Source organism: Mesoplodon densirostris, chromosome 16, assembly GCF_025265405.1.
Source record: "Mesoplodon densirostris isolate mMesDen1 chromosome 16, mMesDen1 primary haplotype, whole genome shotgun sequence".
NCBI lineage: Eukaryota > Metazoa > Chordata > Mammalia > Artiodactyla > Ziphiidae > Mesoplodon > Mesoplodon densirostris.
The window spans coordinates 34,933,719-35,000,958 of NC_082676.1; the positions used below are offsets into that span (position 1 = coordinate 34,933,719).

The 67,240-nt window shown below is 40.4% G+C and overlaps 2 protein-coding genes across 2 annotated transcripts; one reads left to right on the forward strand and one right to left on the reverse strand.

The window, feature by feature from the left end:
• Positions 1-297: 297 nt before the first annotated feature.
• On the forward strand, positions 298-29,775 carry LOC132476621 (cytochrome P450 3A29-like). The gene is given in 15 exon segments (XM_060078700.1): positions 298-368; positions 894-987; positions 2,917-2,969; positions 5,340-5,439; positions 9,558-9,642; positions 9,645-9,661; positions 9,908-9,999; positions 11,242-11,390; positions 14,226-14,353; positions 15,447-15,513; positions 21,053-21,213; positions 23,654-23,880; position 23,919; positions 26,569-26,730; positions 29,680-29,775. Coding segments are annotated over 15 exon segments (1,503 nt in total).
• Positions 29,776-60,632: 30,857 nt separating this feature from the next.
• On the reverse strand, positions 60,633-61,595 carry LOC132476932 (olfactory receptor 2AE1). Its single transcript, XM_060079193.1, is given in 4 exon segments — positions 60,633-60,967; positions 60,970-61,296; positions 61,299-61,428; positions 61,430-61,595. Coding segments are annotated over 4 exon segments (861 nt in total). The 5' UTR covers positions 61,499-61,595.
• Positions 61,596-67,240: the final 5,645 nt, after the last annotated feature.

Consider the following 67,240-nt stretch of genomic DNA (forward strand, 5'->3'; position numbering starts at 1 on the left):
ATAACACTGATTGAGTTGATATTGAATTGTCACAGATATAAACTCAAGGGAGGTCAAACTGGAGTGTCCCTGATGCTTTGCCAACCATCAAGGCAGGGAGGGCTCATGCAGGTGGAGCACAGGTGGCCCTTCTACTGGCTGCAGCTCCAGCTCTACCCCCTTCCCAGAACATAAACCTTCCAGCCTCACTGAATCTCCACTGGCCAGGAAGGGAAACTCCACACTCAAAGGCCTGCAAAGAATAGCACACCCAGCTGAAAGGAAACTCAGAGGAGGGAAACTCAGAGGAAAGTGGCCATGGACCTAATCCCAAGCTTTTCCATGGAAACCTGGTTTCTCCTGGCTACCATCCTGGTGCTTCTCTATATGTGAGTAACTGTCCAGCCTTGTATCCTCTGTGATCTTGGACGTGGGGTGCTAATCAGGTCTCCCTTTCCTTGTCTGTTTTGAAGATCCAAGTTAATGGACCAGAAGTTGCTAAAGCTTTGGGTACTACCAAAAGAAAACATTTTCCCCTTTCTACCTAGAATGAGAATCTCCACATCATGGAAGAGTCAAGTAACTAATAAACATGATTAATTCCCTGGAAGATTCCTGCCTCAACTTCTCAGGAACACTCAAATTGGAAACATTTATCAAGTATTCATTCTAAGATTGGGACCGTGAAGACTTCAGCTGCTTTTATCTAATCATCATTACTTTTTGTGGGTGTCACAGTGCAGGTGGGAAAGGAGGTGATGAGTGAATGTAATATCACTTTTGGAATCGCTGTTATTATTTATCACCTACATGTTACCTCCCTAGGCTGACTGTCCAATTCTGAGTCAGTGACTGGCCAGCTCCAGCACTTACTACACAATCCCTGTGACCTGGTTTTCTTTTTCACTTCATAGATATGGAACTTATTCACATGGATTTTTTAAGAAGCTGGGGATTCCTGGGCCAACACCTCTGCCTTATTTTGGAAATATTCTGTCCTACCGAAAGGTGCGTGATGTTTGAACTCCAGCTTTGCTTCTTATGGTTGCAAATCTCAGCTGAGTTCCATAATAAAATTTCCCCTTCTCAAGAGAAAGGTCTGAAGTTTCATGCTTTCCAGAAACGACACCATAAGCTCCACTCAGCACATGGCAAAGTTTACCCCATGGCTCCATTTTCAGCTGTTAGGAGCCTCAGGTTTTGCCGCATCAGACAGCCCAGCTCTCTAGCTGATTCAGCACAGGACTTGATGTCCCATCTTGTGAGTATTGTGAAGAGGATTTTCCTTCTGCCAGGTTCAGATTCCCAGGAAGGTACAATCCCCCTTAGGAGAAAAGCATGAAGGGGGTGCCCAGTCATGACTCATTAAGCTGTGTACACTACAGTCAGGCTTTCCTTTTGCTAGCATGTGCTGTGGGTACCCTTTAAAAAAAAAAAACATCCTCCTGGATTGATAGGAAACTTCACTTTCTGAGGCAACCCTAGTATTCACCATTGAGTAATTTTCACATACTTGAATTCCCTCAAGAACTGCTAACCCCAGCAGTTATTTCCATGCTCTAATCCACCTCTTGTACTGGTGACTATTTTGGAGATTTGAGAGATGGAACAAGAACTTTCTGTTTTACTTCTGTGTCTTCAAAGGAGGCACCTCATGGATGAGTTTGAGCAGAGAGAGAGTGTAACGGAGACTAGATAGTGGTTGTCTTCCACCTCAGATATTTAACTACTAAATGAACTGTGGGTTAAAAAACAAAAAACAAGGCAAAATTACTTATGCAAAATCACTAGAAAGGACATGATTTGGCAAAATTATTAAAATTTTAATTGAACTGAACAGAGTGTACTAGGTGACAGGTGGACTGTGAATTCTGGCTGAGCCTTGATATTAATCCAGCTCTGATGCCTTGCCCAGGGCCTGGCCCCTGAACTGAAGGTCATGAGCTATGTCCATATTTCCAGGGGGCAGAGCCTTGTGTGCAGGCTGTTCTCTGGCTCAGATTTCCTTTCCAGCAGACATAAGGCTTGTTTCTCAGATCCTTATTCTCCCAGCTGAGGTCTTCATTGTCTCGTTACTGCCTATGAACTTACTGAACTTTTTTCTCTCTGAAAAAGCAATAATTTATTTTCCACCTTTCCCGGATGAACTCCTTAGTAGATGCACTCCAAGACCCACATTTCTGGGACTTTCTTTTGCATAGTTAAACCATCTAATATCACAGCAGAAACTTAGCTACAGGAAGGTTTTTGTTGTTGTTTGTTTGTTTTGAAGTTACAGAAGTGAAAACTCAGGGCAAGTGTTTTAATTGCACTGTCCTTTGTGTAGTTGTGGCATCTCCCCATCTTTTCCGTGCTGAGCTGGAAAACTAGAAGGTGATCTACTTTGTCATTCATTCATTCACTCACTCACTTTCTCACTCACCACACACCCTAGATGTTTTTAAACCTGCTAGACCCAAAGAGGTTACTGGCGCCTTAACTTCCTTATTCTGCTAGAATTCTAGAGGGGGCTCATGAGATAAATGAAAAGGCTGCTTAACTAGGAGATGAAAGTGTGTGTAGGAAACTCTTACCCTCAGCTTCAGTTTTCTCACTTGTCCCTGGAGGATTAACTCAGTGGGTTATGAGATTTTAGAGATAACACGTGCTCAAGCAAAAACCCTCAGAAAGACAAGGAGTAATTAGTATTCACTGACAAGGGTAAGTGTTTATTATCTACAATACTCAAAGAAAATTCGAGTGATTTTAAATTCTCCATTTCAAATATCTCCTCTATTTTGTCTTCTTTCCCCTAAGATGTCTCTGAATAAGAGTTTCCTTGCATTTGCCAGTGGGAAATAGTAAGCCTGATATCATGCGATTCAAATCGTTTTTGTCCCAATTAGAGGTAAAGTTCAATGCATTTAAACTAATAATCCAATTTTTTTTCTCTTGCAGGGTATTTGGGATTTTGACAATAAATGTTTTAAAAAGTATGGGAGAATGTGGGGGTGAGTATTCTAGAAACTTCCATTGCATAGACTTGTTATGATGTGGCGCCCCCCTGTGGTGTGGAGGACAATCTCAGCCGGGAGCTTCTTGAGATGAAGCCATGTATCGTTAAGCTTTGGAGGCTTGTTCTACCAGGGATCCCAGATGTCACCAGGTATCCAGGTCCACAGTCTGAGTCAGGCCTGGAGAGTCACAGGTCATCATTTTGCTCCAGACTTTGAGGCCCAGGGACTCCTAGCATCACTTTATGCCCAGTACCTTGCTCTTCCCCCCTTCACCATTTTTTCCTTCCTTGGGGCACCTTTAATTGCATAAAGTGCATTATTCCAGAACATTCTAACATCTGCTCACAAACGTACTTTTTATCATCTCCCACATGATTCACTTTTAATTAAAACCCAAAATTCCTTTACCTAAATTTTGGATTTAATATGTCCTTTTCAAAGAAGGACTCGGGGGTATAGGTAACAAGAAAAGGAAACCATTTCTGCTCAGCTTTAAAAAAATGTCTCTGCACTTACGTAGTTTAGTTTGTTCTTTTTTTAAGTCAAGACTTTTCAGAGAAGTGTATAGTGGTACTGCTTTAACTACTCTATTCCTCTGACTTAGAAGAGATATGTGGGATATTTCTAACCCAGAGTGTTTCCGATGGGCTGAAGGACTTGATGATTTTGTAGAGTGGCCCCAGCTGATTGCAGTGGCTGGTCCCTTTTGCAGCTGCTGGAGGTTTGGTGAGAGCAGCAGGAGAGGTGTAACGTGGTGACTATTTGCCAAAAGCAAGCGGGAAAAAGTTCTTCCTCTCTGTACCGCTTCATCTTCTCTCATCAAGTTCTCGGAAACCATAGGGCTCTGCTGAGTTGCCATGGCCCCAAAAGGCAACGTGATTGCGTGGAAAAACACATAGCACTGGATTGCCACTGGACCAGCTCCAAATGCCCCTCCAACATTTAGTACTTTTGAGCTCTGGATGGAGTCATTCTTTCATAGCAGATCCCAGTTCTCTTTTTAGAAAATGTTTCTCATGCTTAGGTGTAAATAAGAGCTACCTGGGAGGGCTTGTTAAAAATAAAGGCTTGGGCCCCGCCCACCAGCAACACTGAACCTGGAGGATCTGGGATGGGGCCCAAGAATCCGAATTTTAACTCAGAGTGTAAGAAATACTAAGGCTGGAGTGATATCATGAGTGTAAAGGGTTACCCCAAACGACTATCCCTTCTGTACCCAGGTGTTTTTGAAAAAACGTGATGGGAAGAAGGGAAATCATCCAAGAAATATGGTCAATCAGATGAAAAAGCAGATTAAGTGCCTCCTCAATCCCTTCTGTCACTGCTTCAACACTAAATGCACATGACACTCAATTAAACCCTCTCAGATTTAGTTCTCATCCATTTTTATATGGGATCACAAAACCATTTGAAATTCCTGTGTGAAGTCAGAGGAATAATAGGTAACATGTAGAAAACCTTCCATTGTGTTCTAGCCATTGCAAACGATTGATAGAGGAAACAAAATGCTGGAAGACAGTGTGATTAACTTAGAGTCAGCCTCATGCCAGTGGCCCATTCTCATGAACGGGCATCCTGACAGTCAGGAGATCAGGTCAAATTGGGATGTGTCACATCTGAGGAGTCAGCTTTGTGTGGTACATGTGTCAAAAGTGGGCCTGCCTAGCTGCTGATGGATGTCACCTACATGGAGCCCCAGGCCCACTTGGAACCCATATTGAAGAATAAATATAAATAGTGAAAAGAAAATATTTTAAAAATGAATTTATACATGTTCCTCTGAATTACTTTATTCTCTCAGTCCTTTTGTTTCAAATCCTTGATGCTACCAAGGATATCTCCTTGTTATTTAAAATATGATTTCCTTTAAAAAAGTATAAAGTAAGTGTATTTTTGAAAATAGAGCAAAGAAACTTTTCATAATCCTACTTGTTGAGCATTCTTAATCTTCTTCCATTTGCAGACACATTGTACATATTTATGATCAGTGTGTCTTCAAGTTTCAGCTATTACATCATTGCATTTTTCATGCTTTTGATATATCTTCAAAAATGACAGAGTGGGTGGACTCTCCATAATTAATTATTTTCTGTTTCAAGTTAATTAACTTGCCTTCAATTATTTACTAAGCTAACTTATGTTTTGATATGAAATATTTTAAAGCCCTCAGATTTATGAAGTTGGTATAGGAAATACCCATACACATACCACCTAGACCTAACCCATGTTTTAATGTTATTTCTAACCATGATCTCTAGGACTAGGGATTATGTAACATCTAGTTGAAAATCTGGACTTGTAGTTGTGGCTCCAGCTGCAGAAACTGGCTCATTAAGTTTAATCAGCTCTGTTTTCCCTACACAGGTTTTTTGATGGTCGACAGCCTGTGTTGGCTATCACAGATCTAGACATGATCAAAACAGTGCTAGTGAAAGAATGTTATTCTGTCTTCACAAACTGGCGGGTAGGCATGCATTTTAAATTTTTAATTAATTAATTATTAAATTTCCATTTTGAAATAATTATAAATTCACAGCGTGTTCTCAAAAGAAAAAAATACAGGGAGATCCCATGTTATGTACCCTCGTCATGTTTCTCCCAATGATAATACCTTGAAAAATTATAGTACAGTATCAAAGCAGGAAATTGACATTGATTCTATCCACAGAGCTTATTCAGTTTTAATCAGTTTTTTGTGCACTCATTTTTTTTTTTTTTTTTTTTGGTACGCGGGCCTCTCACTGTTGTGGCCTCTCCCGTTGCGGAGCACAGGCTCCGGACGCGCAGGCTCAGCAGCCATGGCTCACGGGCCCAGCCACTCCGTGGCATGTGGGATCTTCCTGGACCGGGGCACGAACCCGTGTCCCCTCCATCGGCAGGCGGACTCTCAACCACTGCACCACCAGGGAAGCCCTGTGCACTCATTTGTGTGTATGTGTTGCTGTATGAAATTTTATCATGTATTTAGGTTTGTGTAACTACCTCCATCAATATACAGAACTGTTCCATCACCATAAGGCTCCGTCCTACTATTCTTTTATAGTCACGGTGAGTACCTTGTCTTTTCCTCTTATCTGGGTCTTTAGCACAGCGAACATTTTTTTTAATTTTGATGAGGCCAATTTTTTCTTTTATGGGTTGTACTTTTGATGTCAAGTCTGAAACCTCTACCTAGTCCTAGGTTCCAAAGTTTTTCTCCCTTATTCCTCTAAATAGTATGTAGTATTATGTTTTATATTTAAGTCTATGATCCATTTTGTGTTGATTTTTGTATAACATGTGATGCTTAGGTCACAGTTCTTTTGGTTTTTGTTTTTTTGGGGAGGGGTTTGCCTGTAAATGTCTGTGTTGTTCCTCCACCATTTGTGGAAAGACTCCTTCCTTCATTAAATAGCTTTTGCACCATTGTCAAAAATCATTAGGGCCTATTTCTGTGGGTCTATTTCTTACTCTCTGTTCAGTTCATTGATCTATGTATCTATCCCTCCCTCAGTACCACACAATCTTGATGACTGTAGTTGCACAGTAAGTCTTAGCAAGTAGAATATTCCTCCCCCTTAATTTTTTTCAGAATTGTTTTAGCTATTTTAGGTCCTTTGCCTTTCCCTACAAATTTAGGATAAGCTAATCTATGTTTGCAAAATACTTGCTGAGGTTGTGATAAGAATTGAATTAACCCTTACATCAACTTGGGGAAAATCTATTATTTTACTAGGTCACATCTTTGAATCTATGAACATAGTATTGTTTCTCAATTTATTTAGGCTTTCTTTGATCATTTCACAGCAGCTTGTAGTATTCAGCATAGAGATTTCATACATGTTTTGTTTTATTTATACCTAAATTATTTCATTTTCTTTAGAGTGATTGTAAATGGTACTGTGTTGTCACATATTCATTGTTATTATATAGAAATGGGGTTGAGTTTTGTGTGTTGATCTTATATGCTACAAACTTGTTCAGGTCATTTATTAGTTCTAGAGATTTCCTTATTATTTCCTTGAGAATTTCTATATTGACAATTATGTCAACTGAAAATAGGAACACTTATTTTCTTTTCCAATTGGTATGCCTTTCATTTATTTTTCTTGTCTTGCTGCACTAGCTAGAACTTACTGCACGAGTTCAAACTTTTTATAATGTAGGAAAAGAATGGTGCATTGTTCCTGATCTTTCACCACCTAAAATTTTTTATTCATTTATTTTGGACAAAAGAATTGTATATACTCAAGGTGTACTCAACATGATACCTTGATATATGTATATGTTGTGAAATGATTACCACAAACTAATTAACACATACATTCCCCCCTCATGGTTACCTTTTGTGTGTGAGTGGTATGAATGTTTGAGATCTACTCTTTCAGTAAATTTCAAGTGTGCATTACAGTATTATTAACTTGAGTCACCGTACTGTAAATTAGGTCTCCATTTATTCACCTGATAACTGAAAATTTGTACCCTTTGATCAATATCTTCTCCCCCTCCCCCTGCCCCATCTCCCACTAGCCTCTGATAAGCGCCATTCTTCTCTACGTTACTATCAGTTTGAATTTTTTTGGTTTTTTTAGATTCCATATATAAGTGAGATCATGTGATATTTATCCTTCTGTGTCTGGCTTAATTCACTTAGCGTGTTGTCCTCAAGGTTCATCCATGTTGTAGCAAATGGCAGGATTTTCTTTTTTAAAGCTGAATAACATTCCATTATATATATAATTATTCACACACACACATTTCTTTATCCATTCATCTGTTCATCTACATTTAAAGTGATTGTAGGTCGGACTTACTGTTGCAATTTTCTTAATCCAGGTGTTTCATAGATTCTTTGTTTCTTCTTTTTCTCTTCTTCTTGTCTCCTTTGTTATTTCATGATATTTTTATAGTGGTATCTTTGATTCCTTCCTCTTTATCTCTTTATCAACTATAGGTTTTACTTACTGGTTAGTGAAGCTTACAGAAAACATCTTATACATACATGTAACAGCCTATTTATTCTCATTCAAAAGCTGAATGTTTTTACTCTCCCTCCCCTACTTATTTTATGTTTTTGATGTCATAGTTTACAGTTGATCCTTGAACAGTGTTGGGTTTAGGGGCGCTAACCTTCCCTGTAGTCAATTTGCATATAACTTATAGTCCGTCCTCTGTTATGTGGTTCCTCTGTATTTGAGGTTCCTCCATCCCTGGTTTCATATCCACAGATTCAACCAATCATGGATCATGTAGTACTGTAGTATTTACTATTGAAAAAAAATGCACCTGTAAGTGGACCTGCATAGTTCAAGCCTGAATTAATTAAGGGTGAATTGTACATCTTTTTATATTGTGTATCTATTAACAAATTATTTTAGCTATACTTTTTAAAAACTCTTTTGTCTTTTAACATTTACCCTAGAGTCATAAGTGATTTGCACACCACCATTACAATATTACTGTATTCTGAATTTAACTGTATATTTACATTTACTAGTGAGTTTTATTATTTCATATGATTTCATGTTACTAGTTAGTATTCTGTCTTTTCAGCTTGAAGACCTTCCTTGTAAGGCTGTTCTAGTAGTGACAAATTCTTTCTGCTTTTGTTTGTCTAAAAATGTCTTTATTTCTCCCTCATTTCTGAAGGATCCCTTTTTTGGGAAAAGTATCCTTGATTCGTTATTTTTTCATTAAATGTTTTATATATTTTAACAATGAACTCATTTGGGCCTGGGATATTTTATGGAGAGATTTTAAGTTAGTACTTCAACTTATTTACTTGATCTTTGCAAAGTACTGACTTTATTTTTTTTTTGCTATAGTTTTTTTGTTTTGTTTTGTTTTTGGCATATGCCCTTTATCAAGTAGAGGGAGTTTCCCTCTCCTCCTAGTTTATGAGTTTTCATCATGAATGGGTGTTGGAAATATCCATTTTAAAACAATATTTTATTTTGGAAGAATGTGTAAATTTCCAAGCAGGTTGGTTTGATAGGCCAGTCCCAAGTTGAGAAATAGAATTACCTTTTTTCCTTCTTATCCTGGGCAAAAAATGTAGGGGAAAATGTTTTTTGTGTAATTGCATTATTTCTTCAGACTAGCAAATAGATTCCTAATCTTTCAAGTGCTAAGCACTGTTTTTAGAAACAATCACCATATCAAGACATCCCTTTTTCCACTTGCTCAGGCTTTAGATATATGTAAAGACAGAACTTGTCTGAGTCAACATACACTTTGCCAAGGCTATCTGGCTATCTGTCACCAATACCCTTTTACTTTGCACAGCCCAGGAGGATGAACTAGGTCGTATGCCTGTCTCTTCCTCTGGAAGAACAGTTTTCCTACTATGTGGGTCATTTCATTTAAAAGGAGATTGGCATATAAAGTCCGGAAATGATGTCAGGTGGCTGGATGTCTCCTTGACCCTCACAGGAAGCTATGCATTTGGGATAAATATTTATTGAGCATCTAGCATAGGGCCTGCTTCCAAGTAGACAGTCACTAAATATTTGTTGAATAATTGGTGCATATTTAACACAATTTCCAAAAATGTCGAGACTTTCAAAACTTATGTAGGGTAAAATGTGTTTTATTCAACTCTAGGTGTTTGGTCCAGTGGGAGTTATGAAAAATGCCATCTCGCTGGCTGAGGATGAACAATGGAAGAAAATACGAACATTGCTGTGTCCAGTGGAAAGCTCAAGGAGGTAAGAAAAGAAGAGGACTTTCAATTAGAAACGTAAAGAATAAGGTAGAAAATAAAATCACAGTCCTTTTCCAGGGAGGAGGCTACTAAATTCGAGCTTCCTAAAATAGCCTTTTATCTTCACCTCCTAGAAGAGACATTATGAGATTCGTTATCAAATGTCACTGCTCCATTCATGGGAAAGTCAGGTCCTTCTAGGACTTGAGTCTCCACATTTAACTTCGGGTGGTGTTTATTTTGTGTCTAGATGTTCCCCATCATTAGCACGTATGGAGGTGATGTGTTGGTGAGGAACCTGAGCAAGGAAGCAGAGAAAGGCAAGCCCATCACCGTGAAAGAGTAAGTAGCGGTGAGGCTGCTGGTACCTGAGCTCCACTGAGACCCTCCAGCTGCCTGCCAGGGAGCCAGGTTCCCACTGCTGAGTTACGGTAGTGACCAGACAGAAGTAGATATGTGGTGGTACAACTCCCAAAGGCCCATCCCAGAAAGAGAGGTGGCTCACCAAAAAAAGCAGGACAGCCAGGAGAGAAGGAAGAAACATGACTGCACCAATTTTGAGTGTGGATGGCATGGAATGGTGGCAGGGAAGGGACTTGGTACATACTGGTAGGCAGTGGGTGACGTACAATCATCACAATATGGAACTTGGAACAACTTAGATCTCTTCACAATCTGGCTGAGGACACCTGCAAATACTGAATGTTAAATCTTGCCACCACTCCCCTTTCCGTCAGTCCAAAAAGACAGAAGGCCTTGTACGGGCTGTGGGTAGGATGACCATAGAATTGATCATCTAAACTGAGATTTTTTTCACTATGCAGGAACAACAAGTAAACTGGGACTGCCCTGGAAAACCTGGGGACATAGGATCACTTAGCTGTTAAATCCCCTAAGTCAATTTTAGAGTGATTTATTTATTTTTAACGAGAGACATTTTTACTCTTTACCCTTTACAGAAATGAGTCTGCCCTCTGGGCAACCACAGATCACTGGAGTTGAGGAAGTGTGGGTCTTTCAGGATCCTTAGCAGGGGTGTAAGACAGTGAGGGATGATGTTCCTGGCAACTCAGAACAGGTTGCTGCTGTTCTCTAATGTGCTGAAGAGTAATCAGCTCTGAGCACAGGTTCTGTGGTGAGACAAGATCCAGATCAATGATCAATGTCCCCTTTCTTGACTCCCCCAGGATGAGTTAATTTTACACCCTTGGTTCTGCTCAGACACAGTCCTTATACACCTATTATTGCCTGTAGTCAAAACACACTACTGTACTTTGTCTGATTATGGGTGTCTATCCCTCTATGACTGAGCTCCTTGAGTTTGTGGGGGGACATCTAAATTGCCTTAGTGTCCCCATCCCTCCTGGCACAGGGCCAGCTGCATCACTGGTACCTCAGACACACCTCATAAGTGAGTGATAGTAGCATAGACTCTTCTATGGTCCAACATGGTTCTGAAAGTGTGTGGCTCTTTACCTGCCTTGTCTGGGCATCTGATTTTACGTGGATTTCTTGTTGCATGTGTTGGGCAAGGATGGTGAAGAGGTGCTGATTTGAACTGCCCATGTCTCTCTCTCTACTCAGCTTCTTTGGGGCCTACAGCATGGATGTGATTACTGGCACAGCATTTGGAGTGAAGATTGATTCCCTCAGCAACCCACACGATCCCTTTGTGTAACATACTAAGAAGCTCTTAAGATTTGATTTCCTTGATCCACTCCTTATCTTTTCAGGTATGTGGACTACTATATTTCTTTTTCTTTATTTCCTTCCTTCCTTCCTTCCTTCCTCCCTTCCACCTCTTTCTTCCTTTTATAGATATCTATATTGAGATATAATTTATATACCATGTAATTCACCCATTTAAAATATACAGTTCAATAATATTTAGAACCTAAGTGTCTGTTGACATATGGATGAAGAAAATGTGGTATATATATGTATGTGCGTGTGTGTGTGTGTGTGTGTGTGTGTGTGTGTGTTCGTGCCCAGTGGAGTTCTATTAAGCCATTAAAAGGAAGGAAATACTTCCATCTGCATAATGTGGATATACCTTGAAGGTATTATGATAAGTGAAAAAAGTCAGACAGAGAAAGACAAATACTTAAATGCTGAATCAAAAAGAAGATAATCAAACTCATAAAAGAACTATTTCGTATTTTTGATTACCAGAAGTGGGGTTGGGTTGTGGGGGAATTGAATGAAGGTGGTCAAAAGGTACAAACTTTGCGTTATAACATAAATAAATACTGGTGGTATAATGTGCAATGTGACTACAGTTAAAACTGCTGTATGATATATTTGAATGTTGCTAGGGCATAGAGCTTTGCTTATTGCACCTTTGTGGTATAAGTTTTGAAATCAGGAAGTATGAGTCCTGCAACTTATTTCCTTTTTTCTTTTCCCCAATATTTATTTGGCTCTTCTGGGCCCCTTGAAATTCCATATGAATTTTAAATTCAGCTTGTAAATTTCTACAAGGAAGCCAGCTAGGATTCTGATAGGGAATGTGTTAAATCTGTAGAATTGCTATCTTGACAATGTTAAGTATCCTGATACATGAACATGGGATGTTTTTCATTGACTTCGATCTTTATTCCAACAATGTTGCAGTTTTCAGAGTAGAAATTTTGCACTTTTTTGTTGACTTATTCCTAAGTATTCTATTTTTTACATTACTATAAATGAAGTTATTTTCTTAATTTCACTTTTGGATTACTTATTGCAAGGTATAGAAATACAATTGATTTTTGTATATTGGTCTTGTATCCTGAAACCCTGCTGAACTTGTTAGTTCTAATAAGTTTTTAGTGGAGTCTTTATAATTTTCTATATACAAGGTTATGTTATCTTATGATAGAGGTTGTTTACATCTTCATTTCCTATATGGATAAGTTTTATTTCTTTTTCTTCCCTAATTCTCCTGGCTAGGACCTCTAGTACAATGTCAAGAAGAAGTGGTGAGAGAAGCTTCCTTGTCTTGTTCATAAACTTAGAGGAAATCATCCAGTCTTTGATGATTAAGTATGGAGTTATATGTGGGTTTTTCGTAGATGGCCTTCATCAGGTTGAGGAAATTCCCTTCTGTTCCTTTTTGATGAGTGTTATTATCACAAGAGGGTGTTGGATTTTGTCAGTTGCTTTTACTGTATATTTAGATGGTCATATGGTTTTGTTCTTTATGCTATTGAAACTGTGTATTACACAACCTTGCATTCCTTGAATTAAACCCCCCTTTGTTGTGGTGTATACCTCTCTTTATATTTTGCTGGATTCATTTGTTGAGGATTTGTGCATCCATGTTCATAACATATGTGGGCCTGTAGCTTCCTTTTCGTATGCTATCTTTGCCTGGATTTTTATCAGATTAATACTGGCCATATAGAATGAGTTTGAAAGTGTTTCATCCTCTTCTATTTTTTAGAAGAGTTGTAATCCTTCTTTAAATATTTGGTAGTATTCCCCATTGAAACCATGTGGACCTGAGCTTTTCTTTGTCAAATTGTTGGTTTTTTCTTGATTACTAACTCAAACTTTGTACTTCTTACAGGTCTATTCAGATTGTCTATTTTTTTTTTTTGCATCTGTTTCTGTAGTTTGTGTCTATTTTATCTAAGTTATCTTATTTATTGGCATAGAGTTGTTTATGGTGTCCTTTATAGTCCTTCTCATTTGTTTAATGTGAGTGGTAGTCTCCCTTCTTTAGTTTCAACACTGGCAATTTGTCTTTTTCTCTTGGTCAATCTAGCGAAAAACGTCTTTTAAAAGAATCAACCTTTTGTTTCATTGATTTTCCTCTATTGATTTTTTATTCTCTAGTTCATTAATTTCTGCTCTCATCTTTATTATTTTCTTCCTTCTGTTTACTTTGGTTTTTGTTTGCTCCTGTTTTTTCAGAACGTTAAGGTGGAAAATTATTAGGTTATTGATAGGAAATTTTTGTTCTTTTAAAATGTAGGTAAATAAAGCCATAAATTTCTCTCTGAGCACTCCTTTTGCAACGTTCCATCAGTTTTGGTATGTCATGACTTCATTTTTATTCACTTCAAAGTAATTCCTGATTGCCCTTTTGATTTCTTCTACAACTCATTGGTTATTTAGGAGTGTATTGTTTAATTTCCACACATTTGTGAGTTTCCCAATTTTCTTCCTATTATTGATTTCAAATTACATTCCATTATGGTTGAAAGACATACACTGTATTAAATCTATCTCATTATTTTTTGAACACCATGATTAATTGAAGTAGCAGACTATGGTCTGTTTTATCCAAAGAAACTGTAGTTCAGTAGATGAAAGTCAATGAAGTCCACAATGTAATCCTGTTCCTCTGGTCATGTGAAAGATAGAGGGAGGACCACTGATCTCAATACTATAGTGATGACCCCTATATGTGGACTTGCCCTTGCTCAGGCCTTGGCTTGGAAGTCTGATCAAAGGTCATAGAGGGACTGATCCTGGTTGAGAGCCCTGGTGTCTCTTACTCTCTGATTGGTAGTGCAAATTATAATTGCTCCAGGTAAATTTTGCATTTTTACTCTGCTTTCCTTTTATCTTTTCCCTTACAGCACTTTTTCCATTCCTTCGTCCAGTCTTTGAAATATTAAATCTCTCTGTGTTTGCAAAACATGCTGTGAATTTTATCACAAAATCTATAAAAAGGATGAAAGAAAGTCGCCTCAAAGATAAAGAAATGGTAAAATCTGGTGGTGGTGACATGAGGGTGTTCACCTTTTGGTAATTTATTGAGCTGTATACACATGACTTATGCACATCTCAGCATTTTTTAAGGTAGGTAGAGAACTACAGATTTTAGAGTAGAAGAGTTCTAAACTTGGGGGTAAATAAATATATAATTTACCTTTGGGGGTAAGTTCTTTGGGGAAGAAGATAAGAAACTGAGTCAGAGAGAAATGTTTAAGTTTAAAATAGGTGTGCCAATTAGTATATCACTGTATAAATATTGTTGAGTTAAGACTTTACCATTTCCCTTCAATAAATTGTCAAAGGATAAAAATTACTGTTTATAAATGATTTTACTCATATTTCACCAAATATTCGATTGGCAAAGAATCACTTCAAATCTGAGCCTCCTATTTTACAGATTTTCCAATGGAATGCCCCATCAGGCACCTGGTAGAGTGTAGTCTGTGTTAAATTTGAGCCCTCTCATAGGCTGGGGTGGGCAGGGGTCTTCTGCTGGCGATGAGGCTGCAAGCTGGTTAAGCCGGCTTTGCCTCATGAGGCCTGGAGGCCAGCACAAGGATGTCTGCAGGTCAGGGGGACAGGGCTGGGTATCCCAGGAAAGCACTGAAAGTTGTGTAGCATTCTGGAAGGATGGGGCTCTTGAAGCTGCTTCTACAAAAGCTGCCAGTGAACTCTGCAAATATCTGGGTATTAATTTATGTGGCCATTCCTTAAGAATTAAAGCTGGAGGGAAAAAAAGATTGAGGTTTTTTCTTCTTGCTCTCCTGGGCAAACAGGTATGACAGGAGAGAGAGCAGGTTACTCTTTGGTTAAGAAGCTGTTTCAAAAGCCAGAGAAGACAAAGATCAGGGAGTGAGGACCACAAAGCAGTTGGGCGTGATGGGTTTCTCTCAAGGAAACATCATGATCTCCAAGATTTGTAGGTGGATGTTTTGTTCACTGAGGCCTCAGTCAGTACTGGTCAGCCTTCTGCTCTTTAAGGGGACATATTCTCAGGAAAGAGGTGTGAAATATGCACTCCTGATTTATTTCTGACTTCACAGGTGACTTTCAGTCATTGAAATTTCTCTTTCTGCTTCTAGCACCGAGTGGATCTTCTTCAGCTGATGATTAACTCTCAGAATTCCAAAGATGTGGACACCCATAAAGGTAACCAGGGAGAGCTTACGAGGGGCTGCTGTGGGGAGGCGCAGAGCTAGGGTGTGGTTCTAAAAATGTGCAGGAAGTTTTCCAGGCAGCTGGGGATTTCTGCCAAGTTGAAGGAAGACACATGGTCAGATAGAAATGGTAGCCAGAGATACTTCATAGGTGTATGCAGGCATAACTTTGTTCAGAGCTTGAAGGGCAAGTATAACAAGGATGTCATGCCCATCAGTCAGTCATGGTCTGTGGATCACCTGCAGCCAAACCTCTGGGGAACTTGTTTCCAATGTCAATTCTCAGGCTCCTCCAGACGCAGTGAGTCAGAACCTCTGCCTGGAAATTTGCATCAAGGCTTCATCCCATCAGGAGGAACATTGCCCCAGTGTTGTTGACCTTAACTTGGAGCACTTGGTTAAAGTTGTGTTCACTAGCTTAGTCTACTGTAAAGTTCAATTTTTTCCTTTGTCATTAACAAGCAGCTGGTGGGAGAAAACTTTGAGACTGGAAATATAGTGTTCCTCTTCACATTGTCACCTACTAGTTTTATCATCCATGAATGGTTTTTGACTGAAAACTTCATTACTGTGATGTTTGAAAAATGAATTTGTAATTTCATCATTCTTCTGTATTTATCAGCTGATGTTCTATTTTAAGGGAGAGCTTTCCATTCTCCCCCATCATTTATTTATTTATCTATATCAGTACATTCTCATGTGTAATTTACTCTCATATCATTTTTTTAACATCTTTATTGGAGTATAATTGCTTTACAATGGTGTGTTAGTTTCTGCTTTATAACAAAGTGAATCAGTTATACATATACATATGTTCCCATATCTCTTCCCTCTTGCGTCTCCCTCCCTCCCACCCTTCCTATCCCATCCCTCTAGGTAGACACAAAGCATCGAGCTGATCTCCCTGTGCTATGCGGCTGCTTCCCACTAGCTATCTATTTTACATTTGGTAGTGTATATATGTCTATGCCACTTTCTCACTTCGTCCCAGCTTACCCTTTCCCCTCCCCGTATCCTCAGTCTACTCTCTAGTAGGTCTGTGTCTTTACTCCTGTCTTGCCCCTAGGTTCTTCATGACCTTTTTTTCCCCCTTAGATTCCATATATATGTGTTAGCATACGGTATTTGTTTTTCTCTTTCTGACTTACTTCACTCTGTATGGCAGACTCTAGGTCCATCCACCTCACTACAAATAACTCAATTTCATTTCCTTTTATGGCTGAGTAATACTCCATGGTATATATGTGCCACATCTTCTTTATCCATTCATCTGCTGATGGACACTTAGGTTGCTTCCATGTCCTGGCTATTGTAAATAGAGATGCAATGAACATTTTGGTACATGACACTTTTTGAATTATGGTTTTCTCAAGGTATATGCCCAGTAGTGGGATTGCTGGGTCATATGATAGTTCTATTTTTAATTTTTTAAGGAACCTCCATACTGTTCTTCATAGTGCTGTATCAATTTACATTGCCACCAACAGGGCAAGAGTGTTCCCTTTTCTCCACACCCTCTCCAGCATTTATTGTTTGTAGATTTTTTGATGATGGCCATTCCGACTGGTGTGAGATGATATCTCATTGTAGTTTTGATTTGCATTTCTCTAATGATTAATGATGTTGAGCATTCTTTCATGTGTTTGTTGGCAATCTGTATACCTTCTTTGGAAAAATGTCTATTTAGGTCTTCTGCCCATTTTTGGATTGGGTTGTTTGTTTTTTTGACATTGAGCTGCATGAGCTGCTTGTAAATTTTGGAGATTAATCCTTTGTCAGTTGCTTCATTTGCAAATATTTTCTCCCATTCTGAGGGTTGTCTTTTGGTCTTGTTTATGGTTTCCTCTGCTGTGCAAAAGCTTTGAAGTTTCATTAAGTTCCATTTGTTTATTTTTGTTTTTATTTCCATTTCTCTAGGAAGTGGGTTAAAAAGGGTCTTGCTATGATTTATGTCATAGAGTGTTCTGCCTACGTTTTCCTCTAAGAGTTTGATTGTGTCTGGCCTTACATTTAGGTCTTTAATCCATTTTGAGTTTATTTTTGTGTATGGTGTTAGGGAGTGTTCTAATGTCATACTTTTACATGTAGCTGTCCAGTTTTCCCAGCACCACTTATTGAAGAGGCTATCTTTTCTCCACTGCATATTCTTGCCTCCATTACCAAAGATAAGGTGACCATATGTACGTGGGTTTATCTCTGAGCTTTCTATCCTGTTCCATTGATCTATATTCCTGTTTTTGTGCCAGTACCATGCTGTCTTGATTACTGTAGCTTTGTAGTATAGTCTGAAGTCAGGGAGCCTGATTCCTCCAGCTCCATTTTTCGTTCTCAAGATTGCTTTGGCTATTCGGGGTCTTTTGTGTTTCCATACAAATTGTGAAATTTTTTGTTCTAGTTCTGTGAAAAATGCCAGTGGTAGTTTGATAGGGGTTGCATTGAATCTGTAGATTGCTTTGGGTAGTAGAGTCATTTTCACAACGTTGATTCTTCCAATCCAAGAACATGGTATATCTCTCCATCTATTTGTATCATCTTTAATTTCTTTCATCAGTGTCTTATAATTTTCTGCATACAGGTTTTTTGTCTCCTTAGGTAGGTTTATTCCTAGATATTTTATTCTTTTTTGTTGCAGTGGTAAATGGGAGTGTTTTCTTAATTTCACTTTCAGATTTTTCATCATTAGTTTATTCTCATATCATTTTTAACTTTGATTCTAGAATTCTCTCAGGTTTGTCCACTGGATCCCTTTTAAGTAGGCTCTTGTATACTTTTTTATTTCTTTTTTTATTCCTAAATGTTTTTTTCCCAATAGACTGTTTTTAGAGCAGTTTGGTTCACAGCAAAATTGAGGGGAAAGTACAGAGATTTCAAACATACATCCACCCCCACCTACACACAGCCTCTTGCACTATCAAAAGATCACATCAAAGTACAGTTGTTACAGTCAATGAACCTACATTGACATATTACCACCAAAAGTCCATAGTTTACATTAGGGTTCATTCTTGGTGTTGTCCTTTCTATGGGTGTTGACAAATATACAATGATGTGTATCCACCATTATAGTATATAGAGTATCATTTTCTGAGAACTTCCTTGTTTTCTTTTTTTTTGTTGGAGTATAGTTTCTTTACAATATTGTGTTGGTTTCTGCTGTACAATGAAGTGAATCAGCTATATGTATACATATATCCCCTCCCTCTTGGACATCCCTCCCATCCCCCACCATCTCGCCCAACTAGGTCATCACAGAGCAACGAGCTGAGCTCCCTGTGCTATACCGCAGGGTCCCACTAGCTATCTATTTTACATATGGTAGTGTATTTATGTCAAACCTAATCTCCCAATTTGTCCCACCCTCCCTTTTCCCCCTGTGTCCACATGTCCGTTCTCTACATCTGTGTCTCTATTCTGATGCAAGATGTTCCAGGTATCTATTCTGTTTCCCTTGACTAGTCCTGAGAGGAGCTCTGGTTTCCTTTAGTGAGAAATGGTATTTAGAAATCAAAACCTGGGATCTAGGAGTGTTCATTTCTACTATGGTTTCTTTGCTTCTACATCCTTTCGGTGGACAAAGATAAGACCATCAAACATATCATCAAATATATTTACACAAGACTGATGAACATAAGTATTTCTTTTTTTTGTTTGCTTGGTTTTTAAACTTTATTTTATTTATTTATTTTTGGCTGTGTTGGGTCTTTGTTGCTGCGCCCGGGCTTTCTCTAGTTGTAACGAGCGGGGGCTACTCTTCATTGCGGTGCACGGGCTTCTCACTGCGGTGGTTTCTCTTGTTGTGGAGCACGGGGTCTAGGTGCACAGGCTTCAGTAGTTGTGGCACAGGTTCAGTAGTTGTGGCACGTGGGCTCTAGAATGCAGAGTCAGTAGTTGTGGCGCATGGACTTAGTTGCTCTATGGCATGTGGGATCTTCCCGGACCAGGGCTCGAACCCATGTCCCCTGCATTGGCAGGTGGACTCTTAACCACTGTGCCACCAGGGAAGCCCCAAGTATTTCTATATCTACTCATAACCAGTGATGTAAACAGAACGTCTCTTTAAAACAAGAATGCCCTGGTTTTTAGTTTATTTCCATGGTATGAATACTCACACTTGGTTAATTTCAAGATACCAATGGTTTGACAACCATCTCACAATATTCTTAGATTTTTACAGATTGGTTCTTGAGAGAGGGATGAGATGACTCTAGCGCACCACTGTAAATACATCTACAACTATGTCCCTGTCTATCTATCTGTCTATCTATCTATCTAGTTATCTATCTATCTGACATCTATCTAACTACGTGGTCCAATACAAATTTCCATAGGAAATATTCTACATCTGCACTGTTCAATACAGTAATCATTAGACATGTGGCTATTGAACATATGGGTAATGCCACAGAAGAACTAAATGTTAAATTGTACTTAATTTTAATCAATTAAAATTTAAATTAAATAGCCACATATTAGACAGTACAGCTCTAAACTTTTAGTATCCTGGGGTTTATGCTAACTGGGGGAAATAATTTGATAGTTGAATTTACCCACAACAGCTTCACATAAACTATAATGGGGAAATCAGAAGTCTGTAGATCTTTCTTCCACTCATTTTATATTGTTTTAGTTGTGAATTACATGATTGGGCAGGTACCATGTTGATCTGAGTGCTCTAAGTACCTAGTAGTATAGTCCCATCAAATAGATTGGAGGCTGACCATGCTTGGATTTTCTCAGGAGAATATAAAAATGGCGACCAATTTATAATCACAAGGGCTGTTTGCTGAGCACAGAGGAGAGCAAAGAGAGTGGGCTTGTACTGAGGAAGATGACATTCAGGTCATGATTGAATAAGCATTGCTAACTCCACTCCCTGGATCCTATTTTTCTATATTGTGTGCTGGCCAATGCCCATCTAAGGACACATTCTTTCTTCTGCTATTTTAATGCCATTGATTAGACTAGGATCAATCAACACTCTTCTAGCTTTGTTTTTTTTTCTGTAGTTTCTGTATGTCTGTGATCATCCATTTGAAGACTTGTGCCCCAAGTCTTCTATTAATTTTCCCTACAGTATAGCCTTAGTATTGCAAACTTTCTCCAAAAAATTCATGTTATAATTTAGCTAGAATAATATAATTTTTAAAGGAAAAACATGGCTACCCCATACTGTTTCTAGCTAAAGTGCATTTAGGATTCTCCAAGGGACATACTGATAATGCTGTGTGTGTTAGACAGAAATGCTATCTCTTGAAATTACTCAGCTGTGTTGGTGGAAAGTGTGACATAACCAGGAGCAGAGGGCCAAGTATAGTACAGACCTTGAGGAAAAACTGGATTAAGAAAAGTTTTGCCTGTTTCTGGCTCTGTAAAACAGACATGAGAGTGCAAACCACTCCCAGTTTTGCTCTGAATTGCTTTTCCATTTTTTTCCCTAGGGATTTGGGAGTCTCATTTGGATTTCTCATCCTCTAACCTGTGATATTTTATATTGACATGCTTTACCTACAATGTCTCTCCTCCCCTTTTAGCTCTGTCTGACTCAGAAATGGTGGCCCAAGGTATTATCTTTATTTTTGGTGGCTATGAGCCCACTACTGAGGCTCTTTCCTTCCTTTTTTATAAATTGGCCACTCACCCTCACATTCAGCAGAAGCTGCAGGAGGAGATTGATGCAACTCTCCCCAGTAAGGTGAGTGATGATACCTGGAGAGGGAAGGGGAAAGTGAATGAAGCCTCAGCACGAATGTCTCCTTGCCATTTCTCAGGAGATTTTTGCAAAAAGCATAAGTATCAAAATTTTCACTTGTGCTATTTAGGAAGGATCTCAAGAGTCAAACACAAAGGGGGGAAACATAGGTAATGCATACTACTCACAGAAATATAAGTAGTTTGAAACAATTGCTGGTCCTGGCATATCAGTTATCACAATAATGCCACATAAAAATCACGAAACCTCAGTGGCATCTAACAGTAAGCATCTATTGCTCTAGTGTCCACATAGTTATCTGCTGATATTGGCTGGACTTGCTTGGTTCTGGCTGTTGGCTGATCTAGGCTGGCCTTGGCTAAGCTGGCTAGGCTGACTCAACTCCACACTTGCTTCTCCTGCCTCTCAATCTCCACATGTCTACTTCTCAAGGCAATGGTAGATGGCAAGAACCAAAAGTCCAATCATATGGGTGATTTTCAAAACTCTCCTAGCATCACACTTAGCCAAATTTCCACTGGTGTAAAGCAAACCACCTGACCAACCCCAGAGTCAGAATGGGAGGGAAACACAAAGGTAGATGGCAAAGGGCATGGACCCAGTAAGGGCTGGAGAACTGGGACCATTAATTCCGTCTACTGCCCTGGGTACACTGCAGACTAGGAGGAGCCTTGTAACAACAAAGGGCTTAAAGTAGGAAACAGAGGATGTGAGTTTGAATCCTGGCTGTGGTTTTGGACAAAATTTATCACCTTTCAGGGTCCTGGGTCCTTCAAATATAAGGTAAGGATAGATCGTAGTGCCTTACTAAATTAGAGATGATCTGTCTTCTCTGGTAAACCACATATTGCAATTCTTTTCATTGTAATAAGATGGTCACCAGGCAAAAGAGAATTGCTAAAGCATTGTCTTCTTCCTCTTCTATAATAATACAATGACAAGAACACTATTGGCCAACATTTGCTTTTTTACTATATATGTCTGTTCTAGATGCTATTTATAAACGAATTTAATCTTCATAAAATTCTGTATAAGTCAGGAGAGGCTAAGTTATGCCTCAGTAGCAGATGAGCCCTCAAATCTCAGAGCTTTCATAGCAAAGGTTTACTTCTAACCCACATCTACATGACCAACATGGACTGTTAGCGGAGGATGGGAGCGGGCAGCTTGGCTCCACAGCGTTACTCGGGGATACAGGCTAAGAGGCTCCACCTTCCTGTAGCTGCCTTATCTGGAGCATGAGGACTTCCTGTTGTCTGGGGAATAAGGGACTCGAGCGTTGTTCACTGGCTTTTCAAATGATTTGTCCCCAAACTGACATAATCGCCTCAGTTCACAGCCCATTGGCAAAGCTGGTTTCCTGTAACTTCCAGTGGGCTGGGAAATACAGGGACTACATGGATACTGGGTGAGCAGTGAGTGTCTCTGCCACACAAGCCTATGAAGTGTCAACTCTAATTATCTCCATGTAACATTTCAGAAACCTGAGCGACAGAGAGATGAAATACTTTCACATACTAGTCGTGTACCTAGTGGTGAAAACGCCAACCTATGTGCCAGGGTGTCTGTCTCCTGAGCCAACTCTTACCCTCTACAATGTTGCCCCTTAAATATAACCCCACGTGACAGCCACGTGTCACTCCCACTGGTCTCAGATCTCTGCCAAAAGTGGAATTCTTTGTGGTGTGAGAAGAGCTGGCCTCTGGGGCTGGAGTGGCTTGTTTAGACCTTCAGACCTTACAGTCACCCCTGAAGGGACACTAAGAGACTGTTCCAGCAACAGAGGCTGTGGCTGAGGATAGGGTTCTCATCCTCTTGTAACTTTCCCTGGATCTGAAATTGTGTTCCTTGTAGCACCCATTTTACCCTTCTTTTGCATATTTGGTTTAAAAAGCAACTTGTTTCTCCCTAAATTATTTATAGAGTTTTAATATCATAAAGTATTTTCAGATTTTATAGGTATAGTCAAAAGAATTAGTAAATGAGATTTCTCAAGTAACAATTTTATGTTGAATAGAGGATTTGCATTTATACATTTCTTCCCTTGGTACAGATGTGTGGCCTCTCTTTTGAAAGGAAACAGTGACTTTGGCACGTTTCACTTGAGACTAAGGGTCATAGTCTATTAGTCATGTTTGTTCTTGTGAGAAAGAAAATACACTGCATAATGATGTGCAGGATTTCAGGCCCTGTTTAGGGGATTGTCCCAATGTTCTCGTATAGTCATAACCACTCCACACATCTCAGTGGGCCACTGAGCAGGTCAAAGGACATGATAGATATTATAACACCTATAAATGTTAAGGTCCTTTACCAGTTGAAATTATTCTCTGGAGCTCCTACCATTTCAACAGGACTATGTAGACTGAGTTGAAGTTTGATCCTCAATCTCAGTTTATCAAAATCTATTTCTTTCTTCCAGGCACCTCCCACCTATGAGTCCCTGGAACAGATGGAATATCTTGACATGGTGTTGAATGAATCTCTCCGATTATTCCCACTTACTGCTAGACTTGAGAGAGTCTGTAAAAAAGATGTGGAAATCCATGGGGTGTTGATTCCCAAAGGGACAGTGGTGATGGTGCCACTCTTCACTCTACACAGAGATCCGGAACACTGGTCAGAGCCTGAGGAGTTCCATCCTGAAAGGTAGGAGAACTCAGGGAAAGGAACCCTCTCTGATCCAGAGTGGTTCCAGCATATTAGACGCCTCTTACTGTAGGAGAAAATGAGTGATTGTACAATCATTTATTTGTGCATCTTTTTATTGTTTGACGTTTTTTCTTAATATAAGAGTGATCATTGTTCGAATCAAATTTTACAAACTGTGGACTAGAAAAAAGAATTATAGCTGTCTACATTCCTAATACCTTAAGATAGGCCTCATTAATAATTCGTTGTATGTCCGCATGGACATTTGTCTATGCATATATAGATTTTTAAAAACTAGAATGGTAGTATATTTAATTTGGTTTTGAACTGCTTACTTGATTTAACAGTAAACTATAAACAACATTCTATGTGAATTTGTGTGTGTATCTATCTATCTATCTATCTATATAATATATATGAGTGATTATATGCATATGCCATAATTTATGTAACCACTGTCTTATTTTAGGTGTATAGGCTTTTTATTTCCTTTAAGTTTTTCTGTCTGTTCTCCTTAGCTCTTTGAATTCATCACTAATGTTCCCACATTTCCATTTCTTTAAACACTGGCTATGTTTCCTCTAGCATTATTGTGAGAGTGCAGGCTGGGGACCTAGAGGTCTCATCCCTGATGGTTCAAGCAGCCTCACTAAGGACGGATGTGCACACAGGTGCCCTGGTTCTGTCTGTGGCTGCACACCTGGGCCAGCTCCCTTCTACCTCAGTACTTGGTGACCTTCCAAAGAGAAGTTCTCTGCTCTCTAGATGTCTGAGACTTCCTCCTTGGAGGGGTTGAGCATCCTCTTTTGGGAATTCAGAGTCAAGGTCTGGCTTCAGTACAGATTGGACTCTGGGAAGAGTTGATGCTTTCGCACTTATTGTACAGTGAGCAAAATTTGAGATGAATATTTTAGGGCACTAGCTGGGATCTAGACTTTTATGAGCTCCTGACTATAAGCTCCCTGATGGCAAGGACTTTATCTTGTTCGCCCTAGTGTCCTGAGTGCTGGCATAACCTCTACACATAGCACTTCTTGAAACAGGAAGTCAGAGTGGACCAAGTCCTCTGTTTTCTGGCCCAGGGAAACTCTGTGTTTCCCTGAAGCTCAGTAGCTCCCTCTCCTGCAGCTTCATGAACCTAAAACCAGAGACCACTCACTATTATTTCTTTTTTGCTGTTGCTGTTGTTCATTTCGGTTCACTTTACTTATTTATTTATTTTTTTATTGGAGTATAATTGCTTTACAATGTTGTGTTAGTTTCTGCTGTACAACAAAGTGAAGCAGCTGTATGTATACTTATATCCCTTCCCTCTTGGACCTCCCCCTCATCTTCCCCCATCCTGCCCATCTAGGTCGTCACAGAGCACAGAACTGAGCTCCCTGTGCTATACCACGGGTTGCCACTAGCCATCTATTTTACACATGGTAGTGTATTTATGTCAATCCTAATCTCCCAATTCATTTTTTTTCTTCTTTTTGCGGTACGCGGGCCTCTCACCGTTGTGGCCTCTCCCGTTGTGGAGCACAGGCTCCGGACGCGCAGGCTCATCGGCCATGGCTCACGGGCCCAGCCGCTCCGCGGCATGTGGGATCCTCCCGGACCGGGGCACGAACCCGTGTCCCCTGCATCGGCAGGCGGACTCTCAACCACTACGCCACCAGGGAAGCCCCTCCCAATTCATTTTTGATTCATTCAGTCGTCAAGCAGAGAGTTAGTGCTCACCTGCGTGTCAGGGACTCGGCCAGGCAGTGAGAAATCCAAATGTTTACAGAAAAGCCTATCATGGAGAATTTTTGACATATGCACAAGTATATTCTATAGGCACTAATCTATGGAAGACTCCTAATGTATCTATATGTGCCCATTCCCTGCCCAACAACCATCCCATGTCTCTGCTCCATCCACAAGCTACTGCTACCCTCCTCCATCTTCCCATATTATTTGAAGTCACAGTGTCTGTGAATATTCCAAAATGTTTTGCAAAGTAGGGACTCTTTAAAATATACATAATCGCAATGCTATTATCACTTTCCACAATTCCATATTTTTCCTTAATATATTCAAATACTGAGGAGTCAAATTTGAATAAAACAGAGGTCTAACCATCAAGGAATTTATAGGCTAGTGGAACAGATAGACAAGGAAATCAGTGGTTATTCTATAGTAGCGTCATATAGTTATGTAAATGTGACCTAAGCATACTGTGCTGTGGGGGAGACAGACAGACAGACAGACAGACACAAGGGGACGGGAAGGAAGGGAATACAAGGGGGAAATGACAATTTAAATCCTGGGAGATGATTCTCCTGCTTCCTTCCCCCATGAGCACATGACCGACATCAGTGTGCGTGGAGGTGGGAACCCACGTTTCCTTCAATCAATTCAGAACGTGAACATCTCACTGCCTGAATGTAAATTTAGTGTTTAGAGATAAATTTTTTTTTTTAAACAGCATTCATCTCATCTCCTCAACAGGACTGAAAGCTCCTATAGGGTCCAGGGAATGGGAAGGATCTGGAGTTTACCTTTCTCATAGCAAAATCACCACAGCAGGATTCAATGACTAGCTCACACAGGCATCCCTAATGCTACTAGTTGAGTGTTTCAGTTAAACCTCAGACTTTGAGCTCTTGTGGTTTTTCTGTTTCATTAATTTGTTTCATCTACTGCCGTGGAACCAAGTTCAGTAAGAAGAACAAGGAGAGCAGAAATCCTTACACACACATGCCTTTTGGAACTGGACCCCGAAACTGCATTGGTATGAGACTTGGTATCATGAACGTGAAACTTGCTGTTGTCAAAGTCCTGCAGAGCTTATCCTGCAAACCTTGCAAAGAAACACAGGTCAGACAGTTACCTAGCTGCATTAATTGTGTTTATTGTGAGTTTTTAAAACTGATATAGGGGCCTCCCTGGTGGCGCAAGTGGTTGAGAGTCCGCCTGCCGATGCAGGGGATACGGGTTCGTGCCCCGGTCTGGGAGGATCCCATATGCCGCGGAGCGGCTGGGCCCGTGAGCCATGGCCGCTGAGCCTGCGCGTCCGGAGCCTGCGCGTCCGGAGCCTGTGCTCCGCAACGGGGGAGGCCACAACAGTGAGAGGCCCGCATACCGCAAAAAAAAAAAAAAAAAAAAAAAAAACTGATATAGATAGATAGATATCATATGTATATATATATACACACGCACACACACACACATATATATGAATGTGTTCTATTCAAGGAATAATTTGTCATATTGGACATGAATGTATTTGGAGCCATCTGTGACCTTTAAGAGTCCTTCAGCTCTGGATAGCTAAGCCTGTGGCTTTGTAATGACCCAACTGTAAAGGTCATCTAGAGTCAATGCAGTTAGCATAACATGATTCTTTGCAGTCTTTTGAACCTCAGCAATATTTTAAATTTCATTTCAAGTCCACCGGAAGGAAGGGGAGGTGTGTGCAGTCATGAGAGCAGTGACGACCACATCATGGCTCTTCAGTGATGCTCTTCTCCACCAGAACTTACAGAAGCTCTCCTGGCAGCGGTCCTCGGCCACTGCTTGTATAATGAAATTATTGTGGTGCTTTAAAAAATCCTGATGCCTAGGTCATCTCATTTATTCTAAAATAATTCACCGGGAGTGTGGCATTCAAAGCACTCCCGTGGATTCTCCTGTGTAGTCACGGTGAGAACCCCTGCTGGAAAGCATTTCTGCCAGATGTGAAGGACTCCCACAGCCCCCTCACCTTCCAGGGGTCCTGCTGCCATCAAGCTGGGCTCCCTTTACCTTCTAATAATAACTCTATGTGTGCTCTTCCCCGCCCCCATTCTGTTCTTCCCCCTTCAAGTTCTAGCTCAATCCCGAGCCCCTCCATGGAGCCCTCCCCACCCAGTCCACAGCTCACTCTCCCCTCTGCTCTGTATCAGTCACCACAGGCTGGCATCATGGTTCCTACCACCTAACTTAACACTTTGTCATGGAACCATCCAGTTTGGTTCTATGTTTTCTTTACACCTATGAACGTCTTTAACTGTAGCCTCTCATTTTATTCCTTTCGTAAACTCTGAACGATGCCTCCCAGTCACCCAGCAAATGCTTAAGGAGTTAGATGTGCAATTGATTAGAGTTCTTGGATACAAATTGTGAACAATTTGAACTTTTGAAATTTAACAAATGACATTTGTGTACATGCCTGGTGTACATGTGTATGTCTATCTGCTGGGGACATATATGCATGTCATTTGAAATTTTAAAATAACAAGGTGTTACATTTATAGAAATATCTGGAATCTCTCCTCTGAGGAGCACAAAGAACAGTTGCCATTGTTCATTCATATCAAGCACGGCCCTGTAATAAGGCTTTTTTCTAGGAGTCACACATTCTGTAAGCAGCTACCCCATTTGAGTAGGCTTTCTCAGGGAAGAGGAGGATAGAGACGGTTTCCATTTTACTTGTGGGCATCTGTGTGTCCATAGTGTAGGTGTGTACAGAAAGGGGACTTAGCCCTGAGAGAAAGGGGGCCTCTGGCACACCTGGGAAGGGCAGATGCTCCCTGAAGCTCCACCCAGGCATCCACAGGCTGGGGCTTATCTCCTCCATGACATTTGTTTGCCCTTCAGTCAACTGAGATTAGAAGGTCACTCTGTTGGTTCCCCCAACACTGAAGGAGTGACTGGGTGAGAAAAGGGCTAAAAGTACTGGAACAAACACTGTAGGTCGTCAGAAGTTCACCATTTCCACTACATTTGGGAGACAGGAAATGTTAAAAAAAAAAAAAAAACAGGCATAATGCTTCACAACGACCTCTTCCGATCATGAAACTGGATGGGTTCTACTGGGAGAGGTGACTGGACTCTGCAGAAGTTGAGGAAGCCCGATGTAATTAACATGTGTGATTCCTACTAGGATTACCTTGCAAGTTTCAATGGACACAAAATTATCTTTACATGGCTCAAGATAGTTGGCCATAATGCCTAAGAATCTGGTAAATTTTAAAACCTCATTCTTTGTACCTAAAAGTTAAATCAAAAAAAGAACACAAGCCAACCAGATTTTTGTCTCTAGCCTGGTATGAAATAAGTGCTCAATAGATATTTTGTGGAAAGAATGATGGATGAATGCTTTCACTATCTCGTCTTGACACAACTTAAAGAATAAGTATAAACAATCACAAATAAGGCGGGAAGATTGGATGAAGCTACCAAGTTCCAGTTATAAGATACATAAGTACTAGAGATGCCACGTACAACATGATGGCCCTAGTTAACCTTTCTGTTTGGTGTATAGGAAAGTTGTTAAGAGAGTAGATCCTGAGAGCTATCACCTGAAGGAAACAATATTTTTTCTTTGTATCTATGAGCTGATGGATGTTAATGAAACTTACTGTGGTGATAATTTCACGACATATGTACGTCAAATCATGATGCTGTGCACCTTAAACTTATGAACTCCTGTAAGACAGTTATGTCTCAATAGGTGGAAATTTTAATTTAATAAAAAGATAATAAGGGAATGCGGCAAACAAGTTTACTCCATATATTTTATACATAAATGTGGCCAGTTCCTTGAAAGACACGACTATTAAAGTTCACCCTATGAAAAACAGATAAGCTGACTATCCCTGTATCTATTAAATACATGGAATTTGTAATTTTTAAAAAAGAATCAAAGGTATATGATGCTAAAACTAGCTGTTATATATTTGTAAAGCATTATTGTCCATAATGTATCTTATATATCAATACTTTGTTTCTCTTGCTGGCCGTGCTTCATTATTCGATTCTCACGTGTTTGTTTAACTGTTGCAGATGCACCTGAAATTAAGCCCTCAGGTACTTCTTCAACTAGAAAAACCCATTATTCTAATGGTTGAGCCCAGAGATGGGACCTTAACTGGAGCCTGACTTTCCCTAAGGACTTGCGCTTTGTTCTTCAAGGAAGCTGCATCCCAGGACAACAGAGGCCTTGATTTACTTTGTGATAAAACACAGAAATGAAGATGGGATTCACCTACTGCAATTGGTGGATGACTAGAGATTCTGCACATTCATTTAGCTTTCTCACTGTCTACGTGGAGTGTTATGCATTGTGTCATATAAAAGAGGTGATTAATAAGTGCCAGATATGCAAACTCAGCTTATCTGGTTCTCACAGAACTATCTCCACCCCACCACACCCCACTTAGGACCATCTGCTCCTCCTGAGCACTGATCAGAATGAAGATTTCTCACAAACTCTAATGAAAAGAAGAATGATTGTGATGACTGAAGTAGTGACATTTATATCACAGATTTTATTTTGAATATTCTAAATTAAATATTATATTGAGCAAGTCAATAAACATCTCTTTACAAAAGTATAATCTGATGCCTTTGTGCACATTAGGGAAGAATGTATACAACTGAATCAGGGAGATTCAGTGACTACTTGCTTTTGACCATCAAAATCACTGGTTGGTTGGGGACTTTATCAATACTCCAATTTGACTCCTATTAAATAGGTAAGAGCCTATTTTGCGACTTTGCCTATTGCTTAGAAAGTATATTCGTAGTTTATACCTACCTTTTTTGGAGCACATATTTTTTGTAACGCTCAACTGAGAAACTTATATTATTTGTTTTGATTTAATGTTTTCATCTCATCTCCCCTGATGTTTCTGGAAGGCAGGAAAGATGTTTTTCACACCTCTTTGCATTCCATCCTCAACTCCCAACTGTCTTAACCACAAAGATGTTTTTCACACCTCTTTGCATTCCATCCTCAACTCCCAACTGTCAACCACAATGAATGTGAAATAAAAGATGGTTAATTGGTCAGTTGTTCAGGCAGAAAGGCTACAAGCACTGATCAGTTTCAGTTGGTATCAGAAGCTGCCCAGGGCTCTTCCTTTCCCTTTTCTGCCCCCTCCCTCCATTTTTCCTTTCCCGCCTTGCCTTCCCTTCCTGGATAATCCAGTCCTAAAGTCATTGGGGGGTGGGGTGACAGAAGGTGGGCAGGCACACAGTGCAGGGTGGGGGCAGAGAAGGGAGGCACAGTGACTCCAAGTCAGAGACTGAGTAGGGAGGGGAAAGTGTCCACAGGAACAGCAGCCTGGCATGAGTGTGGGAACCCAAGCAAGGTGAGAATGTTGCCCACTCATATGCGTGGCCTGGCAAGGGCAGCCAGAGGCTAAATAGGGTGTGGAGAATGCAAGTAAGTTGAGGAGGTCATCCATGAGTGGAAAGGAATGAAGTGAGGACTAGCTACACAAAGGGGGAGTGATCAAGTAAGTAAGTATATAAAGGATGATGGAAGGCAGAATTCTCACTGTTGGAGAAGAGAGTCACTGAGTCAGAGAGGGAGAAACCAGAATAAATCCCGTGGAGTCAGCAACTGAAACTGAATGTGTAGTGTAAATCCATGCTTTTCTACATATGTAGAAGAGAGCTAGCTAGATGATATAGACAGATGATAGAAAGATAGATAGATGATGATAGATAGACGATAGATAGATAGATAGATGATAGATAGAAATGTGTGTATGTGTGTGTGTATAAAAATGCATATTGCCTACTTTTCTCTACTGATATGGTTTAGAAACAAAACACCAAAATAGCAATAAGCACACCTCGTGCCCAGATCTTGGCTTATAAAGATCATTTCCCACGGAAAGGAGCCAGGACTTCTTAGAGAAATCGCTGATTCCAGGACTGGGAAAGTACATGATGCCCATGGAACATCTTGGGCTAGAAGACAAGGAAATGTTAAACATCGACATGACAAAAGGACACAGAACCAGCCTGAGGGGCTTCCACTGACCAAATCAGGGACCATTTGAGCATGATAATAAATAAGGATAGTAAGAGTTGTTAAGCCACTCAAGAAAATAGGAAAACATAAGTACATACAGATATATGTAAATAAATTAATGAATGAATTGCAATTTGAAGAGGAAACTTACATAGCTTCAAAGTAGTGCTGCTCAAAATACCCATTAATTATAGAGGGGAAGGGGTAACTTCAGAGTGGAGAAACCTGGCAGACACTCCTTTCAAGGGATCAGAGAGCAGCATCAGGAACAGGATGATTTGATCTTGAGTCACCTGATAGGATGCAGTGAGAAGAACTCATCTCACCTGTGTGATATTCCCGCCAAGGAGGCAAACCTGAAGGAAATCCTGAAAAGAGTCAGGCAAACCCAAACGGAGGAACATTTTCCTCCTTGTCTGTAACTGGTTTGGAATCTTCGAAAGAGTCAACGTCTTGAAAACCAAAGATAGACTGAAAATGTTCCAGACAAAGGAGACTACAGAGAGGTGATATGTAAACACAACTCGAGGGCTGGGTCCTTCTGCTACAAGGACATTGTTGGGACAGGTGGGGGGAACTGGGGGCTCTGAGGTTAGACGGCAGTGATGTGTCAGCGTTAACTTCCTGACTTGGAGGTCATATTGTGGTCATGTAGAGATGTCGTCGTCTGTGGGTCATTCAGGGGGTGTGAAATATGAAGTTGGTGACTTACTCTGAGAAGGGTCAGGAAAATGGTTCTTTCAAAAGATTTTTCAGTAAGCTTGTGATTGTGGGGAGAGGGTCACAAAGGCAGCTTTCTTTGGGCTTATACAGCTCTCCCCACTCTCTCACCTTAGTTTTCTTTGTCTTATTTTATTCTAAGGAGGCAGGCACCACAGTGTGACTGAGAGATGGGGGGATCTGAAGCTGGAGCTCCTGGGTTTCAAATCCTAGCACCTTCCATAGCTGAGTCTAGACTAATCAGTGGTTTGGGGCAAATGAGACAAGCCCCCCATCCCTTGCATAGCTTGGACCAGAGAATTTGGCTGAATTTCAGTGCTTCTATGCCCCTCAGCTGAATGTCACTGTGAACACATTAGCTCAGGCTCAGCCACTGTCTTAGGTCGGGTTCCCCAAAAGCAGAACCTGAGGCGGGGGTTCTAGCACAAGTACTTGACTGAGAAAGTGCTCTCAGGATAATTGAATGAAGGGAGCTGGGTGCAGGAAGAGGAAAAGCTGAGTGAAGATGTGCTCTCTGTGGAGCCCAACCCCACAGAGAGCTCGGAGACAGTTTTGTAACCCAGAGTAGGTCCAAACTGGAGGCAGGGGCCAACCTTTCACAACCCATCAGTGAGTCATTGATTGGCCCTCCCATCCCCCAGGATGAACAAGCTCCCAGGTGAAGTGGCTTCAATTTGGCCCGGGGGGAGATTCTCTAGAGAACAGGACAGGCTTTAATCAGTAGCAGCCAATACTCCCAGTAACTGGGGGAGGAACGTGCGGCTCAGGGTGAGGGATCTGGTAACTGCCTGGAAGTACTGGCTGAATTTCATGAATACACGGTGTCTGTAAGGAGGGAATGAGCTCTTTGTTGTTCCTTTGAGATTTATCTTTTCTCTGCCAACAATGGACTCAACTCTGGGAACTTTTTAGAAACAATTTCTGCCCCAGGGTAGGAGGAGGAGAGTGGGAGGGGTTTCAACCCAGGGTCTTTGACATCCTACAGGGGTGGGGAGACCTGGGGCTGGAGGGCCTGCTCAGGGCCCTGAGCTCACAGAGCTGGACAGACACCCCCAGCCCCAATTAGAATCCAGGAAATAATGTCCTGAACATTTATGACTCAGTGGCTCCACACACAGCAGTTGGCAAAAGAGGCATTTAAACACAATCAATAAGAAGGAAAAAAGGAGTTTAGAGTCAGCAAACTCCCAACCTTTTAATTATCTTTTCAACTCCGATTTGAACTCATGTCTGCTCCTCTTGCTAACAAAATATACATTTCATAACTTGGACTACACTATAACACTCGTGTATTAGCCACTAGTTGAACTTTTTGATCTCGTATTGAGTGGACATTTCTAGAGGGTCTGGTAAGGGTCAGGTATCTGATGGACAAGGTCACATGTTCTCTTCACTCAAAGCCACTAGGAGGCCGACTCACAGATCCAGGTCCCAAGCCTGGAACCGGGGGCTGGTGTGGTCTGGGCTCTTTTAGGAGGGAAAGACATAACCTTTTTTTCTTCTTTTCTTTTTTGGCTGTGTCCCACGGCGTGTGGGATCTTAGTTCCCCAACCAGGGATCGAACCCCTCCTCCCTGCATTGGAAGTGCAGAGTCTTAACCACTGGACCGCCAGGGAAGTCCGGGGAAAGACATAATTATTAACACTCATTCTATAGATTAGGCAACTGAGGCTGAGACAGTTTAAATAACTCACCTAGGGCCTGCATATCAGTCACATTCAGTGGATCCCTACTAGTCAGCTGTCCACACAATAGGAGCATAGATATCCCTGGAGTCCATAGAAAGCTCAAGAGCCACCGTGGGGCACGTTTGCAACCACAACGTTTGCTTGTCTTCCTCTATCTATGGCAAATTCTCACAGATTCTTAACCATTTTGATTCTGCAGTTGCAAATGTCAGAATTCCAGAAATTTTACTACTTTACAACCACTAGGTGGCTATCATAAAAGAAAAGATAAAAAGCAAATGTTGGTGAGAATGCGTAGAAATTGAAACACTGATTCTTTGCTGGCAGGGACATTTCTAGGAAGAAAAAAGCTGCATGGGTAACAATCTGTAGACTTCTCTTGTTTGAAGGATTTCAAGTATTCTGTAGTGTGGGCAGCCATGGAGACAAAGGCAGATTAGTAGTGATTCAAGGCCAGTGGGTTTAGTTGACTTTCTGTGACCTTTGGGCTTACTGATGACACTGATTGAGTTGTTTATTGATTTTCCACAGAGTAAGAACTCAAGAGAGGTCAAACTGGAGTGTCCATGATGCTTTGCCAAATATCAAGGCAGACAGAGCTCTGCAGATGGAGCACAGGTGGCCCTTCTGTTGGCTGCAGCTCCAGTTCCACTCCCTTCTCAGCACATAAACTTTCCAGCCTCGCTCAATCTCCACCTGACATGACCGAAGCTCCACACTCAGAGGCAGGCAAAGAGCAGCACATGCAGCTGAAGGGAAACTCAGAGGAGGGAATCACGGAGGAAAGTGGCCATGGACCTGATCCCAAGCTTTTCCATGGAAACCTGGGTTCTCCTGGCAACCAGCCTGATGCTCCTCAATCTGTGAGTAACTGTCCAGGCTCATCTCCTCTGTAACCTTGGACCTGGGGTGCTAATCGTGTCCCCCTTTCCCTTTACTGTTTGAAGATCAAAGTTAATGGAGGGGAAGTTGCTTAATAATTGTGTGCTACAAACCAAAAAGTTTACTATTGACCTTACCCAGATCTGTTGAAGGAGTTAACGCCCACCCAGACCCCCAAGTTCCTATTATTGTAGTTAGGAGGATTTAATGACAATTATTTACTCCTGTGGATGATTTTCTGATTGACTGCCAGTTTGCATAGACCTAGACTAACCAACCAGAATCCAGCAAAGGCAGATTTGAAACAACTGGCCCATGTGCAGTGCAGTCCTCACCCCTTCCCAAGCTTCGGGATCCTGGAGGCAGGAAGAAGGAACTTGGGTTTTTGTCTCATTACTTTCATCTTCTGGGTTTTGTGTCTGCTGCAAAAGACCTCTAGAAGGATTGGCCCCTGTGCCACTTGGGGGTTCCTTCTTCCTTACTTCCCATCACAGGTATCATTTACACAAGACAACTGGTGTACCCTGACTTTGTTCGGGGTGGGGCTGGAGACTGATCACCCTTCTCTTCAGACTCAGCCCTCCCCCTTTTCTGTGCCCACCTGCACTCCCTTCCTAGGATTTAAGTCCCCCACCCTGTACTATGCAGAACTATCTAGCCCCAAATGAGGAGTCTTTAGATCAGAGGAGTCATGGCAGAAATCTGGAAATTTTAGTCATTTCCTTCACCTTTTCTTCCAGTCTCTGGGAGGGTTAGCATTAGTATATACACTTATTTTCGCCTTGATCTGAAGTCTGCTAACAGTCTGCAAAGGCATGAGACCTAAAAGGCAGTTTGTATTTAAAATATTTATTTCCCTTTAATACAGTACAGGAGGACGAATCCAAACCACCTAGCAGAGGAATTCCTTTCTTGGCATCATGGAGCAGGGTAGGAGAACAGAGTGAGTAGGGAAAGCCTCCTCCATGTCACATTTGACCTCTTTCTCCACTTCAGTTTCATTGAGTGTAGGAAATCATGATGACATGAACATAGATAATATATACCTCATTTCGCTTCTTTGAAAGATGGGTGAGAATTCAAGGCATTGTGGTGACAAATTTTCCTTCTGATGACATTATAAAATTAATTGATATGGTTTAATTTCATTCTATTTAATACCAGTTTTTTTTACTGATGTAAAACTATTTCCAGCATATTTTTGGGGGGATAAAAGAGGGCTGCTGTTCAGTATTTTTTACCATAAAGGTAGGTATATAAACTCACACTTCTAGAACAAAGTGAGGAAAATGAATCTAGTGTAAAGTGTGTATATACATCTATGATACAGATTGTTTTAAATATACCTGACAACAGGTTATTTTAATCTCTCAGGGCAGGTGAGTAATTGTGCCTGGAAGCCAGTGATGATGTGAGAGGCATCCAGGTGGGGTCAGGATGAAGGGGGAAAATATTCCTCATTCCTCAGAGCAAACCTCCCTTGGTTCCACAGCGGGTCAGCAGATTTAGCATCTCATCTGCTTGAGGCCTGGGGGAAGGGACACCATCTAAGCCACACTGTGTGGTCCGTCTGGCAGCGGGTCCAGCACTAGACAATGTCACCATGAAGCAAACATTCCTGCAGCCTTAGAAGATACTGATGCAGCCAAGAGTCAGTAGCTGCAGGCAAAGCTCTCCTTAATGCCAACAAAATGTAAAGACTATAAAAATGATTGGCTTTACTGTTAGCCCCTTCCTTTTTACCCAAAGCAGCATTACTCTACCAGAAAGAGGGAAGTTGGAAAGAAAGCAAAGAATTCACCGAGCCCACTTTCTGCCTTGATGTGGAGCCTTGTAAGTTTAGACACTAGACGAAATCTTTCCTTGGGATCAGTGTTCTGACACGGTCGCTCAATTGCTTGGCATCACTTTTTCTTTTTCTTTTTTAATACTTGGAGACTTTTTTCTCTTATTTATTTCTTTTATTTCTTTATTTATTTTTGGCTGCACTGGGTCTTTGTTGCTGCATGTGGGCTTTCTCTAGTTGCAGCGAGCGGGGGCTGCTCTTTGCGGTGTGCGGGCTTCTCATTGCAGTGGCTTCTCGTTGCAGGGCATGGGCTCTAGGTGCGCAGGCTTCAGTAGTTGTGGTGCATGGGCTTAGTTGCTCCGTGGCATGTGGGATCTTCCCAGACCAGGGCTTGAACCTGTGTCCCCTACATTGGCAGGCAGATTCTTAACCACTGCGCCACCAGGGAAGCCCTTGGCATCACTTTTGAATTCATGTAACCCATTGAAAGGTCAGAAGCAGAATTTGATCTGCCCTGGTTGTGATGGCAAAGGAAGGACCTGGGTGGAATAGCCCAGGCCGCCCCCTTTTTTGGCAGTTGGTGCTCAGACCTCCACCAACTGCTCTGGAGGAAGGGTAGAAACACCCAGCGGGGCTTGGCCAAAGTACCTATTGGGCCTGTCCAACAGGCACGTCCTTTCATGCAATTTGGGGGGTTTATTTTATCACGTATTATAAGGTTTGCTGGATTTGTAGAGAATATTTAGTCTTGTACTACTGTAAAGTCTAAACTCCAAACAGGAAGAGACAAAGTCTTAATCAACCATTCCAGAACATTTTGTGCTTATTCATTCTATCTTGCATGATACATCTTTTGCTATCCACAGGAAGGTACCTGAAGTTTGGAAGAGCCCCTTATCTTTTAGGGAAAATGGCTTGTAGAGCATGTTGAACCATTTATCCATAGCATACTTTCCTAATTTGCCTCTACTGTGTTAGTCTTGGAGGCCTAGCAAGTTCATGTTTAAAACCTTTGCTGGCAATCTCTTTGCTCAGCCTCTCTTCTCCTCCACTCTGTTATCTCTCAGAAACACAGGAATGAGAATGCTTGCAAGATTTCAAAACCCCCAGCTGTGGGATTCCACACAGGAAACATAAAGATGCGTTGCCAGCAGGTCTGTCACAGAGAGTGTCAGAACTTACCGGGTTGTGGAGACAGTTAACACAGAGAGACAGTAAAGTAACTGCTTTGTTACTGATATCTTCCAAAAAATGAGTGTGCCTGGGACACTTAGCAGGTGAGTGTCACTGGTTGGAAGACCAGGTACCATGATGGGGGAATGATCTGGAAATGGATCCCTTAGTCATTGATTCCTTTGTACAGTTTCATTCATGGAACATATGGTTAATCACCCTTCTCTGTAGCCCACGTCAACCACATTGCATGACAACAGAGACTTGGGTGTAGCTGAAAGGGGCTCATATTTCCACGATGGCAATGGAATCCTTGAATGCAGTTTGCATTCCATAGAAATAAAAACACTGGTTGCTCCAAGGCCTATTTCTGTAAATAGGTTTCAGAAGAATCAGATCCCAACATGGGGTCAGGGCATAGAGGTAAGGAAAAGCAAGTCTCCAAGTAATCTGTAAGAACACTGTCACATTCGGCTCTCAGTAACTGTTATTGAGTGGACGAAGTTAAGCAAGATTCATTATCAGAACTGAAAAAAAATGTTTCCCCTTTCAACCTAGAATGAGAATCTAAATAAGCATGAATGAATTTTCTGGAAGAATTCCAGCCTCAGCTTCTCAGGAACACTCAAATTTGGGAACATTTATCAAGTATTCAATCTCGGATTGAGATCATGGAGACTTCAGCTGCTTTTAGCTAATCATCATTACCTTCTGTGGGTCTCACAGTGGAGGTGGGGAAGGAAGTGATGAGTGAAGAAAATATGCTTTTGGAGTTGCTGATATTATTTATCACCCACATGTTACCTCCCAAGGTTGACTGTTCCAGTTCTGAGTCAGTGACTGGCCAGCTCCAGCACTTATTCCACAATTCCTGTGACCTGGTTTTTCTCTTTCTTTATAGATATGGGACTTACTCACATGGACTTTTTAAGAAGCTGGGGATTCCTGGGCCAACACCTCTGCCCTATTTTGGAAATATTCTGTCCTACCGTAAGCTATGTGCTGTTTGAACTCTCTCTTTTGATCCTTATGGTTGCAAATCCAAGCTGAGTTCCATCCCCAAAATGTACCTTCTCAGGAGAAAGTTCTGAGGTTTCACACTTTTCAGAAATAGCATCATAGGCCCCACCCAGCACATGGCCAGTTTTGTCTATTGTCAGCTGTTAGGAGCCTCAGTTTTTCCTCAGTCAGACAGCCCAGCTCTCTAGCTGATTCAGCACGGGATTTGATGTTCCAACTTGTGAGTATTGTGAAGAGGATTTTATTTCTGCCAGATTCAGATTCCCAAGAAGGATCAGTCCTATTTAGCATTAGGAGAAAAGCATGGAGGGGTTAGCTGTGTAACTATGGCTCATTAGCTGTGTAAATGAGAGTCAGACTTTCCTGTTGGTAGGATAAGCTCCGGGTGTTCTTTTATTCTTCGTTCTGGATTGATGGGAACTTCATTGTCTAAGGCAGTCTGAGTACTCCTCATCAGGTAGTTGGCACATACTCGAATTCTCTCAAGACCTGCTCAGCCCTGCAGTTGTTTCCGTGACTCTGCTCCATTGCTACTCAGGACATTTTGGGGGGTTTGAAAGATGGAGCAAGAACTTTCTGCTTTGATTCTCGGCCTTCAAAGGGGCGCCTCATGGGTGAGTCAGAGCAGAGAGTGAGTATAACTGAGATAAGATGCTGGCTGTTTATCAACTTCAGATATTTAACCACTAAATGAATTGTGTGGGGTTTTTTTAAACAAAGGCAGAATCACCTATACAAAATCACTAAAAAAGGAGATGATTTGATGAAATTATTAGAAATTTAAATCAGGGAACGGAATGTACTAGGTGAGACATGGACTGTGAATTTTAGTGGAACCTCTGTGGTTAATCCAGTTCTAATGCTTTGCCCATGGCCTGACCCCTGGATGGACGGTTTCAAGTTCACATCCAGACAGAAATCAGGCAGAGACTTCTGTGCCAGCTGCTCTCTGCCTCAAATTTCCTTCCCTGCAGCCCTGGGCTTGTTCCTCAGATTCTAATTCTCCCATCAGAGGCCTAAATTGTCTCATTATTGCCTAAGAACTTCCTGAATTTTATTTCCCTCTGAAAAAGCAAATTTCCTTTCCAGCTTTCTCAGGTCAACCCCTTAGTTGATGGACACCAAGATTCATATTCCTTAGACTTTCTTTTAGTTAAAATAGCACAACTTAAACTTTACAACAAGATTTTTTTATTCACTGAGGTGAAAACTCAGGGCAAGTGTTTTCATTGCACTGTCCTTAGTGTACTTGTGGCATCTCCCCTTCTTTTCAGTGTTGAGCTGGAAAACAGGAAAGTGAGTCCACTTTGTCATTCATTCATTCACTCACTTTCTCACTCAACACACCTGCCTTAGACTTATTTAAATCTGCTAGACACTAGAGGTCACTGGTGCTTTAACTTCCTGATTCTTAAGAATTCTAGAAAGGGCTCAAGAGATGAACGAAAAGGATGTTTAACTAGGAGATCAAAGTGTGCGTAGGAAACTCTTAGTTTTTCTCAGCTTCAGTTTTCTCATGCTTCCCTGGAGGATTATCTCAGAGGGTTATAAGATCTTGGAGACACACATGCACAAGCAAAAACACTTCAGAAAGACAAGGAGTAATTAGTATTTACAGACAAGGGTAAGAGTGACTAAATTCTCCATTTCAAATACATCCTCCATTTACCCTCCTTTCCCCTAAGACATCCCTGGATGAGAGCTTCCTTACAACTTCCCATGAAAAATAGTAAGACTGATTTCATGGCATTCACGTCATTTTTGTCCCAGTTAAAGGTAGGGCTCAATACATTTAGACTAATAATCTAATTCTGTTTCCCCTACAGGGTGTTTGGGATTTTGACAAGAAATTGTTTTAAAAGTATGGAAAAATGCGGGGGTAAGTACTCTGGAAGCTTCCATTGGATAGACTTGTTATGACGAGGTGCCCCCTGTGGTGTGGAAGACAGTCCAGAGCTTCCTAGGATGAAGTCATCTATTGTAAAGCTTTGGAGGCTTATTCCTCCAGGGATCCCAGATGTCACCAGGTATCCAGGTCCACAGTCTGAATCAGGCCTGGAGAGTCACAGGTCATCACTTTGCTCCAGGCTTTGAGGCCCAGGGACTCCTAGGATCACTTTCTGTCCAGTGTCTCCCTCTCCCCCTTTTCTCCTTTTTTCTTCCTTAGGGCACATTTAATTACACAAAATGCATAATTCCAAACCCTTCTAATATGTGCTCATAAATTTATGTCATTATACCTTTCTCACTGATTCACTTTAAATTATAAGCCAGAAATCATTTTTGTAAGTTTTGGATTTAATATGTTTTATGGAAACAGGGTTGGGGGGCACAGATAAATAGAATGGGAAACAATTTATGTTCTTTTTTTTTTTTTTAACACTGTCTACAAGTATGGAGTTTGGGGGTTTTTTTTTAAGCAAAGAATTTCAGTAGAACTGTGTATAATTAGTCCATTATTCTATTCCTCTGATTTTGAAGAATTGTTGGATATTTCTAACCCACATTTTCCCCAGGTGGGCTAATTGACTTGATGATATTGTAGAGTGGCCAGGATTGATTGCAGCAGGAGTTCCCTTTCAGAGATGTTGGAGGTTTGGTGAGAGTAGCAGGCTAGTAGTCATGTAGTGCTTGTTTGCCAGAAACAAGTGGGAGAAGGTTCTACATCTCCGTACCTCTTCATCTTCTCCCAACAAGTCCTCACAAACCATCAGGCCCTGCTGAGTTGGCACAGCCCCAAAAGGCAATGTGATCGAGTGGACAGAACACATAGCCCTTGCATTACCACTGGCCCAGCTCCAACTGCCGCTCCAACATTTAGTACTTTCCAGCTCTGGATGGAGTAACTTTTTCATCATGGATTCCAGTTCTCTCTTTAGAAAATGGTTCTCATGCTTGGGTATAAATATGAACCACCTGGGAGGGCTTGTTAAAACCACGGACTTTGTGGGAGTTCCCTGGCAGTCCAGTGGTTAGGACTCAGCACTTTCACTACCGTGGGCCCGGGTTCAATCCCTGCTTGGGGAAATAAGACCCCACAAGCCACGTGGGGCAGCCAAAAAAATATATATATAGTCTGACTCCACCCACCAACACACTGAACCTAGAGGATCTGGGATGGGGCCCAAGAATCTGAATTTTAACTCAGAGTGTAAGAAATACTAAGGCTGGAGTGATATCATGAGTATAAAGGGTTACCCCAAACCACTACCCCTTCTGAACCCAGGTGTTTTTGAAAAAACATGATGGGAAGAAGGGAAATCATCCAAGAAATATGGTCAATCAGATGAAAAAGCAGATTAAGTGCCTCCTCAATCCCTTCTGTCACTGCTTCAACACTAAATGCATATGACACTCACTTAAACCCTCTCAGTTTTAGAATATTTTTTTGAAATAATGCACTGGTTCTCATCCATTTTTTTAAACATTTTTATTGGAGTATAATTGCTTTACAGTGGTGTGTTAGTTTCTGCTTTATAACAAAGTGAATCAGCTATACATATACATATATCCCCATATCTCCTCCCTCCCACCCTCCCTATCCCACCCCTCCAGGCAGTCACAAAGCACCGAGCTGATCTCCCTGTGCTATGCGGCTGCTTCCCACTAGCTATCTATTTTACATTTGGTAGTGTATATATGTCCATGCCACTCTCTCACTTCGTCCCAGCTTACCCTTCCCCCTCCCCATATCCTCAAGTCCATTCTCTATGTCTGCGTCTTTATTCCTGTCCTGCCCCTAGGGTCTTCAGAACCAGTTTTTTAGATTCCATATATATGTGTTAGCATACAGTATTTGTTTTTCTCTTTCTGACTTACTTCACTCTGTATGACAGACTCTAGGTCCATCCACCTCACTTCAAATAATTCAATTTCATTTCTTTTTACAGTTGAGTAATATTCCATTGTATATATGTGCCACATCTTCTTTATCCATTCATCTGTCGATGGACACTTAGGTTGCTTCCATGTCCTGGCTATTGTAAGTAGAGCTGCAATGAACATTGTGCTACATGACTCTTTCTGAATTATGGTTTCCTCAGGGTATATGCCCAGTAGTGGGATTGCTGGGTCATATGGGAATTCTATTTTTAGTTTTTTAAGGAACCTCCATACTGTTCTCCATAGTGGCTGTACCAATTTACATTCCCACCAACAGTGCAAGAAAGTTCCCTTTTCTCCACACTCTCTCCAGCATTTATTGTTTGTAGATTTTTTGATGATGGCCATTCTGACTGATGTAAGGTGATACCTCATTGTAGGGTTTTTTTTTTTTTTTTTTTTTTTTTTTCTGTATGCAAGCCTCTCACTGTTGTGTCCTCTCCCGTTGTGGAGCACAGGCTCCGGACGCACAGGCTCAGCAGCCATGGCTCACAGGCCCAGCCGCTCCGTGGCATGTGGGATCTTCCCGGACTGGGGCACGAACCCGTGTCCCCTGCATCAGCAGGCAGACTCTCAAGCACTGCGCCACCAGGGAAGCCCTCATTGTAGTTTTGATTTGCATTTCTCTAATGATTAGTGTTGTTGAGCATCCTTTCATGTGTTTGTTGGCAATCTGTATATCTTCTCTGGAGAAATGTCTATTTAGGTCTTCTGCCCATTTTTGAATTGGGTTGTTTGTTTTTCTGATATTGAGCTGCATGAGCTGCTTATAAATTTTGGAGATTAATCCTTTGTCAGTTGCTTCATTTGCAAATATTTTCTCCCATTCTGAGGGTTGTCTTTTTTCTTGTTTATGGTTTCCTTTGCTGTGCAAAAGCTTTGAAGTTTCATTAGGTCCCATTTGTTATTTTTGTTTTTATTTCCCTTTCTCTAGGAGGTGGGTCAAAAAGGATCTTGCTGTGATTGATGTCATAGAGTGTTCTGCCTATGTTTTTCTCTAAGATTTTAATAGTGTCTGGCCTTACATTTAGGTCCTTAATCCATTTTGAGTTTATCTTTGTGTATGGTGTTCGGGAGTGTTCTAATTTCATTCTTTTACATGTAGCTGTCCAGTTTTCCCAGCACCACTTATTGAAGAGGCTGTCTTTTCTACATTGTATATTCTTGCCTCCTTTAACAAAGATAAGGTGACCATATGTGCGTGGGTTTATCTCTGGGCTTTCTATCCTGTTCCATTGATCTATATTTCTGTTTTTGTGCCAGTACCATACTGCCTTGATTACTATAACTTTGTAGTATAGTCTGAAGTCAGGGATCCTGATTCCTCCAGCTCCGTTTTTCTTTCTCAAGATTGCTTTGACTATTCAGGGTCTTTTGTGTTTCCATACAAATTGTGAAATTTTTAGAACAAGAGTTCTTGACATGGCTGTGTCAGGTCTGGCACTATATTGGCAAATTTAAAATTTTTATCTTATGCATATATATATGTGTGTGTGTGTGTGTGTGTGTGTGTGTGTTATGTAATTCATATATATGTATATGATTTCTTGTATAATTACTTTAGACAGTATTTTATCCCCATTTTGCCAATGAGTAAAGTGAAGTTATAAGACACTAATAATGATAGCTAAATGAGGCTGAATTTGACTCTCTGGTCAATATTTTCTGAATTGTGTGAATAGATATTTTTCAGTTCTCATGGTCTCAAGCACTTCATCAAGGAAGTAACTGACAAAATATACCTATGTTGGGTTTGACACTACAGTTGTTAATTTACAAAATTCATCTAAGTACATATATATTATTGATAGTATATACTATATATAGTACTATATATATCATATCACATATGCAATTAATATACATATCATATAATATTAAATATATGCATTTACATAGATAGATATATACTCTCATTATAGTTTATGAAGTTGCTTTCATAGGAATTACCTCATTTGATTTTTATAATAAAAGTGAGTAATTTTTTAAATTTGAAGTTTAAAAGGGATAAGAGTCTTTCCAAAGTCATACAGCTGACAGATGTTGTGTGTCCTCATCAGAATTCTTTCTACCACCCAACCACATCTCTTCCAGCTCCACTCCTTTCTGAAGAGCATCCACTTTAACAACAGTGCTAGGGACCAGGTATATTTGGATCAGCAAAGAATCTCTGAGAAACAGTATGATATTCTCAACTTTTGGAACTTTCCCGATGGACTTGGGCTTCAGGTGAAAGTAGGACAGTTTGTCCCACAGGCTCCACGTGGACAAGATTTTTCCATCTATGAAGAGTTGATCGATTGGGCCATCAGATTTAAAGAGGTTGGTTGCTGGATATTTATGACACTTAGGTATTTAGAACAGAGCTGGGTCATGAGCACTTTGGTGACCTCCTCCAGGTCAACACGAGAAGCCGAGCGCCCCCTTTCTAACTTGAGTAATTTTCTAAGTTTCCTTCAAATCTGAGCAATTTTCCCTTCCTAGTGCCTAAGGGATTTGGGAAAAATACATCTAATCAAGTATATGCTCCTAACATTTGGTAGAGTTAGTGTCATGCAGTACAGAAGAGCATCCAATCCAGTCAATGAATGGGCTCCTTTTTCAAAGTAAAACTTGCTGGTTGTCCCTGAAACACTCTGGTTATACAGGACTAGATCACATGTGCAGGTTTCAACAAGACTTTTCTCTGATTTCTCGAGACTTCTTGCTCTGTGTGCAGCAAAAGCGGTGGCCCTGGATGGAGGAAAGCTCCCCAGTGGGGACAGGCTGCCTGCTACTTTGACTGCATGCGCTGCCCAGACAAGGAGATTTCCAATCACACAGGTACTGATCAGGAGGAATTTCCTTCCTCACCCTTTCATTTACATTCTTATTTGTCCCCCAAAAGTGAAGGATCTAGACTATGACTGAAATCTTCAAGTTCCCTCATTTACTCAGCAATTTCACTATTAAAGTTAATCCCCTAAAGTATGAAAGGGATATGAATTAATATCCCTTTGAAAGGATACTCTTCTCTTTGGTTTATTCCTACTCATCTTTTTGACCCTTAGCATTATCTTCTCAAGAAAATATTTTTAAGGACCATCCCAGAAGGACCTATGTTTGTTTCTACCAGGAAACTTAATACACAGTATTATGAGTATCTTGGTTTTATTGTACATGTTACTCTCAACCAAACCCTGATCACACTGAAGGTTGTATCTTATTCTGCTTCCTTTCTCACGTGCCTAGCACCATTCATAACACAAATAAGTATTCAGAAATAATTTGTGTGATTTCACAAATGAAAAAACATCCTGTATTACTGCTGTGAGCCTGTATTGTACAATGTGCTGAGGATAAATTCCGGTACCCCTCATTGTTCAATCATGCCTATGCTCTGCTAGTTCAGAGTCAAGGAGAGGAGATGAATATGCGAGCTGAACACACGGACCATGGCCACTATACAAAAATGTGGGGGAGGATTTAACATTACTTTGGGAGGTCAGAGAATTTTCCACAAGGTGTGCAGGTTTTATTATTATTATTATTATTATTATTATTTTTTTTTTTTTTTTGCGGTACATGGGCTTCTCACTGCTGTGGCCTCTCCCGTTGCGGAGCACAGGCTCTGGATGTGCAGGCTCAGTGGCCATGGCCCACGGGCCCAGCCGCTCCGCGGCATGTGGGATCCTCCTGGACCGGGGCACGAACCTACATCCCCTGCATCGGCAGGCGGACTCTCAACCACTGCGCCACCAGGGAAGCCCCAGGTTTTATTATTGACTTCTGAAAGTTGAAAAGGATTGTATCAGCTGAATAAAGGGAGGAAGAATTCCTTGTCAGAAATAAGTGGTACATTTTTCCCACTCTTCAGGGACCTGAAAAAAAAAAAAAGTCTAATGTGGCTGAAAAACAGCAAGTATAGGGTGGGATGGTGGGACCCCATGATGGGAAGTGACAACAGTCTTGTACTGGAGACTTTTCACGCCATAGCTAGTATTTTGGATTTGCCAACAGACAAGCTAATTAAATGATGAGAGAGGGAAAACACCCCCCACCAATTAAATTTGTGGAAACATAAATTGGTCACTTTCCTTCCTGGTATTAACATTGAAGTCCTGAGCAGCACAACAATGCATGGAACAAAAGGGGTCATATTTATAGAAAAGGAAAATACAAGAGATTAAAGTACATCCTTTTGTACCAAAACTACTCCAGAGAATCAACTGAAACAGTATAATTGCTAAAACTTTCATGTAAAATCTCCTGATTCAAGACACATATATAAAAATACATGATTTTTCTTTTTATAAAAATAATCAAGTAGATGAAATAAAATATTCCATTCGGATAGTAGCAATGTACAATATATCTCGGGATAACCTTAAGAAGAACTGCATGGTAATTATATCATCAAAATGCTAACTTCTGGAGAGGTGTACATCTTGATTAAATGAAAGAACGAACTTTGACTTCTTTAAACCAGCTGACTGGGCTCACCCTCGGGCCAATGGTGAAAGCATGGAAAGTTATAAAAGCAGTAGGTGGTCTATCTTGCTCTGTTCTGGCAAATTGATGTAGAATACCTCAAGAGCAGAATTCCTCATGCTCCTACCCCATGCCTCTTGAAGTTTGCTTACAAGCAGTGATGACAGTGTAAAATAGAAAATGCCATGGATATGACTTACTTTTCGGGTAATTGACTGTTAGGTCAGGTGTGTACCCAGGAGCTCTCAGGAGAACACAAGCTCAAATGAATCCTTTTAGGGAAACTCAACCTCTTCTTCAGCATGAACCCTTTGCAAACTTGGCTGCTGACTAGCTCACTTCGAATTAGTGTTGGCTTTATTTGCACGTTTTTCTCATTAGAAGCTCATTGTCATCAGTTGGGGGGTCATTGCCAGAGCAGCTTGCAGTGGATCCTGTGACCTGAAAAAGAGCCCTTTACCTTGCTTGATCCGATTTTTACTATGTTCTGGGCTTCACACACATTTGGAATCAAAAGTACACCGAACACTGCAAAGTTCTGCCAGTTTTCTCTCCCTGTATCCACAAATCAGGCTGTAAAGTAGAATTTTTCCTGAATTCACTAATTAACTCCTCTTATTTCTGTCTGCTTTACTCGATGAGCTTCCTCTTTTCTCTGTAATAGATTCCCCTTCCTGTCTATATAACATCTCTTTATTTTACAGAATACAAATTTGGAATTTGGAAACATCCTAATCTACTCAGAAATAATTAGTAGGCTTAAATAAATTTTAAATAAGAAACAATGCCAGAACCCTCATTTTGAAATCAGGCAAAATCATTTCAAATTTCATTTGTAAGAAAAATCAATTCCAAGAAAATAATTATATAAGAGAGTGATTAGGGTGAAAACCCCATTTAAGATATTGAAGGTTATTAAAAACTACTTTCTTCACCATCGTTAAAGCACTCTTGTTTAAAAACAAGACAAAACTGATCATTTTGCCACAATTGTGTAAGTCCAGTCTATAAATAAGTACACAAAAGTGCAGCAGCTTTTCTATAGACAAATAATAACCGTATTAACTCTATGGCAGAAAAATATTCCAAAATGTAGGTACGCATTTAAAATATTTAGTAATGAACTGCAAGTGCACAAGTCTGATACAAAAGTATTCTAAAATTATTTGTTGGGGAAATATGGAGTCAATAGTCCTGACACAGGCAAGGGATGCTACTCAGGTGAGATGATTCAAGCTCAGTCTAGAGACAGGTGTTTATAGTTAGTTACGTGGAGAAGGGAGGAAATGATGCCCCAGGAAGAAGAGAACGCAAGTGTGATTCACACAGGTATGAGGACAAAGGAGCATTCTGAGAACTGAAGGTAGATTTCTTTCAAGGTTTTGATAGTAATGAAGGATCTCAAAGGGCTGCTCACCCAACAGGGCACCAGGTCCTGATCAGTTGAGCTGAAGATTCCATTAAACCTTCAGGAAACAGGTAATTTCCATTCAATTTAATAGTACCATAATTTTTTTAAAGAGGGAAGCTTCATAAATTTTATGGTTTGCTTTTGTTTATTATAATTCAGTATAAAATTCTTGCCAATATTTGGATTATTGTGAACTCAGTTCTGCCTGACTCTAATGTTCTTTCAAGTTCTTTTGTTAGAAAACATTTAAAAATTTTAGTCCCGGTTGGCTGTGGTGTGCTATTTATTTAATGTACTTGATTAATCTTTTCTAAGGCTTTATTTAAAATTTATTAGCATTTTATAAATGAGATTGACCTATGGTTTTTTGATGATAAATTTATGAAATTAAATTTTGAGAAATTCATATTGAGATAAATATCAAAATACAGAAATTTCTCTAAACCCTGTAATTCTAAGAGAATGACAGCTTTTTAAGAGAAAAGGTTGTAGGGCCTCCCTGGTGGCGCAGTGGTTGAGAGTCCGCCTGCCGATGCAGGGGATGCGGGTTCGTGCCCCGGTCTGGGAGGATCCCATATGCCGCGGAGCGGCTAGGCCCGTGAGCCATGGCCGCTGGGCCTGCGCATCCGGAGCCTGTGCTCCGCAACGGGAGAGGCCACAACAGTGAGAGGCCCGCATACCACAAAAAAAAAAAGAAAAAAAAAAAAAGAGAAAAGGTTGTAATGAACATGAAAACTAGCAAAATGTGTATAAGGGAAAGATCACAGGCTTTGGCATCAGACAAACGTGATTAGGGCCCAGACAACGGTAAGGAAAGTGAGGTGCAGGAGGTACAAACATTAACGAGGCACTCGGGGTCTTGCAGGGGCAGGGTTGGCACCTGAAACAGAATCCTGCTTGAATTTTGCCCCTGTGGGTGTCCTATTTGGCTCACCCTAATTCAGCCCCCTGGTCACGAGTCTACATCTAGCCCTGCTCGACCTACCTCCAAGATCTCGAGTGAGTTACTTCAGCTCTTTAAGCCTCAACAGTTTTCTTCTGCAAAGTGGTTGCTTCTATCTACCTACCTCCTGAGATTCTGTGAAAATTGAAGGGGAGATATTATATGAAGCAAATTGCCTGGAGTATCACAGGGACACATTAGAATTGGTTTCTTTAGCCTCCCTACTCCACGGCCTCAAAAAAAAAAAAAAAGTGCTGCAGGAGAGGTAGGTAGAATGTAGATAATAACAGAGCTTTTTGCATGGTTGAGAGTTTGGACTCAATCTAGAACAGTGATTCTCAAAGTGTAGTACGTATACCAACAACATCAGCGTCACTGGAGAACATGTTAGAAATGTAAATTCTGAGTTTCCCAATCAGAAACTCTGATGGGGAACCAGCAAACTGCTTTAACAAGCCCCCAATATGATTCTAATGCATGCTAATGTCTGAGAATCACTGATCTAGAAGAACATGAGAATAATTGTGGCATTTGAATCAAGGAAGTAGTATGAAAGGATTTAAATAATAGAAACAATAATACCTGTGATTGAATGGATGAGAGGTGAGAGGGATTCAAGACAGAAGACAGGGAGACTCATTAGGGAGTTATTCTGTTAAAATACAACTTATTCAAATTGGAACAACATAGTGAAACTGATAATGAACAGGACATAGGTTTGCAATGATGTGGATAACAGAAATAATGTAAATTTGTAGCTTCTTAAGTGAGCGTTTATGCCTTGGTGCTCTCTATATGTGCAACAGTTGGGACATTCTCTAGGTCACTGCAGGTTATCAATAAACGCTTGCTTTTGAGTGAATGAATCCAGGATATGTCCTACTCTGCCCATATCTAAGTGAAATAGTTGGGTGTAATTTTTGTTTATATGAAAGAACATGTTCCTTTGCATATGTAAGATAAACAAAAGAGGTGATGTTAGGTTCCTTGGTCCTTGATATACTAAGAAACACTAGACAGCATTAACTCAGAATTCTTCACTCTGTAATGTTCCTTTATTTGGTGTCGAATTATAGAAATTTGACCACATGTAAATATTTAGGGAGATCAAGAGAATCACTGAACCCAAGGTAATGGCACCTTGCTTTTCTTGCTGGATGTGAAGCAATGTATGAAGTGTCCAGACCCTCAGTACCCAAATAGTGATCGAGATCATTGCCTCTCAAAGGCTGTGACTTTCTTGTCCTATGAAGATCCTCTGGGGATGGTCCTAGCCTGCACTGCCCTTTGTCTGTCTGTCCTCACAGCTGTAGTTCTTGGTGTCTTTGTGAAGTATAGGACACCTCCATAGTCAAAGCTAATAACCAGGCTCTCAGCTGCATCCTGCTCATCTCCCTCATCCTGTGCTTCTTCTGCTCTTTCCTCTTCATTGGCCATCCCAACACTGCCACCTGCATCCTCCAACAGATGACATTTGGAGTCGTGTTCACTGTGGCTATTTCCACCATTTTGGCTAAAACCATCACTGTAGTCCTGGCTTTCAAGGTCACAACCCCAGGGAGAAAGATGAGCCAGTGGTTGCTTTCAGGGGCACCCAATTTGATCATTCCCATCTGCTCATTGATTCAAGTGACTCTCTGTGCTGTCTGGTTGGGAACCTCGCCCCCTTCCGTTGACATGGATACACATTCAGAGCCTACTTTCCTAATCATTGTGTGCAATATGGGCTCCGTTGTCATGTTCTAACTTTCCTTAGGATACTTGGGCTCCTTGGCCCTCTCGAGCTTCACCTTGGCCTTCCTGGCCAGAAGCCTGCCTGACACTTTCAATGAAGCCAAGTTCCTGACATTCAGCATGTTGGTGTTCTGCGGTGTCTGGATCACCTTCCTCCTTGTGTATAATAGCTCCAAGGGGAAGGTCATGGTGGCTGTGGAGATCTTTTCCATCTTGTCTTCCAGTGCTGTGTTACTAGGATGCATCTTTGCCTCCAGGTGCTATAATATTCTCCTTAAGCAAGATAGGAATACCCTGCCAAGATTAAGGGGTAAAACAAACTCTGGGGAAAAAGAAATATTTAAGGCTTTACTTCATGGATTTCATAAAACATTTAGAAAGCTTTAAATTAAGCAATACTTTGAAGAGTTCACTCCTCACACCCTGCCATGAGTATCTAAATGTTCTAACATCATTTCCTCCTTGATTTTCAATGCTCTGGTTATATAAACTAAATACCTAGATGTAAATCTGTATTCTGCACTCACTATTCTTTCATTGATTCTTTCTCTGAATTAATACCATGCTGTTTTAACTTTCTGGATTTCATGGTATGTTCTGACAGTTGATAATACCTGTTCTTCGTTATTGCTGTTTTTCAGTTACTTTCTGTTTATTCTTACAATTTTCTCTTTGACTTTTTGAATGGTCTTGGCAAATTCCATAATACACAGTAAGATATTTGGATTGGAATCATTTTGAATTCAAAGATTAATTTGAAGAAGGACTGACCTCTTTGCAATTAAAAATTTCCCACTCAGGAATGTGCATTATCTCTATTTATCTTAGCATTTTCAGTTTATTTATTAATGTTTTATTATAGTTTCTGACTGGTTATTTGGCTTGTTAAGTAATGTATTGTTTCTTGTACATTTCTTGAGCTTACTTGTTTGCTCCTGTTAATTGTAAATTGATTCTTTTGGTCTTCTAAGGTATGAAAAATACTGTAAGGTTTCTTTCTGCTCAAGATAACATTTCTTTCCTAGTGTATTGGCAAGATTCTTTAATACAATGCTTAATCGTAGCAGTAATTGTAGTTTTGTGTCTTGGCTTTAGTGGGAAAACTTCTAATGTTTTTTTTCCATTAAAATGTATGTTTGTGGTAGGTCTTTGGATCATACCTTTTTGTTAATCCAAATGAATATCTCATTAATGATGAGAGTGCCCTGTATTCAACCCAACCTAAGTTTTTTACATAAATTTAAAAAATTGTGATAAAATACCCATAACATAAACTTTACCATCTTAACCATTTTTAAGTGTATAGTTTCAGTAGTGTTAAGTACATTGGCGTTGTGTGCAACAAATCTCCAGAACTCTTTTGGACTTCTCAAACTAAACCTCTACACCCACAAAACAATTCCCTACCCCCTGGCATTCATCATTCTAGGTTCTTTCTCTATGAATTTGACTGCTCTAGGTACCTCAGAGAAGTAGAGTCATACAGTATGTGTGTTTTCATGACTGGCTTATTTCACTTAGAATAATTCCTCAAGGTTCATCCATGTTGTGGCATGTGTCAAAATTTCCTTCCTTTTCAAGGATGAATAATATTCCATTGTATGTATATTTACCACATTTTGTTAATCCATTCCTTCATCAATGGGCACTTGAGTTGCTTCCACTTTTGGGCTCTTGTGAATTACGCTGCTATGAACAAGGGCATACAAATACCTCTTTGAGATCCTGCTTTCAGTTCTTTTGGGCATATACCCAGAAATGGAATTGCTGTAATTCTTTTTTTTTAGTTTTTGAGGAACCACCAAACTGTTTGCTAGAGTGGCTGCAGCATTTTACATTCCCATCAACAGTGCACACATGTTCCAATTTCTCCACATCCTTACCAACACTTGCCCTTCTCTGCTATTTAATAATAGCAATCTCAATAGCGTGAAGTGGAATCTTATTGTGGTTTTTGCTTGTTTTTATTAAAGGGTAAGATTCATTTTTCCTACTGCTGTTGATCTCAGAGAGACAGCAGTGAGCGCTGGCTTGAAGGGAGATCTTAGTTCTCTGCCCAGGAATTGAACCTGGGTAGCCTGGATGAAAACCAGGAATCCTAGCCACTAGACTAGCAAGGGCTAGAGGCTGAAGCAAATTTTCCCTGGCCCTTGCCCCTCACTGAAAAATGCATTTCTCAAGGAGGCAAAAACTGTAAAAACAGATACAAGGTTTATTATTAGAGACAGCACAAGTGGGAGAGCACACAGGGAAACAGTTTGTTTAGTTAAGACCAACGCAAGGCAGAGATACACACCCAGAGAGAAAGGGTGTGGGCGTCCTCCCTAATGAGGAGGAGCCAGTAAAAAGGCGGTTAAATCATTTATATAGGGCAGTTCTTCGGGTCTTTGTTTATCTTTGGCCAATTATCTGGTTTCTTTCTCCACACCTGCCCTACCCTAGGATCCTCCCCAGCATGCGTGCACAACTTTTTTCCAAGATGGTTTCCAGCCCACCCTCTCGGGGGGCCTTGACATCACCTATTATGGGGTGGTACCCCCTCCTTTTTGACCCCCAAGGAGCCTTTCTGCACTTGTGCAATGTCTCCCTTTCCCAAGGAAGGGAAATACATGACCTCTTGATCTTTTACTCAAAAGGGTTTAGCCCCTCTATGTTCCTGCCATGACTGTTATATTAAAGTGCCCTCAGGAGACAAAGTCTGGCTATTTACCCTGTTTCTGTTGTTATTTCTATGTCGAAGTGCAAACAGGAGGCTGGTTGTAAATATCTAACCTGGAGCCACCTATCTCATGTCTCAGGAAATGCAAACAGGAGGCTAGTTATAAGTGTCCAGCCTGAAGTCCATCTTTTTCTCACCACAAGAAATGTAAACAGGAGGCCAATTGTAAATGCCTAGCCTGGAGCCCATCTGTCTCCTGCCTCACTATTAAGATGTATATGACGTATAACACTGTATTAGTCCAAGGTGTACAACACACTGATTTGATAGATGTATGTATTCCAAAATGATTACCAAAATGAGTTTAGTCAATTCACCTCAAGTAGTTACAATTTTTTTCTTGTTATAAGAACTTTTAAGATCTACTCCCTTGGCAACTTTCAAATATACAATTCAGTACTGTTAACTGTAGTCACCATGCTGTACATTATATCCTTCAAACTAATTTATCTTGCAACTGGAAGCTTGTTTTTTTCTGTACTTGGGCCTCTCACTGTTGTGGCCTCTCCCGTTGCAGAGCACAGGCTCCAGACGCGCAGGCTCAGCGGCCATGGCTCACGGGCCCAGCTGCTCCGCGGCATGTGGGATCTTCCCGGACTGGGGCACGAACCTGCGTCCTCTGCACTGGCAGGTAGACTCTCAACCACTGCGCCACCAGGGAAGCCCACAACTGGAAGCTTTTACCTTTTGATCACCTTCACCCATTCCCCCCACCCTCAGCCCCAACTCTGGCAATTACAAATCTGTTCTCTGTACCTAAAAGTTGAGGGGTTTTTTTGGTTCCACACACAAGTGATAGCGTAGAGTATTTGTCTTTCTCTGTCTGACTTATTTCACTTAGCATAATGCCCTCGCGGTCCATCCATGTTGTCACAAATGACAAGAATTCCTTATTTTTTATGGCTGATAATATTCCATTGTATTATATACACCACATTTTCTTTATCTATTCATCCATAGATAGACACTTAGGTTTTTTCCATATCTTGGCTATTATTGGGTGGGCCAAAAGGTTCATTTGGTTTTTCTGTAAGATGACTCTAGTAGCACTTAGTTGTCTTTAACTTCATTCAAAACAATTTTGTTATATTGTATGTGACAGCTGTCATATCAGTGTACATTAAAAAAAAGACTTATCAGGGCTTCCCTGGTGGCGCAGTGGTTGAGAGTCCGCCTGCTGATGCAGGGGACACGGGTTCGTGCCCCGGTCCGGGAGGATCCCACATGCCGTGGAGTGGCTGGGCCCATGAGCCATGGCCACTGGGCCTGCGTGTCTGGAGCCTGTGCTCCGCAACGGGAGAGGCCACAACAGTGAGAGGCCCGCGCACCGCAAAAAAAAAAAAAAAAAAAAAAAAAAGACTTATCAAAGTTGGTGAATTTTGGTGTGGCCATTTTAATATTGAAGATGGAAGAAAAAAAGCAACATTTTCAGCATATCATGCTTTATTATTTAAAGAAAGGTAAAAAACGCAACTGAAACACACACAAAAAAAAGATCTGTGCAGTGAAGGTGCTGTGACTGATCGAACATGTCAGAATTGGTTCGCAAAGTTTTGTGCTGGAGATTTCTCGCTGGATGATGCTCCACGGTTGGGTAGACCAGTTGAAGATGGCAGCAATCAAATCGAAGCTCAAAATATCCAAATCAAGCGCTGGAAATCATTTGCACCAGCTTGGTTATGTTAATCACTTTGATGTTCAGGTTCCACATAAGTTAAGCGAAAAAACCTTCTGGACCATATTTCTGCATGCGATTCTCTACTGAAACGTAATGAAAACGTTCCGTCTTTAAAACAGATTGTGAGAGGTGATGAAAAGTGGATACTGTACAACAGTGTGGAACAGAAGAGATGGTGGGGCAAGAGAAATGAACCACCACCAACCACACCAAAGGCCGGTCTTCATCTAAAGAAGGTGATGTGTATATGGTGGGATTAGAAGGGAGTCCTCTATCGTGAGCTCCTTCCGGAAAACCAAAAAATTAATTCCAACAAGTACTGCTCCCAATTAGACCAATTGAAAGCGGCACTCGACAGAAAGCGTCCAGAATTAGTCAACAGAAAATGCATAATTTTCCGTCAGGATAATGCAAGACCGCACGTTTCTTTGATGACCTGGCAAGAACTGTTACAGCTTGGCTGGAAAGTTCTGATTCATCCACCGTATTCACCAGACATGAAATCTTCAGATTTCCATTTATTTTGGTCTTTACAAAATTCTCTTCATTGAAAACTTTCAATTCCCTGGAAGATTATAAAAGACACCTGGAACAGTTCTTTGCTCAAAAAGATAAGAAGTTTTGCGAGGGTGGAATTATGAAGTTGCCTGAAAAATGGCAGAAGGTAGTGGAACAAAAGGATGAATACGTTGTTCAATAAAGTTCCTGGTGAAATTGAAAAATGTGTCTTTTATTTTTACTTAAAAAACTGAAGGCACTTTTTGGCCTACCCAATATTAATAACACTACAATAACTGGGGGGCAGATAACTTTTCAAGATAGTGATTTCACATCCTTGGATATATACCCAGAAGTTGAATTCCTAGATCATAATTGTAGTTCTAGTTTTAATTATTGAGGAACCTCCATATTTTTTCAATAGTAGCTCTACCAATTTACATTCCCCACAGGGCACAAGGGTTCCCTTTTCTCCAAATCCTCTCCAGCACTTACCTCTTTTTTTGTTTATAAATTTTATTTTATTTATTTTTATAAATTTTATTTATTTTTTTATAAATTTTATTTTATTTATTTTTTATAAATTTTATTTATTTTTTATAAATTTTATTTTATTTATTTTTTATAAATTTTATTTATTTATTTTTTATAAATTTTATTTTATTTATTTTTTATAAATTTTATTTATTTTTTATAAATTTTATTTTATTTATTTTTAATAAATTTTATTTATTTATTTTTTATAAATTTTATTTTATTTTTTTTAATAAATTTTATTTATTTTTAAAATAAATTTTATTTTATTTATTTTTTATAAATTTTACTTTATTTTTTTATAAATCTTATTTTATTTATTTTTTTGGTTGCATTGGGTCTTTGTTGCTGCACACGGGCTTTCTCTAGTTGCAGCAAGCGGGGGCTACTCTTTGTTGTGGTGTGCAGGCTTCTCATTGTTGTGGAGCACGGGCTCTAGGCATGTGGGCTTCAGTAATAGTGGCACTCAGGCTCCGTAGTTGTGGCTTGTGGGCTCTAGAGCGCAGGCTCAGTAGCTGTGGGGCACAGGCTTCATTGCTCCATGGCATGTGGGATCCTCCCGGACCAGGGCTCAAACCCGTGTCCCCTGCATTGCCAGGCAGACTGTTAACCACCGTACCACCAAGGAAGTCCCTTTTTTCTTTTTGATAAGAGCCATTCTAACAGGTGTGAGGTGATAGCTCATTGTGGTTTTGATTTGCATTTCCCTGATGATTAAGGATGTTGAGCACATTTTTATATTCCTGTTGGCCATTTGTGTGTCTTCTTTGGAAAAATGTCTATTCAGTTCCTCTGCCCAATTTTTAATCTGTGTTTTTGCTATTGAGTTGTGTGACTTTCTGATATATTTTGGATATTTAGCCCATATCAGATATATGATTTGCAAATATTTCTCCCATTTTCTAGGTTGATTTCACATTTTTTTTTTTTTTTTTTTTTTTTTTTTTTTGCGGTATGCGGGCCTCTCACTGTTGTGGCCTCCCCCGTTGCGGAGCACAGGCTCCGGATGCGCAGGCTCCGGACGCGCAGGCTCAGCGGCCATGGCTCACGGGCCCAGCCGCTCCGCGGCATATGGGATCCTCCCAGACCGGGGCACGAACCCGTATCCCCTGCATCGGCAGGCGGACTCTCAACCACTTGCGCCACCAGGGAGGCCCCTGATTTCACATTTTTTGATGGTTTCCCTTGCTGTGAAAATCTTCTGCTTTTTAGTTTGCGGTCCCACTTGTTTCTTTTTGCTTTTGTTGTTTTTGCTTTTGGTGTCATATCCAAAAAATATTGTCAAGACTGATGTCAAGGAGCTTATCTCTTATGTTTTCTTCCAGGAGTTTAATGGTTTCAGGTTTTACCTTCAAGGCTTTAATCCAATTTGAGATGATTTTTCTTAAATCATACCCCAGATAACTAGTGAGGTTGAGCATCTTTTCATGTGCTCGTTGACCATTTGTATAACTTTTTTGAAAAATGTCTATGCAAGTCCTTTGCCCATTTTTTAATTGGATTATTTTATTGTGGTTGCCTTTGAATTGTAGTCATGCTTTATATATTCTGGATATTTACCTCTTACCATGAAGCTTTCCCTTTATGTTTTCTTCTAAGGGTTTAATAGTTTTAGCTCTTACATTTAGGTTTTTGATACATTTTCACTTAATGTTTTGCATAGTGTAAGGTAAGTGTCCAACCTTATTCCTTTGCATGTGGATATCCAGTTTTCACAGCACAGTTACTGAAAAGACTGTCCTTTCCCCACTGAATGATCTTAGTATCCTTGATGACAATTATCTGACCATATATGTGAGGGTATTTTTCGGGGTCTCTATTCTGTTTCATTGGTCTATGCATCCATATATATGCCAGTATCACACTTTTTTGATTACTGTAAATTTGTAGTAAGTTTTGCAATCAAAAGGTGTGAGCCTTCTAATTTTAGTCTTTTCCATGATTGTGTTGGCTATTTGGGGTCCCTTGATTCCATATAAATTTTAGGATAGATTTTTCCTTTTTTGAAAACAAAATGCCATTGAGATCTTGATAGGTTTTGCATTGACTCTGTACATCACTTTGGATAATAAAGAGCTCTTAATAATATAAAGGCTTCTAATTCATAAACACAAGATATCTTTCCATTTATTTACATTCCTTTAATTTCTTTCAGCAATGTTTTGTAGTTTGCAGTGTATAGATCTTTCACTTCCTTGGATAAGTTAATTCCTAAGTATTTTATGCTATTTGATTTCTATTGCAAGTGGAATGAAGTTGGACTCTTACCTTACACCGTATTCAAAATTTAACTGAAAATGTATCAAAAACCTAATGTAAGAGCTCAAACTATAAAACGCTTAGAAGAAAGCATAGGGGGAAAACTTCATTACGTTGCATTTGCAGTGACTTCTTGGATATGACACAAAAACCACAGGCAACAAAACTAAAAATAGATAAATGGGAATATATCAAAATTTTAAAACTTGTGTTCATCAAATCACACAATCAGCAGAGTGAAAAGCAACCTATGGAATGACAGAAAATATCCATAAACCCTATATAAGATAAGGGGTTAATATCTAAAATATATCAAGAATAATTACAATTATATAGAATTAAAGCTCTTCTCAAGGGGGGGGGTCATAAAACACTGTACTATTTACTTTTGGCGGATGTTAGCATTACATGAATAACCATCCATCAACTTAGCTTGGGTTGTTTCATTCCCAAATAATCTTACAGCATTCTGGACAAAGTCGTAGTTATGTATGTGTAGAGAGAGAGGTAGCAGAAGAACAGACACCTCTCTCTAACTGGGGTTGTGAGCTAGCTGTTTATGCAACACCCTTGTGCCTTCAGAAACAACCCAGGCATCATTTCCCTGAAAATTAGTTCTACTTGATATTGGAGTGTTACAACACAAATCCAACCTTAGGGGCTTTGTGAGTAAGATAGCACGGAATTCATAATGGGCAGCTCATCTTATTATAGAATGGCAAAAAGCTGTTTCTCAAAGAGAAAATACTTAGCTGTCAAAGAAAGCATAACTTTGCTTGCAAATGTTAAGTGTTATTCTTCTGAAGATGGCCCCTGGGCTGAACAACCTTTTTAACTAGTAGGAAAAGCAAGATAGAGATATTTGTCCATCGCTTTGGCATCTCTCAGCCCTCTAGACTTCAGGAAAGTTCACTGAGATGTCAGGTCTCTGCATTTGCATGGGATTAATAGCTGGCTATCTTTAATTCTATGTGAGATAGTAATAAAATCTAGGTCCCTTTCGTTTATTAACCACACAACAAACAGTTATTGAGTACTTATTTCATGTCAGGCTCTTTTCTTGGCTCTGGCGCGACAATAGTAAACAAAGTAAAGTTCTTGCCTACTTGAAAATTACATTCTAGGAAGCAGTAAGTAGAATATAATATAACATTATGCAACATCAGACAAAACTGGATTATAAGGTAGGATCAGGGGACAAAGAATGAAGATGCTGCTTTAAATAGGGTCATCAGGGAAGCACATTTGAGCAAGGTTCCATCTGAAAAGAGATCGAAAGGAAATGAGAGAGTGTCTAGCACTTTGAAGCCTTGATCTGTACTTCTCAGCCTCCAGAGCTGCGAGAAATAAATGTTTGTTGTTTAAGTCACTCAGTCTTGGTACTTTTGTAATAGCAGCCCAAATGGACTAAGATGGTACTCTATGGTGCTTAGATGCCTGAGACCAAGTTAGAATACTGGAATTGTTTGTTAACCACTTTGATTTTGCAGTAGTCATCAGGGATATAGACCCTTGAAAAATCTTTGAAGTTTACAGCGAACAATTTAAGGAGCTGATCGAATTCCACTGTTATACTCAGAGCAACTGCACTTCCGGTCTTTTAGTGATAAGATCTCTCCACAGCACTCTCCTCAGAGCCTTAGCTACATCCGTATTCTGGAGAGTACAAATTAAAGGATTCAGTGTGGGAGTGATGTTGCTGTTGAACACAGAACCAACTTTGTCTTGCAGTGGAGTGCGCTGGGTCCTGGGCCTCATATATGAGAAGATGCAGGCACCAAACCAGAGGGAAAGCATGGTGAGGTGAGAGCTGCAGGTGGAAAAGGCATTTCTCTTACTCGCAGCTGAACGCATCTGAATGACACTGTGGAGGATGAAGACACAGGATGCAGAAATCAGGAGGATGGGGGGAGGAGAAGTAGGATGGTGCTGATGTAAACTGTGGCCTCATAAACAATGATATCTCCACATACCAACTTCACAACAGCTGGAAACTCACAGTAAAAGGGGTGGATTTCTCGAGGCCCACAGAAGGGGAAGTGCATCAGGATCACTGTGTGAATGAGGGAGTTGACTGATGCTCCCAACCAAGACATGGCAGACGTCATTGGTCCCACCTTTCTGTTCATGAGAACAGTGTAGTGCAGTGGGTGACAGATGGCAACATAGCGGTCATAGGACATGGAAGCTAGGAGAACACACTCAGCACCACCCATAGTCAAATAGAGGAAATGCTGATGGCACAGCCCACAAAGGAGATGGACTTCTGGCCGGATAGGTAGTTGGTCGCCATCTTGGGGATTACTGTAGAGACGTGCATCACATCCATGAGGGAGAGCTGGCTGAGGAGGAAGTACATGGGGGTGTGAAGCCCGGGGATCAGCACAGATGTGGAGAAGCGTGAGGGCGCTGCCACTCACCGCAGTGAGGAAGACCACCATGGTCAGGGAGAAAGGAAAAGGTGTGTGAGGGAATCATCAAAGAGCCCTTCCTGGATGAAGTCAGCCAGAGAGGTCTGATTCGTCTGCCACCTCTTCCCTTCCTCTGTCCCTGGGGAAATAGGAAGTGTGGATGAAATGTGATGTCAGAAATGCTGGGATTCATCCAACCTGACAATAAGCATCTTTTGATCCACAAAAGAGTTTTGAATGAGAATTTTTTCTAGTTCTAATTATTCAATGGCTCTAATTATTGAAATTAACCTTTTTTTAAAAAAGAGAACTTCAAATCTCTCTTCACGAGTATGATCATTCTGAAATTCCAGAATATCTAGACTCTATTAAGTGCCAAACTTCAAACAAGAGTCTCTCCTCATTAAGAAAGACATATATATGCACATTTATGTGTGTATATATGCATATATTCTTTTATAAATTCCATATACTTTATAGATATACTCTAAACTTTACATATGATATAAATGTAATATATATACAATTTTTTTCTTATATCAGTTAGGGTTTAACCAGAGAAACTGAACCACTAAGAGATTTATATGTACATATGAATATACATTTAATGGATTGTATAGAAGTTTGGCCTTACTTGACCGTGAAAGCTGGTTAAGCAATCTATGTAAGCCTGTTACCTTTGTGTCTGATGCTGGAACTTGAAGTCCATGGGGCAAGCAGTCAGGAAGGGAGGATGGATATAATGTGTGGTAGATCAAGGTCAGGCTGGAACCCACAAACATGACATTAATCCCACAAGGACAGACTGAAACCCATGTCACTTCTTATTGCCTCTGGAATTGGTAGCATGGTTCTCTTGCACAAGCTGGAGCCCTACTTAATGAGGCTAAACTTACAGTCCTGGCCCAGAAGTCAGAGAAGCTAAAGGAAGAACCAGGTGAAGGTAGAGTAACTGCAGGCCCACTGCTGCCGCACACCAGTGAGGTGAGTCAGAGGATCAGCAACAACATTTTAAATTATGAAAATGGATGCTTTCCACCTAAGTGTCCATGGACAGATGAATGTATAAAGAAGACGTGGCACATAGAGTGGAATGTTAGCCATAAAAAGAAATGAAATTGAGTTATTTGTAGTGAGGAGGAATGGACCTAGAGTCTGTCATACAGAGTGAAGTAAGTCAGAATGAGAAAAACAAATACCGTATGCAAAATCCTTAAGTTGAGAAAATTCTTGATGTAATTAAGGAGCTGAAAGGGAGCCAGTATGACAGTAGGTGCAATTAAGAGCAAAGTAGGAGAAGCCATGATGGATATAAGCATGAGGATGAGGCAGGCGAGGGGGAGAAAGAGAGAAAGAGAGAGGGAGAAAGGAAGGGAAGAAGGAAGGAAGATGGAATAAAGAAAGAAGGAGGGAGATGGAGGAGGAACGAAGAGAAGAAAGAAAGGGAAAGAAGGGAGGGAGGGAAGGGAAGGGAAGGTTAGGGTTAGGAAGGGAAGGGAAGGGAGGAAAGCAAGGTCTAGTAAATTTTATTCAAAGTAGAATGTGAGTTCTTAGAAAGTTTTAAAGTAAGGAAGCATCAAGATAAAACTTACATGTTTTAAAGCTCACACTAGATGATGTATGACAGTGGATATATATTACTGGGTAAGGATGAAGGCAGTGTAGCCATTTATGAGGCTATTGCTACATCCAAAGAAAAGAGGATAGTGTTTGGACTGATTGTAGCAGTGAATAATTTCCAGATATTTTAGGAGTGTCATTAGCCTAGTATAACGTTTGATTTTTTTTTTCTCCACTGTAACAGCTCCTTTACTTTGCAGTGAATATTGATTTGTATATTTTTTGCCTCTGAGTCCTTGTGGGATTTTTTTTTTATTCAAACAGAAAGTCACAAAAATTATAATCATCCTCATCAGTTCACTCAGTCCCATGTAATTAATTTCTTTTTCATCTTGATCTTTTAATAGCACTTTTATGAGTTCATCAGTTTTCCATTAGAGTTCTGAAAATGCTTATTCATTCAGTTCAGCAGTATAGTCAGTTACCAGAAACCTGTACTTGTCAGAGTCTTTTCCATGAATTCCTTGAAGATGAAACCCTTTTTTTTTTTTTTTTGCTGTACGCGGGCCTCTCACTGCTGTGGCCTCTCCCGTTGCGGAGCACAGGCTCCGGACACACAGGCTCCGCGGCCATGGCTCGCGGGCCCAGCCGCTCCACGGCATGTGGGATCTTCCGGGATAGGGGCACGAACCCGTGTCCCCTGCATCGGCAGGCGGACTCTCAACCACTGCGCCACCATGGAAGCCCATGAAACCCTTTTATAGGAACATATTTGCAAAAGCATCAGAGTACACCCAGAACTGTCTGTAAATGACAAAAGACTTTAAAATGACCACGGTTAAAGTTTTTTTTTTTTTTTTTGCGGTACGCGGGCCTCTCACCGCTGCAGCCTCTCCCGTTGCGGAGCACAGGCTCCGGACGCGCAGGCTCAGCGGCCATGGCTCACGGGCCCAGCCACTCCGCAGCATGTAGGATCTTCCCAGACTGGGGCACGAACCCGCGCCCCCAGCACCGGCAGGCGGACTCCCAACCACTGTGCCACCAGGGAAGCCCACGGTTAAAGATTTGATGAAAGTTCATAATAATGCAATTGACAAGGAAATTTAGTTATTTCTGAGATATACATTTTAAAGTAATAACTAGAATTATGACTTATAACATTATACCAGAACATATAAGATTTTTAGAAATTTCATGTAATGTCTGAGACATTTATATTAACATATTTCCATACAAATAACCCAAGAAAGTTTAGTATTAGTTGTTTTGTTTGCTTCTTTGTTTTTTTATACTGCAGGTTCTTATTAGTCATCAATTTTATACACATCAGTGTATACATGTCAATCCCAACAGCAATTGATTTAATATGGAGAGTTGAACATAATGGAATCTCATGATAGGAAACTAATAAAACTGCTTTAATAAAAACAGGATTAAGGGTAGCATAAAATTAATTATGAAGGAAACTAGGACAAAATATACAGCTCTCTTAAATTTCAGAACTATTAAAAAGACAAAAAAATAGTTATATGTAGAAATATTTTTTAAATAAGAGCAGAAAGCATATGAATACAATGTAACAGAATTCAGGACAAAGATACCTGGACTATTAGTAAATATAAATGAATTTAACCCAGTTATTCATAGAAAAGGCTTTTCAAATTAGGTCACAAAGCAAAACCAAACTCTGTTACAGTATAAAAGAATGTATCTCTTTTAAAAACTAGTTCATAAAGCTAAAAATAAAAGAATGGGCAGAGATAAATTAAAATTTAAAAAAATAAAGGATTTTAATCTTATCATCTAAAAAACTGGAATTCAATTCCAAAGGCATGAAAGACAACGAAAATTTTATAATTTTAAAAGGGCATTCTCTGAAGTGTATATAACAGTGAAACTAAAATCTGTAAAAGACTGTATAAATGGGTGCAATCTATAATAAAGTTACACTAGTTATGAAAAGGTAAGCACTAACAGAGCAGCAATATTTTTTTTTTTTTTTTTTTTTTTTTTGCTGTACGCGGGCCTCTCACTGTTGTGGCCTCCCCCATTGCGGAGCACAGGCTCCGGACGCACAGGCCCAGCGGCCATGGCTCACGGGCCCAGCCTCTCCGCGGCATGTGGGATCTTCCCAGACCGGGGCACGAACCCGTATCCCCTGCATCGGCAGGCGGACTCTCAACCACTGCGCCACCAGGGAAGCCCAGAGCAGCAATATTTAATAAAGAAAATTACAGGAACTATAAGGAGAAACAGAAGTTCACTGGAAGAAGAAAACTTTACCTAAGTGTAAGAAAGATTTAAGTGAACAAAAATATAAGTAAAGATTGAAAAGAGAGAGAGAGATACCTAACCAACATAATTAATAAGATAGCTCTCACTGGTCTACTGAGAGAACCTGGGTGTTGTAATAATTAAGCAAGCACAGGATGACAGGGCCAGAGACACTGAGTTCAAATCCCAGTTCTATTACTTATTGGCTATATGATCTCAGGCAAGTTACCTCAATTATCTGTGCTTATGTCCTCTTGTGAAAAATGATGACAAAAATAATATATACTTCATAGGGTTTGTGAGAATTCAGTAAGTCAATATGTTTAAAACACACAAGATAATGCCATGATGCCTACATAAGTGCTATGTAAGAGTAAGCTATTATTATCCACTGGAATGTAGACTCCATGAGACCAGTAAGTTATGTTTTCTTTTTCTTTTTCTTTGTGGGGGCGGGGTCTGTTTTCTTCATTGATGCATTCCCAGTATCTAAAACAAAATTTGAATTTTCTAACCACAAGCAATTTTATATAACCATATTACCAGGATTGGTTAGAAATAAACCAGAAGTTTAATACATTTGTTTGAATTTCTCTGATCATACAGCCACATTAGAATTCACTTTATAATGGTGTATATTACACACTAAAGTTATGTAATTTAATTAGAATATGACAAGCATTAGTGTAGTCAAGAATTTCAATTAAATAAAACATGCTGTATAGTGAAAATAGAATCAGAACAAGTGGGAAAGAGATGGTTTGAGTGTGAGAAAAGAATCCTTTTCAAATTGCTTAAAACATACATGTAAGGACTTCTGACCAAGATGGAGTAACATGGTGGTGGAGAGGGGATTTTCCCTTCTGCCTGAAACAACTGAAAAAAACTACACAGACTGTATGAAACAACAGTTTTAAGACACTGGACGTCAGACAAAATAGGACAGTGATCCTTGAGAGCTGGGGGAAAATGAGATGAGCCCTACAATTGTCTCATATTATTGCCTTGAGAGTTTTCAGGCTGCAGTGTTGGGAGGAAGAAACCAGATAGAGCCAAACCACTTCCCTAAGTTGAGGAGATAAAGTTGAGAGTCTAGGGGAGATCAAGCTTATAGGCATTTGCAGGGCAGAGTAATGGAGAGAGAGAGAAAAAAAAAATCTGGATAGACAGATCCACACAGTTGAAGATGAGATCTACTTAACAGTGGAAGCAAAATCCACTGGAGCCATAAACTAGTAGGAATACTTAAATGGTAGTTTTGACGAATTGTTGGAGGTTGAGTGTGGGCTAGCTTACAAGTAAGAAGCTTTGGGGAGCTGCGGTATGGGTGAGCTGCGTATGAGCTGAGTGAAAAGTTGAGAACGATCACCTCATGGCTCTGGCAGGGGGAGGAGGACTAGAAATCATTGGGAAAATGTGGCCAGTGTTTTCCATAGCAAAAGCCTCGTCTCCAGGGGAAAATACTTTTTTGTAAAAAACATTTATTTATTTATTTATTTACTTGGCTGCCCCGGGTCTTAGTTGCAGCACGCGGCATCTTCATTGCCACGTGTGGGATCTTCATTGCAGTATGCAAGATCTTTAGTTGTGGCATGCAGGATCTTTTAGTTGTGAACTGTGTAAGTCAGATGGGGACTTGAACCCACAGGCCAGGACTCGAACCCAGCCAAAACCCAGAACCCAGTCTTTTAACTGAGATCACTCAGTTGGTCTCAGGACTTAATGAAGCTCAGGTTCTTGATGTCTCATCGCAGAAAGAATTCAGTGAGAGACAAAGTGGTAGGTAAGAAGTGGATTTATTTAGAGAGAAACACACTCCACAGACAGCACGTGGGCCATCTCAGAAGTCAAGAGTGGCACCTGGGTATGGGGTTGTCAGTTTTTATAGGGGTGGGTAATTTCATAGGCTAATGAGTGGGAGGAGCATTCCAGCTATTT